Source organism: Acomys minous (assembly GCF_964271855.1).
Source record: "Acomys minous genome assembly, chromosome: 20".
NCBI classification, from domain to species: domain Eukaryota; kingdom Metazoa; phylum Chordata; class Mammalia; order Rodentia; family Muridae; genus Acomys; species Acomys minous.
The window spans coordinates 26,071,712-26,137,944 of record NC_140502.1 but is presented as its reverse complement, the minus strand read 5'-3'; the positions used below and the strand labels follow the sequence as shown (position 1 = coordinate 26,137,944).

Genomic DNA, 66,233 nt, shown 5'->3' with positions numbered 1-66,233 from the left:
ATTTATTACTCGATGAGAGTGTAGCTTAGTTGTTGGAGAAGTTGTGTAGCACGCATGAAGCCCTGGTCTCAGTTCCCGGCACCACACACCCAGGTAACGGTGGCACTCACTTTTACTTCCAGCACTCAGGAACTGGAGGTAGGAGGATCAAAGGTTCAAATCCATCCTCAGCAATATAGAAAGGTACAGGCTATAATAGACCTTGTCTTAAATTTACATACACACACACACACATATACACACCTTAAGAGTTCTTTTACAGCCAAAGTAACTCAAGAATTATAAAAAGATTTATTTCAGGGTTTTTGTTTTGTTTTGTTTTTGGTTTGTCTTGGTTTGGTGTTAGTTTTTCGAGAAAGGGTCTCTCTGTGTAGCGTTGGCTGTCCTGGACTCACTTTGTAGACCAGGCTGGCCTCGAACTCACAGCAATCCACCTGCCTCTGCCTCCCAAGTGCTGGGATTAAAGGCGAGCGCCACCACTGTCCTGGCTCCCCCACCACCACCACTTCCGGCTCCTTCTGTGCCATGCTTCCTCCCTGGGGAGCCATAAGGCTAAAACAAGCCTTTTATTCCTTTGGTTACTTCTGGAGTTTACTGCAGCAGTAAAGATGCCACAACAGCCACCATCCCTGTCTTCCCTTTACAGTAATCAGTAAAGAGACAGATCACCTGCCAGGCGTGGTGGCGCACATCTTTAATCCCAGCACTCGGGAGGCAGAGGCAGGAGGATCGCTGTGAGTTCGAGGCCAGCCTGGTCTACAAAGCGAGTCTAGGACAGCCAGGGCTACACAGAGAAACCCTGTCTCAAAAAAATTAATTAATTAAAAAACCAGGGAGAGAGAGAGAGAGACCACACCCACACCCACTGAGTCAGCGCTGCACCGACATTGTTGTCAATAGGTGTTCACTCTCCGAAGGAGGGTCCCACAGCACCTGCAAAGTGGACTCAACAGTACCATGAGGACAGGTGCCTGGGCACCCACACAGACAGCAGGTGAATGGAAAAGCAGGAACCTCCTCAAAAATCTTTACTTGCTCTTAACATTTGCCGATTAGCCCGGAGGGCTCCCTCAAGGGCAGGCGGTTGCTGACGTCCAAGGTCAGAGGCTCCAAGAACAGACGGAGCTCCCCTCGGCGGGGTGGGCTTTCAGGACGAAGCCACAAACTCTGTTTCCAGGATTAATGTAACGGAACAGGCCACTACGACGCAACCCACGAGGATGCTGCAGACGCTGAATCCCAGGGCCAGCCTGGAGTTCCTCTGTGCTCTCCTCCAGTCCCCATCATAGTTGGCTTCCCGGGTCTGTGGAGGCAAGATGGGTCTCAAAAGGAAAAGGGGAAATGGGCGGGGCATCCGGGGAGGGACATCCGGGGAGAATGCAATATCAGGACCGGCGGAGTGAGGAATAAAGAGTGGGGGGTGGGGGTGGGGGGCAGGGGGAGGGGGGAGGGGGGCTCAGTCCCCAAAGGAAGAGGAAGTAACCAGGAGGGGCACGGGATGAGAGAGTGGAGCTAAGCGGGACCCAGGAGGGTGAACAGGGAGGGGGCCACCCCAGTGGGACTCGAAGAGGTCCCTGAGGGACAAGACCGGGAGCTGGGAGCTGGACTGCGCCCACCTGGAGAGAGAACAGCAGGGCTGGGAAGGCCAGCACCACGCAGAAGCAGAAGGATGCCATGGACAGAAACAGATAGTCCTTCGCCGGCTCAGGCCAGGCGATCGGCATGACGGGCTCTGACCCAGGTAATCTCTGATGGCCCTGGGATTCCACGTCCTTCATCTTGGTCCCAGAGACCGTGGGTCCTGGCCTGAGGAGGAGATCCTGGGTCAGTAAAAGCTTGTACGCCGGAGGGTAAAGGGATCGGGAAGGGAGCACGCTGAGCTCCCAAGGAAAAGAGGGGCCAGAGCCTTGGTGGTGTAAGGCCTTATCATCCGAGGAGCTCAGGAGGTGGCTGGGAGTTCAAGACCCACCTGGACTACAAAACGTGTTGAAGGCTAGCCTGAGCAACTTCGTGAGAAGACCCTGCCAAATAAATAAATAAATAAATAAAATAAAAATAAATAAAAAGAGGCTGAAATTTTAGCTCAGTGGTAAAACATGGCTACAATAGGTCCCATGAGGAGCTGCAGGTGTGGTTCTGCAGTAGCAGGGAGGGGGTGGGGTGGGGTGCATGATCCAAGCAGCATTTAGAACTCTTGCCTAAAAATCCACCAGTAAAGGGGCTGGAGGCATGGCTCCGCGGTAGAGCCTTGTGGGCATCTGGGTTCAATCCCTACTGTATCAAGAAGGAGAAAAATAAATAATCCGCCAAGCCAAATGAACCACAGCACACCTCCATGTTGCTCTGGAATACCCCTGCTGGCCCCATATCCCATCCCCTCCCCTGTGCATCCTGGACCCCTTCCCTGTCTCTCAATTATTTTTCCTTCTCTTAAATCCTGCTTTCGCGCACGCAAAACACAGACACACACACCCTTTCCTCCCTCATTGACCATAACTCATCACACACCGGAGGTCTGTAGGTCTTTGCTCCCTCTCTTCCTGAGAGAGCCTTGCCAGTCTGACTCACTGGGCGTGGCCTCTCTAGCGCCCCACCGCTTCATTATGATTGGCCACTCTCTAGTGGGTGTGTCCACAGTGCTTAAGCCTGATTGGTTCAGTGTCTTTAAACGGGCGTGGAAAAGGCCACACCTTTTTTCTTCCCGCTCTTGTGGTTGATGCATTTAGTCAGGAGCCTTAATTAGTTATTGGCCCTTTTGGGGGGTCCCCCCATCCCCCCGATTTGAACTAACTACCTCAGTGTCCAGTGTGTGGGTCGCACTCCCAGCCTGAACGTGAACAATTAGAGCAACGTGCCCATCACATCACGGTACCATCCTGAGACTTAACGCCCAGGCTGCACCTTCAGGACTGCACAGTGACTCAGGCCAACAAGACCCTGGCTTTCCTAGAGTTACCGGTTCACGGCATAGAGAAAAAAAAAAGGGGGGGGGGCAGGGAAGGCGGGATCAAATAAATAAAATCGGCTGTGAGCCAAATGTGTTGTGGTTTGAATTTAACGTGCCCCCTCCCCGCAGCTCACAATCTGAACACTTGGTCCCTGGGTTTGTGGCACTTTGTGAAAGCCGTGGGATCTGGCAAGGGAAGTAAGTCTGGGCGGGGGGGGGGGGGGCCCTTGAAAGTTGTTTCCCACTCGGGAGGCAGAGGCAGGCCGATCGCTGTGAGTTCGAGGTCAGCCTGGTCTACATGGTGAGTCTAGGACAGCCAAGGATGCACAGAGAAACCCTGTCTCACTGTGAGTTCGAGGCCAGCCTGGTCTACATGGTGAGTCTAGGACAGCCAAGGATGCACAGAGAAACCCTGTCTCACTGTGAGTTCGAGGCCAGCCTGGTCTACATGGTGAGTCTAGGACAGCCAAGGCTACACAGAGAAACCCTGTCTCACTGTGAGTTCGAGGCCAGCCTGGTCCACATGGTGAGTCTAGGACAGCCAAGGCTACACAGAGAAACCCTGTCTCACTGTGAGTTCGAGGCCAGCCTGGTCCACATGGTGAGTCTAGGACAGCCAAGGATACACAGAGAAACCCTGTCTCACTGTGAGTTCGAGGCCAGCCTGGTCGACAAAGAGAGTCCAGGACAGCAAAGGCTACACAGAGAGAACCTGTCTGGAAAAAAAAAAAGTTGTTTCCCAGCTACCGGTTACAATCGTAGCTAAAGACTGCGGGGATGGCAAACGGAAGGGCCTTAGTTACAGTTGTAGGTTCCGTTTCCTGTCAGTGGCCATGTGGATGGCACCTGGTGTTGGTCCTGCAGTCACTAATTCACCAGTTTTCTCCCAACTAAAGGGTGCCCTCCGGGAGGTGAGCCAGGTCTCTAGAGCTTTGGGAGGTAAAGGGGAGCTCACAGGTCTGAGGCTTGGAAGGTTCTTCAGAGCCTCCCTGCCCCCACCCCACCCCCACACTCCCCAGCAATTAAAAAAGCAAAACAGCTGGAGGAGGAGGAAGTAAGCACCAGCACTTATTCAACCAACCAGGGGCGGGTGGGAGGAGTCTCAGGAACACTGAGGCTGAGACAAGTTTATTGAGTGCAATCAGACCTTTTTTTGGGGGGGGGAAGGGTTCGAGACAGGGTCTCTCTGTGTAGCCCTGGCTGTCCTGGACTCACTTTGTAGACCAGGCTGGCCTCGAACTCACAACGATCCGCTTGCCTCTGCCTCCCGAGTGCTGGGATTACAGGCGTGCGCCTCCACAGAACGGCTCTGGGGGATTAAAGCCATTGAGCTATAGCTGCTCCTGAGTGGCATTCCAGGCCGTACACACAGCCCAGGGAGTGTGACTGCAATCCTGACTCTTCGGCGGTGGTGGCGGGGGTGGGGGTGGGGGGGTTGGGGGATCAGGAGAGCAGTCATCCTCCTGTATGTCAGCTATGTCATGAATTCCAGGCCAGCCTGGGCTGTATGAAATCCTTTCTCAAATGCTGGGGTTGTAGGTGACCATGCCTCACCAGGTTCTTTTGGTTTGTTTGGGGGGTTTTGTTTGTTTGTTTGGTTGGTTGGTTTTTTGAGACAGGGTCTCTCTGTGTAGCCTTGGCTGTCCAGGACTCGTTTTGTAGACCAGGCTGGCCTCAAACTCACAGCGATCCGCCTGCCTCTGCCTCCCCAGGCTGGGATTATGGGCATGTACCACTGAGCCGGGTTTTCTTTCTTTCTTTCTTTCTTTCTTTCTTTCTTTTTAATTTTTTATTTAACTTTGATTTGTGTGCACTGGTGTGAAGGTGTCAGATCTTGGAGTTACAGGCAGTTGTGAGCTGCCATATGGGTGCTGGGAATTGAACCTGCGTCCTTTCGAGGAGCAGGCAGTGCTCTTAACCACTGTGCCATCTCTCCAGCCCCCTATTTCTTTATTTTTAATTGGCAAGATTTTACTATTCAGACCCGGCAGGCCGTCTTGAACTCCTGTGCAGACCAGGCTGCCTCCAACTGACCCTCCTTTTTATTTATTCTGAGACAGAGTCTCACTATGTTGTCCTGGAGCTTGCCGCGTAGACCAGGTTGGCCTTGAAATTTTACCTGCCTCCAGTCCCCCAAGGGATAGGATTAAAGACGCGCGCCGCACAATGCCTGACTAAATCTAGCTTTCTTACAGGATTTACCTACCTGCTTTTCGGAGGCCTTCTGTGCCCCTGTCCCCAAGAGCTAGACTTTCCCCACAAGACATCCCTGGGAGGAGGGTACAGCGCGAGGACCATGTTCGCACACCTGAAGTGCCCAAAAAGCAGCGGGGCCACGCCCACCTCCTGAGGACAGCCAATCAGGACAGGAAATGCTCTCCCCCCTCCCGCCCCCTCCATTGTGCCTTCGACGGCACAAGCTCTTAAGATTCTAGGTCGAGCCCAGGGCGGCCCTGCGGGCCCGCGTCCCTGCGTGAGAAAGCCATGGATGCTCCTGGAGCTCCCGCGGCTCCCAAAGGGAGGACACCGCTAGGCCGCCCGCAGACCACGGAAGAGCTGGCATTTTACGCTAAGAACCACTGGGTCCTGACGGTCCTCGCGCTCATTCTTTTCCTGCCCCTAGGATTGGGGGGCTTGTACTTCAGCCGCCAGGTAAAACTATTACCCCCCCCTTCCGCATCCCCCCAGATACCGCATCCTTGTCCTCCTGTCCCCTCGGCCTGGGGTGGGGCTCCCTCCCCGCCCCCTCCCCCCCCCCACAGTGGCTATGGGGCTCCAACCCTCCTCTTCCTCCCTTCCAGAGAGCTTTTGACTTCAGAAACCCTTACCCATACTCCCTGCCCTTTCAGACCGACGAGGACAACAAATGCAGCAACTGGGAAGACGCCTACCGTAACTCCACTCGAACCATTTGGTTTGATGTATTAGCCATAATCGTGGGTTTCGGTCTCATTTACACATACATCCTAGTTTTATGAAGGCTAAGAAGAGCCCAGCCATCCACGGGGCTGCGCTCCCGACAGACACGCCCACCAAGAGGAAACTCAGAGCTTCAGACATCCTCCCTCACCTCCCTCACCCCCCCCACCCCCGCCAGAGCCAAGAAACCTACCAACCTAATAAATGAACATGGGGCAACCCGCCATTCCAAGGAACCACCTGCCCCCCACCCCCGAGCCGCTGTCTCTGCTCGGCAGGCCACAGCTGTCCCCACACACCTTCTGAAGGCCCCACGCCACAAGCCCTAAATCTGCATAAGCCACCAAGCTACTCTTTCATGACAAAAATAAAAATTAAATTAAATTAAAAAAATAAAAGCATTTTTAAAAATCATATTTCTTAGCCGGGCGTGGTGGCGCACGCCTTTAATCCCAGCACTCGGGAGGCAGAGGCGGGCGGATTGCTGTGAGTTCGAGGCCAGCCTGGTCTACAAAGTGAGTCCAGGACGGCCAAGGCTGCACAGAGAAACCTTGTCTCGAAAAAAACCAAAAAAAAAAAAAAAAATCATATTTCTTAGCCCAGTAAAATTGAAGGGAATATTCAGCCATCTTGTACAAGTCTGCACCTTTAAATCTCTGTCTTTCCCAAAGCTTGCCTTTCACCAGAAACTAGCTGACCTTGTTGTGAGTCAGCAGTCAGCCTAAAGCTAGATGCCCTGTGTGGCAGGACACTGTGACCCTGCCTGGAATTCCCTGTTTTGAGAAAGGCCTGCAGCTGCGTTGCTACAGCAATATGCTCCCCTGCCTTCTGACTTATAAAAGCTGCTGCCTGACTAATAAAGTTTGAGAGTTTGATCAATCAGAATTGCTCTCCTTCTTTGTGTCTTGCATTTTCTTTTTTTTTTTTTTTTTTTTTTTTGGTTTTTTGAGACAGGGTTTCTCTGTGTATCCCTGGCTGTCCTGGACTCACTTTGTAGACCAGGCTGGCCTTGAACTCACAGTGATCCGCCTGCCTCTGCCTCCCGAGTGCTAGGATTAAAGGCGTGCACCACCACGCCCGGCTATGTCTTGCATTTTCAACAGGTGACCTTCCTCCTGAGTTTTAGTCGAACCCCCGCAGGCCGGGGCAAGGGACCCTGTCTCAAAAAAAAAAAAAAAAAAAAAAAGAGGAGGAAAAAAACAGAGACTTCAACCACAGGGATTAATTCCTTCTCTGTAATCCCAAAACTCAGAAGGTGGGAATGGAACAACGGAGATTTCAAGGCCAGCCTGGGCTGTATAAACAAGACCTTGTCTCAACAAGATAACAAAAGCCACCAACAAGAGCACAGGGACCTCTTCCATAGTTTCAGGTGGCAGCACAAGCTTGTAAGAGAAGGGGAACATTTCAGAGAACAACAAAAATTTTTTTTCTTCTGAGACAGGGTCTCTCTGTGTAGCCTTGACTGTCCTGGACTTCCTTTGTAGACCAGGCTGGCCTCAAACTCACAGCGATCCTCCTGCCTCTGCCTCCCGAGTGCTGGGATTAAAGGCATGCGCCACCACGCCGGGCTGAATATAACTGTTTAAAGCACTCCCTGCTTTTGAAGAAGACCAGAGTTCAGTTCCCGGCACCCACGTCACGTGGCTCAGAACCTCCTGTTCCCGGCACCCACGTCACGTGGCTCAGAACCTCCTGTAACTCCAACTGCAAGCAGATCCAACAGATTCTTCTGCCTCTCCACGGACACCACACACACAGTTGGCATCCACACAGATACATATTCACACACACAAAACATATTTTATACAATCACATAAACATACAATAACATATATTATGCATAACTATATATTTTATATGTAATGCATATATAATTTTAGGCCAGGCATGGTGGGGAATGCTTTTAGCCCCACCACTGGGGAGGCAGAGGCAGGTGGATGTCTTCAGTTCCAGGCCAGCCTGGTCTACAGAGAGAGCTCCAGGGCGCCGGGGGCCACACATCTTTGTACTAAGAATGAAGCACACACACCAAAAAAAAAAAAAAAAAAAAAAAAAAAAAAAAAAAAATGTGGGAAGCTGTACTAGGTAGGTAACACAGCTTGAGTCAGTTGAGATTTGACCAGCAGGTGAGCAACACTGCCACCTGTTGGTACCTTGCTGCAATGTCTTTTTTTTTTTTTTTTTTTTTAACCTTGTGTGTTAGGGGGGTTCTGTGCGTGTGTCTCTGTGCAAAGCTAGGGTACGGGCCTGCCTGTGAGTGTTTAAAGGTAAGAGGGCATCATTAGATACCCACCTCTATCGTTCACCACCTTAGTTTTTTGAGACAAGGTCCCTTGCTGAACCTGCTGCTTGTCGTTTGGACAGGACTGACCCATCGAGCTCCTAGTACCCACTTTGCTCCTCTCCTGGTGCTAAGATTACAGACAGGCCACAAACTCTGGGGTTTTTTTGTCTTTGTTTTTGTTTTTACATGGGCCTGGGAATACGAACTTACGCTAGTGCAGCAAGGGGATTCAAGATCAGCCTCAGCTACAAAGCTGGTGGGAGCCCAGCCTGGGCTACCCAAGACTTTCTCAAACAAAGGCTTAGAGAGATGGCTCAGTAGTGTTCCCAGCACCCACAAAAAAAGCTGAGTCTTGGGGGCACAATGCCTGAAGCTTCAGCATTGTAGGGTCAGAGACAAACACACATCTATACCATAAGTATAAAAATATTCTTTAGCCAATGGTGGGGGCACACACCTTTAATCCCAGCACTCGGGAGGCAGAGGCAGGTGGATCACTGTGAGTTCGAGGCCAGCCTGGTCTACAAAGCGAGTCCAGGACAGCCAGGGCTACACAGAGAGACCCTGTCTCAAAGAACTAAAGAGAGAGATGGAGGGGGGGGGGCTGCTATCTTCCTCTGGTCATGTACACATATGAGAGTCCTCAACAACACACACCAGAATTGTAACACACACACATTTTCATGTGCATTAAAAGATAATTGGAAATTTAAAATAGAGAAATGTGGAAGGAATGTGACCTTGCCTTAGACAAGCGAGGGGCGCACGAGGGAAAAGCTGGAGGCTCAGGCCACGGGTAGTGTGGCTCCTTCTGTTGGGAAGAGGATCTGCTAGATTCCTGGAGAATTACGCCAAGGGAGTCGTCCCGTGGAACTCACACCCAGAAGGTTTCACTCTTTCCCTCCTGTTTAGGAGAGTCGGGTTGTACAGAAGATTAAACCGTTGTTTAATAAATCCATAATATTATTTGTTAAGGAACCAGAGCCAACAAAGACTTCATCCTGGACAGTGAATGAGAACAGAAAATAGAGCGGTGACCTAGCCACATGTATTGAACAAAAGGTCTCTGTAGACTGCCTTCCCCCCCCACCCCCCAGGATCCAGACTTTCTCTCTGCTCTGGGCCTCGCACTCACTCCCACAGCACATCAGATCTGTGCTGGACCTGCTGGGCTCTCCAGAACTCACACTTCCCAAGGCATCCTATGGACCGCTCTTTAACCCAAAATGACGCAACCCCACTGCTTGTTCCTTTTTTTTCTTTTTCTTCTCTTTTTTTTTCTTTTTTTCCTTTCTTTTTGGTTTTTTGAGACAAGGTTTCTCTGTGTAGCCCTGGCTGACCTAGATTCACTCTGTAGACCAGGCTGGCCTCGAACTCACTGCGATCCCCCTGCCTCTGCCTCCTGAGTGCTGGGATTAAAGGCGTGTAGCAAATCCCATTTTTTAAAGAAAAAAAAACCCAACGAAGCCTTTAGGACTGTTTGCCTTTTACAGTGAGTGAAAGAATAAAGCTTCTCATCTTCACTCACTGACAGCCGCATCCCAGCTCCAGGAGCCGCTGGAAGAAGCCCGCGGGGCCGCCAAGCCCTGCAGTTGGTTTAGCAGCCGGTGACGCCATGCGTCGCGCTGGTGACGTCAGGCGGCGCTCTGGGAACGTCATAGACGGGCGCCGCGCTTAAATCGAGTGCGGGAAGCCGCGGCTGCGGCTGGGCGCCTGTGACAGCCATGGAGCTGACGCAGGTAGCGCGGGAACTGGGTCGCTGGGCTGCGGAGGAGATGGAGGTGCCCTTAGCGGCCCGCCCCAAGGAGTCGACGCTGCGCAGGTGAGGCCGCTCTCGGAGCAAGGACCGCGCATCCTGGGATTAGCTTCCGGGACGAGATTCCCCCACCCCCGTCGGGGATGAGACCATTCACGCGCACACAGACACGCACACACACACACAAACGAGGAGAGATCCCCAACCCTCATCGAGGGTGAGACAGCGCCCCCGACACCACACACACACACACACCAGAGTACTCTGTCACACACACACACACACACACACACACACACACACACACACACACACACAGAGCAGGATCCCTGGCACCTATGCACATAGGGTTAAAGAAGCGCCTCTCTACCCCACACTGTGAAAACAGGATCTTCTGCAGGGTAAGGGGGGGGGTCCCTACAGCGCCTCACCCCTGCCACTCTCGCCCCAAGCAATGCAGACACTAGGCAGTTGTTAGCAGTGGCTGTTCTGCTGGGACCAAGTCTGTGGAAACAAACCCATGGCCCTGTTATCCAAGGCCTTGTTGTAGACCTCTCTCATCCGCCCCAGCAAGCTAGCCCTCTGCTAGATGGAAGACAGCCCCGTCGTGGAAGGAGAACGCCCTCACGCTTAGTGAGAAGGCCACTCTCTCAGTGACACCCCACCCCCTCACCCCCAGGAGCACTAACCTCTTTCCCCAGAAGTGAGACATCTTTGAACTCCCTACCGCCGTAACTGTGGGAACGACGGGGGATGGGGGGGTGTCCTCCTCCTGGGAAAAGCCCCAAGCATACCTTATGCTGTACCTCTTCAGGCTGTGTCTGGGTCAGGGGGCTGACATCTGGGCCTACATCGTAAAGCATGTACATAGTCAGAGGTAAGCCAAGCTAAGGCAGGGGAGGGGGAGAGGCACAGGCAAGGCCTGAAGCAACTCCTCTCCCTCCATCTTTTCCAATGCAGAAGTATCAAGACCATCCGGGGGAACCTACTCTGGTAACTACTTCTTTCTTTTTGTTGTTGGTTGGGTTCGGTTTTTTTCCGAGACAGGGTCTCTCTGTGTAGCCCTGGCTGTCCTGGACTTGCTTTGTAGACGAGGGTGGCCTCCCACTCACACTGCCTCCCAAGTGCTGGGACTAGAGGTGTCACTGCCCGGCCTGGTAACTGCTTCTTAAAGACATTGATTCTTGTCTTCCCGAATCTTGTCTAACCATGGCCACAGCCACAGCCTCTGCTCCCCGCCTCCTCCCTAGGAAGCCCCCAGCCATCTCCTAACTCTGGTCTTGTTTCTTTAGGTATGGACATCAGGACAACCCAAAGGTGAGAAGTTTGGGCTGCAAGATTGTCTTTCAACCAAAGATGAGCTTGCAAATATTTCACTCTAGGCCCTGGAGGGCTAAATCAGGGGCACCGAGTTACAAAATAGCTCCAGGGGCTATTACTCCGTATTACTTTGCTCTCCCGGGGGGGGGGGGATTGGGGGGCGGAGCCAGGCACATGCTGGAGAGTGTGGGGAGCAATGGTTTGTGGACGTGGGGCACTGGTGTCGGACGGAGGCAGAACTTGAGCTGAGGACCTGAAGTCTCGGCACCCAGGAGGAGGCAGAGGGATCGCCGTGAGCCTAAGGCCAGCCTGGACTGCAGAGCGAGACCTTGTCAAGAAAATCGAATAAACAGAACTGCTAAGAGGAGACAGAGAAAGGGCAGGTTTGAGGGACCTGCTAAGCAAGACAAGGAAGAGGTCAGTAATAGGAGGGGGGGCTAGAGAGACGGCTCAACAGTGAAGCACACTTGCTGCTCCTGAGGGGGACCCCAGTTCAGACCCCAGCATCCAGAGCAGCCACCTGTGATTCCGGTTCCCGGGGAGCTAACAACTTCTTCTGGCCTCCACTGGCGTGTGCATGCATAGGATACACAGACACACATAATTTTTTTTAAAAATGGACTACAAACAGGGCCCAGGACAGCCAAGGCTACACAGAGAAACCCTGTCTTGAAAATATAATAATAATAATAATAATAATAATAATAATAATAATAAAAAAAGACTAGCCAGGGTGGTGGCGTACGCCTTTAACCCCAGCACTCGGGGAGGCAGAGGCAGGTGGATCGCTGTGAGTTCTTCGAGGCCAGCCTGGTCTACAAAGAGAGTCCAGGACAGCCAAGGCTACACAGAAAAACCCTGTTTGGAAAAACAAAACAATAATAATAATAATATAATGGTAACAATAGTAATACTAAAAAATAAAAGACTAAAACAGAAGCTGGTACTTGCCTATTATCCAAGCACTTGGATGCTGAAGTAAGAACACCTTGAGTTTAAGGTCACTTTGAGCTAGTTACACAGCAAAACCCTGTTTGATAAAAATAAAAAACAATAAAAAATCATCTGACAAGAGCTGTAGGAGTGGCCACACAAACAGAAAACCGAGAGGATGTTGAGGCAAGCCCAGGACTGTAAGAGCCAGCCAGACTGTTAGTGCTTCTGTGTCAGACCGAAGCCACTTAAAAAAAAAATCGCTCATCTGTCTCCCAGGAGATGAGGTGAGGAGTCTAGTGCCACCCAGAACGTAGTCCCTGCCCAGCAAAGCCCGGATGAGTACAAGCACCTGGCCTTCTAACCCTAACCCAATCCCACCAGCTCCGTCGGAAGCTGGAGCTGGAAGCCACTGCGGCCCGCCTGCGGGCAGAGATCCAAGAGCTGGACCAGAGCCTGGAGCTGATGGACCGAGAGACCGAGGCTCAGGGTGACTCGTGGGGCCGACCGAGTGGGCACTGAGACCCTGGGTAAGGGAGGTGCTGACAGCCACCCCCATTCCTCCCACAGACACGGCCATGGCACAGACCCTGCAGAGCCTGAAAGACACCCAGCACCGAGCACTTCTCCTCCAGGCCCAAGCTGGGGCTGTACGAAGACGGCAGCGCGGGCTGCAAGATCCCACGCAGCGGCTGCAGAATCAGCTCAGGCGCCTGCAGGACATGCAAAGGTGGGGCTCAGCCTCCCCAGGGAGGTTAGACATTCTCCTTAGAGACCCCTGTGTCCTGTCTGGCTGTGTGACGAAGGGCACTTGGGGCCTGCCCGAGGGGTAGCCTTTAGGTTGCGGGAGGAGTCTCCGCAGGAAGCTTAGAGGCTGGAGCTCCTCTTGAAAAGTGGGCATCCAGGAGATAGTGCAGCCATGCTGGCCACAGGGACAGTGTGAGGAGGTGGAGAGGGAGAGGTGAACACAGCCGCACAGTCACTGCCATCTCCCTCTGAGACAGCAGACGCCAGGGCCTGACTGCTGCGACCTGCATGGCCTTCAGTGGAGGGTTCCTGTGCCTCTGTTTCTAAGGTCTAGCTTGACCATGTCCCCTGCATGGGGAAGCCTGGTGGTACTCAGAGGAAGGCTAGCAGGCTACCAAGAAGAGACTTGATACCCTATGAGCATATGCAGGGGGAGGAGGTCCCCCTCAGTCACAGTCATAGGGGAGGGGAGTAAGGGGAAAATGGGAGGATACAAGGGATGGGATAACAATTGAGATGTAATATGAATAAATTGATAAAATATATTTTTAAAAAAGAATAGGAATAGCAACACAAATAATCTTATGGTTGGGGGCTCACCACAACATGAGAGCTGTGTTAAAGGGTCACAGCGTTAGGAAGGTGTTGGCTCTGTTTACTAACAGGAAGGTGTGAACCACTGGCAAGAATGTCAGGCATGAGCCACCAGGCCCAACCTTCCCCAGGTTCTCATGGGGTTGCTGACCTACACTAGGTCAGACCAGAGGCGACGGGAACAGGGAGACCGATGAGGAGGCTAGTGTAGGGATCGGCGGCAGTGAGCTGACCCGAGAGCTAGCCCTTGAGAGCCGGGCAGTGGGACAGGGAGGGGCACGGGCACCTGCTGTCCCGAGGCCTCCAGCCAGTTACACCCTTCCTTCCAGGAAAGCCAAAGTGGACGTCTTCTTCGGACCTCTGGCGTCAGCCGCCCCAGCCATAGAGCCTGAGGTGTTGGTAAGAGTCCTGGGCCGTGCAGGAACCAGGAGGTGTCAAGGATCCAGCAGAGACCCGGAACCCCCTAACGCCCCTCCTCCTCTCCCTAGCGTGACGTCCGGGCAGCCTGCTCCCTCCGCACTCAGTTCCTGCAGAAGCTTCTGATGCCCCAGGCCAGCGGGGGCGGCGTCCGGTGAGTGTGCTCGCCCGGCACCCTGTGAGGGACCTGGGCTTGAGGCATGGCAGGTTGCTGCCTTGCTGGTCCCCCAGACAGTGGATGTCTGGGTTCTGCCCTGTAGAGCTCCTAGGTGGCAGGAGAACGATGCAGACCCACCAGAGACGGTGACAGCTGAGTGGCCCAGGGCTGCTCGGGGAGGGGAGGCCTGAGGCTCTAAGACCCGACGGAGGCCCTTGCCCAGTGGGGGCTTGGGGGTGGACGGGCTCTGGTGAGGAGACGTAACTAGGGGGAAGGGTCAAGAACTAAACAGGACATGTTACAGCCCCCGGGACAGCAAGTCCAGTCCATCTACTGGGCACGGATGGACTCGTCCCTACTGTACAGTGAGGGCGCCATGGCTCCTACCCACGTGCAGCCGTGATACCCTAGAGGGTAACTGAATTGGCGTGTCTTATGACACACTTTGTCCCCTCACCCACATCCTCAGGAGCTCTCGAGATGACCACTTCGGATCTTCCTACCAGCAGTGGCTGAGCTCAGTTGAGGTGAGAGGGCAGGGCTCTCGGGAGACGACCCCCACTTCTGCTCCATGGTGCAGCAGTTGCCAGCCCCTAACCGTCCCTGAATAACTCACCGCCCCACCATCCTGCACTGAGTCCCCACTTGTCCTTCCTAGTCGCTGCTGACAGACCACCCTGCAGGCCACATCCTGGCTGCCGTGGAGTACCTGGCTGCAGAGCGGGAGGCGGAGATCCGGTCCCTGTGTAGCGAGGAAGAGACGCCCAGGTGCAGAACAAACATCCCATAGCCAGGATGGGGCAGAGCCGAACACCAGCCAGTCGCAGGGGCGGGGAAGACTGATATCGACTCCCCACAATCATCAATACAAAAATGAAAGGCTGCTCCTTCAGCAGCTCTGTTCCCGCCCCAGGCCCCAGGCCCCGGATCCATCAGACTCCAGCCAGGCCCTGCCGTCCACTGTGCATCTCATCCAGGTAACGCTGAGGGACTTTCCCAAGACCCACTGACCGCCTCTCCCCGTGGACCATGCCCACACAGCCCTTGTACCCCCAGGAGGGCTGGCAGGCTGTAGGGGCACTTGTGGCCGAGAGGAGTGCGCTCCTGAGTGAGAGACAAGTCCTGACTGGCCGCCTCCAGAGCCTGGTGGAGGAGATGGAGAAACGTTCTCTGGGACCCAGTGAGAGGTAGAGTCTCCCTCCTCGCCAGGGGCTTCCCCAGGAGGCTGGGGACTTTGGATGCTGTCCACCCCGGGGACCCCCTCACTTCACTTCCTCCCTTTCCGGGCGCTGGTTTGCCATGTTTGGGGCTCTCCGTGCCTCCCTAAAGATCTCATCCCCCTAATATGGCTGCCAGTCTCTATGCTCTCTTTCACTCCCTCCCCACCCCCCAAGGAAAGTCCTGCTGCTGGGGCTGAGGTACAGTGGCCTGTGGGCAGAGCTCAAGGCTCTTCACGCCCAGTGCCAGGAACTGGGGGATGCAGTTGGGCACCGGCAACTTCTGCTGCGGGAGCTGCAGGCCAAGCAGCAGCGGATCCTGCAGTGGCGGCAGCTAGTGGTGAGACTCTGGGCCTGGTGCAGGGCAGAGTGGAGGTGTGCACTGAAGTGATGAAAAGCTGGGCCTCCGCGGCTTGTGAGATGGCTCAGCGTGAAGAGTAACTTGGCTGCACCGGCTGGTGGTGGCGCACGCCTTTAATCCCAGTACTCCAGGAGGCAGAGGCAGGGGGATCTCTGAGTTGAGGCCAGCTTGGTCTACAGAGCGAGTTCCAGGACAGCCAAGGCTACACAGAGAGACCCTGTCTCGAAAAAAAGAGCACTGGCTGTCCTTCCAGAGAATCTGGGTTAAACTCCCAGAACCTACATGGCAGCTCACAACTGGGACTGCAGTCCCGGGGATCTGATGGCGTCTCTTGGCCTCTGTGGATATCTGGCATACATGTGCTGCCTAGACATCCATACAGGCAAAACACCCATGCACAGAAAATAAAAACAAATAAATCTAAACTGGGCATGCTGCACACACCTGTAATCCCAGCACTCGGGAGGCAGAGGCAGAGGGATCGCTGTGAGTTCAAGGCCAGCCTGGTCTACAAAGTGAGTCCAGGACAGCCAGGACTACACAGAGAAACCAAGTGTCCAAAAACACCAAGAATAAATTAATAAATCTAAAAGAAAAAATTAAGAGATAGGCAGGGGAGGAACTGGGCAAACGGGACCGAGGTGAGACCTCCAGGAAGAAGCAGCATCTGTCCCCTGTAAGAAGGGAGGACTGGCCTGGACAGTGGGAGGGAGAGTCAGTGGCTCTGATTCCCCAGGAGGAGACCCAGGAACAGATCCGCCTGCTCATCAAAGGAAACTCGGCCAGCAAGACCCGCCTGAGCCGAGGCCCAGAGGAGGTGAGCTAAATGCTAGGGCAAGGCAGGGCGGGCCCAGGCCACCCACCCACCCTCTCCCTCCCTCCCTCCCTCCTTCCCTCCCTCCCTCTCCTTCCCTCCCTCCCTCCCTCTCCCTCCCTCCCTCTCCTTCCCTCTCACCCTCCCTCTCCCTCCCTCTCCCTCCCTCCCTCCCCCCTCCCTCTCACAGGTGCTGGCTCTCATTCAGCGGAAGCTTCTTCCCACCTCTGAGGTGGTGGCACCACAAAGCCAGGAGCTACTCCACTGCCTGAAAGAAGAAGCGCAGCACCTCCCCCACATTCTGCTGGGCCCCTTGCTGCGGTGCCGTGCCACAGGGTGAGACTGGGATCAGCCCCATCTTCCCTCCTGAAACCCATCCAAATGAGATACTGAGAGGGGAGCTCCACTCAGAAAATAAAGGTGACCAAGAGGACATCTGACATCCTCCGTGGCTCTACACACACACACACACACACACACACACACACACACACACACACGTTTGACATCCTCCGTGGCTCTCCACACACGTGTGCACACAAGTCTGACATCCTCCGTGGCTCTCCACACACACACACAAGTCTGACATCCTCCGTGGCTCTCCACACACACACACAAGTCTGACATCCTCCGTGGCTCTCCACACACACACACAAGTCTGACATCCTCCGTGGCTCTCCACACACACACACAAGTCTGACATCCTCCGTGGCTCTCCACACACACACACAAGTCTGACATCCTCCGTGGCTCTCCACACACACACACAAGTCTGACATCCTCCGTGGCTCTCCACACACAGGCGCACACAAGTCTGACATCCTCCATGGCTCTCCACACACACACACAAGTTTGACATCCTCCGTGGCTCTCCACACACACACACAAGTCTGACATCCTCCGTGGCTCTCCACACACACACACAAGTCTGACATCCTCCGTGGCTCTCCACACACACACACAAGTCTGACATCCTCCGTGGCTCTCCACACACAGGCGCACACAAGTAGCCCAGGGTCCCCTGACTAGCGACCCTCGCTCTGTACCCTCAGCCCCAGTCTGGTCTCCCAGTCCTTAGGCCCTGTGCCCCTAGAGCCTCTAGGAATCAAACTGCCTGATGCTCTGTTGTCCACCCCGACCCCCCAGGCCAGAGCCGCTGTCCAGGGTTCTACCATCCATCCATCAGCTGCACCCCAGCACCCCAAGGGGCTCCAACCTCATCTCGCTGAGTCACACGCTCGGGTTGCCTGCAGGGAAAGTGAGTGCCCACAGCCTGGGACCGGTCTGCCCATCCCCATGGGAACCCTGTGGCCAAGTGACTGTTGCCGCCCGCCCCCCCCCCCCCCCCCCGCCAGGCACCAGAGCTACTACTTCCAAAGGCCGCCTCTCTCCGCCAAGACCTTCTGCTTCTCCAGGACCAGTGGGGGTTCCAGGGAGGGACTCTCCTCCGTGCGCAGACCAGTGTGGCTCGGGAACCATGCACCCAGGGTACGTGGGTCCTGTTGGCTCTATATCCTGCACTCCTTCCGGCCTGTTCCGGCTTGCACCCCGTGGCCTTCCTAAGGTGCTGAAAGCCCACTAGCACAGCATGCTGGAACCCGCTTGTTTGCTCCAGCTGCACAGCGGGTTGGATCTGTGTGCACTGCTGTCTCCCCCAGTACAAAGCAGGGAGCTCAGGTGCACACAGCTCGGTAGCCTGGCCACATGGTGGAATAGAGGCTGGTTGGTTTGCTTTTGTTATTTTTTGGTGTGTATCTCACTGGGAGTGTAGCCCAGACTGGCTTCACCACAGGCGGCAGCAGCAAGGGCGTGGGCATGAACCTAGATGGTCAGGCGTGGGTCTAACCATAAGGCCAAGTGCTCTCATTGCCATCAGAATATGTTAGTTTTCAGTCAGGGCGTGGTGGCGCACGCCTTTAATCCCAGCACTTGGGAGGCAGAGGCAGGCGGATCTCTGTGAGTTTGAGGCCAGCCTGGTCTACAGAGCAAATCCAGGACAGGCAAGGGTAACACAGAGAAACCCTGTCTGGAAAAAACAAAAAACAAAACAATGTGTTACCTTGTTTTAGTGTGTATGTGTGTGTGTCACAGCACGTTTGTGAAGGTCAGAGGACACCTTGTTGGAGTCTGTTCTCCAACTTGTGGGTCCCAGGGGTCAAACTCAGGACATAGGGCTTGGCAGCAAACACCATAGTCCTGAGCCACCACTGGGATGGGCCAGTGTTGTTTTGTTGTTGTTGTTTTGTTATGGTTGTTTCTTGAGACAGGGTCTGGCTAAGTAGACTAAGCAGCCTGGTCTACAGAGTGAGTCCAGGACAGCCATGGCTACACAAAGAAACCCTGTCTCAAAAAAACAAAAAACAAAGGAAGGAGAAACAAAAAATATGGTGTCCGTGTAGGCTCTGAAGTTAGGTCAGGTGTTCCCCAGAAGGGAAGGGAAACGACATAGTCCAAACTGTCTGAGGAGCCTGGAGTCTGCCTGTGTTTGGGGGAGGGGGTGTCTCACCGGGAGCCTGGGGGAGGCAGACTTCTGAGCAGCAGAGGGAGAAGCTTCTGGATACTGTGGAGGGTGACCAGAACGGAAGGCTAAGGCCTGGAGCCCCTCCCCACTTGTAACCTCCAGAGCTGCTGCGGATGCAGGCGTCCCAGGAGAAGGAGCAGAAAGACAGCACGGGGCAGGCCCTGCGGAAGCTGGCCAGCCTGTTGGGACAGGCACTGGAGCACATCCCCGAGCTGCAGGCCGCCGCTGAGGACTGGTGAGAGGCGGCGTTTGTGTGTGAGGGAACTGACTGGTTCATGGCTTGAGCCACCAGGATGGATGGGAGGGTCTGGAGGAGCCGGCTTTCCTCTGACACCATGCCTTTCTCCAGGTGGGAGCAGCCAGGCCAAGCCGCCATCTCTGAGGAGCTCAGTCAGGGCCTGTCCCTGCCCCAGTGGCGGCTGCGCTGGGCCCAGGCCCGGGGAGCGCTGCAGCAGACGTACAAATGACGAGGCAGCGGGGAGCAGAGTCAAGAATTGTAATTTAGCCTGGTGGTGTGCACCTCTTGCCTCTACTCAGGAGGCTGAGGAAAGAGGGCTGCTGCTGACTTCTAAGACAGCCTAGACTCCATAGTGAGACCCTATTTCAAAAATAAATAGTATTTAACCCCTAAACTTCACCTCCTTCAATAAAATATTTGAAAGCAAGTATTGCCTGGTTTTATCAGCTTTGTCTTGACACAGACCTCTAGCTCCCCTCAGCTGCCTTTTCTGTGCTTCCTCCTTTAACACTGAGACCTCAAAAAAAAAAAAGACTGAGACCTCTAGAGAGATCTCCAGTCTATTCCCAGAGTCCCTACTGAGAGACAGAGTCCATGGTCGATATAAACGCATAGGAATTTATTGAGCCGATGTGACGGGGAGCTTGGCAGACCCCATGAAGCAGAGGCATGGGCCTTTTATATGTTTTAGACAAAGAAATGAGTTTTATGGTGTGCGATTGGTTGAAGCAGTCACAGGGGCGTTAGGAACTTTCTTAGTTGGGAGGGGTAAGTACATTCCTGGGAACGTGGACATTTTAAACACAAGCTGTAACACAAACCCGCTGTCCTTGGGTCAAGCTGGACTCTTTAAGCAGAGGAGATTTACAGACTTTGGCCTTAATGGGGTCCTTAAGGGAGGGAGGCTGGTCCTTTTACTCCCAGTTCTCTCCCTGCCCTTCCCACTAAAGCCAAGAGGAGGAGGGGAGTGGAACTGTGGACCACACTCCTTAAAGCGACGCCTTCACTTCCCTCCCCAACAGATTAAGTACAATGGGCCAAAGCCCCCGTCCCTCAGGGACCTAGTAACCTAGGAGACAGACGTAGCCCGCTGGCAAGGCGGATAAATGCACGGTTCAGCGGAACCTAGCTGCCATTAGACATGAAATACGCACCACACAACATACATGAAGTTTACTATATGAGCACAGAGAGAGAAGGAAGAGGTGCCCTGGGGAGAGACAGACAGAGGAGGAGGGAGAGGTAGGTGGCTTTATCCTTTTACGTACTCCAGGGCAGGGCCACGACCCATTGGCAAGTAGGTTGTTAGACAGACCTGGAGACTTTAAGCCTGTTATGGGCGGGGCACGGGGATCTGCAGCGCAGAGCTTTACTGGAAAGGTGACGGGCACTGTGGCGCACGCCTTTAATCCCAGCACTCGGGAGGCAGAGGCAGGCGGATCGCTGTGAGTTCGAGGCCAGCCTGGTCTACAAAGTGAGTCCAGGACAGCCAAGGCTACCCAGAGAGACCCTGTCTTGAAAAAGCAAAAAACAAAAACCAAAAAAGAGTCTGCCGAGGAAGCTCGGCCCACTTCCAGCTAACGTCACAAGCTCCAGATCATCGGCCCTCACCTGCGAGCCGCCGAGGCGGGTCCAGGTTATCCGTGGAAGTGGGTTCCCGCGCCAGGCACAGCTGAAGGAGGCGTCTTTCCCCAAGTCCACAGACACGGGTTTCGGTTTTGCCTGCAGAACGGGGCCATCTGGAGGAGAGAGCAGCCAAGGGTGGGATGAGCCCCTGACCCAGGATCTGCTTCTCCCCAAATACTAGTGGGGTCGGGTCTCAGCTGGCACACTTGGTGTGCATTTATTCTGTTGGGTTTGGGGGGTTTTGTTTTTAGTTTGTTTGTCTTTGTATTTGGAATTTTTATTTTATTTATTATGTACACAATGTTTTGTCTGCAGGCCAGAAGAGGGCGCCAGATCTCACTATAGATGGCCGTGAGCCACCATGTGGTTGCTGGGAATTGAACTCAGGACCTTTGGAAGAACAGCCAGTGCTCTTAACCTCTGAGCCATCTCTCCAGCCCCAGAACATATATTTCACGACAATGTAATCTACTTGGTTATTGGGTAGTGATCTTTGGGAAATTTTTTTGTTGTTGTTTTTGAGACAGGGTCTCTCTGTGTAGCCTTGGCTGCCCTAAACTTGCTTTGTAGACCAGGCTCGCCTCGAACTCACAGTGATCTGCCTGCCTCTGCCTCCCGAGTGCTGGGATTAAAGGGGTGCGCCACCACTGCCTGGCATAACTATATATTTTTTAAGATTTACTTAAGTGTTTGGCGTTTGTCCACCATGTGCACGCAGTTCCCTCAGAGGCCAGAAGAGGGCACCAGATCCCCTGGAAATAACGAAGTTGCAGACTGCGGTGAGAGGTGCTCACAACCAGCCGTGCAGGTGCTGGGAATTCCTAGGCAAGTGCAGCCAGTGCCTTTTTTTTTTTTAACTGAGTCCTCTCTCCAGCCCTTAATTTTGAAAAATAAAAATAATTAAATATGAGGCTGGAGAGACGGCTCAGAGGTTAGGAGCACTGCCTGCTCTTCCAGAGGTCCTGAGTTCAATTCCCAGCAACCACATGGTGGCTCACAGCCATCTATAGTGAGATCTGGCGCCCTCTTCTGGCCTCAGGTGAACATGCAGGCAGAGCACTGTACATAATAATAAATAACTCTTTTATAAAAAATGCTCAACCCAGCCGGGCGTTGGTGGCGCACGCCTTTAATCCCAGCACTCGGGAGGCAGAGGCAGGAGGATCGCTGTGAGTTCGAGGCCAGCCTGGTCTACAAAGCGAATCCAGGACAGCCAGGGTTACACAGAGAGACCCTGTCTCAAAAAAAAAAAAAAAAAAAAAAAAAAAGATCAACCCTCTATTTAAAAAAAAAAAAAAAAAAGTTTAACCCCAGTAACTGAGAAAACCCGAGAGAGCTACGTCCGGTGAAGTCAGTGTGTGGGATCCAGGAGAGGCCCGCGCAGGAGGGCGCGTCCTGCTGCAGGCACGCCAGTCGCCTTTCTGCCCGGCGGACCGCGGCCGGCCCCGGTAGCGTCCCGCCCCGGGTTAGGTGAACAGGAGACCGACTTGGCCGTGTTTACAAAACTCCAGGAAGGGCCTCCTCACACTTCCGGCTTCCACAGCGGGGGTGGGTGGGTCAAAGTGACGTTGCCCGCTCTCATTCGCCCACACGCCTCCGTGAGGGCGTGGCCTACCCGGTTTCCCCTCCGCCCCCCCGCGCTCTGACACTTGCGAGGCCCTTCCGGGTCCCGTCTTTCCGGCACTCTGATTGGCTTGGGCTCCGGGAAGGGGGTGTGGCCACGTCTCATTGGCCGCCGTTCTTAAGCCTGCGGCGACGTCATGCGGCGCGCTCGTCGCGCTAGTCTATACGTCATCGGCCCGCTCCCACCCTAAAGAGCCAGGGCCGTGGAACCCGCGGCGGCGGCGGCGCCTGAGGAGAGCGGTGGAGGCGGCGGCGGCGGCGGCTGAGGAGAGCGGTGGAGGCGGCGGCGGCATTCGCGATGGCCGGGGCAGGGCCAGCGCCGGGACTCCCGGTGGCGGGAGGACCCGTGGTCCCGGGGCCTGCTGTCGGCATCCCGGGCAAGAGCGGCGAGGAACGCTTGAAAGAAATGGAGGCGGAGATGGCTCTGTAAGGCCCCGAGGGGTAGAAATTAAAGAGCGGTTTCCGGGCAAACCCAACTCAACCCTGGAGCCTCCGGGTCTTCAGAGGCCTGAGCTGCGGCTCCGTTTTAAGGGGGTCAGGGGACCCGACGGGGACCCGAGGGGCGCGGGGCATGGAGACACGGGGGGCGGGGAGGCGTCTGGTTAGGGTGAAGGCGCTGTCGCGATGTGGCCCCCAGCGCCCCAGCCATGGTGAGAGGACCTGACCTGTATGGTGTCTTGTCCTCCCCTAGGTTTGAGCAAGAAGTCCTGGGAGCCCCGGTGACCGGAATCCCAGCCGCTGTGCCTGCGGTGCCCACGGTAGAGGCCATGCAGGTCCCAGCAGCTCCTGTGATCCGCCCGATTATCGCCACCAACACATACCAACAGGTAAGGCGGGAGCTGCAGCTTACGGGTGCTTCGATCCCAAAGAGGGTTTTTATATCAGATGGGGAGGGATTGACGGGGTTTGGCTGGCGTGACAAATAGCTCGTGTGCTAGGGGCTCAGGGTGCGAGACAAAGCATATTTAATTCCATTGGAAGCGTCTATGCAACACTATCCCTGTCCGGTAGAACTTTCTGAAATAGTGGGATGTTCTATATAAGCACCTCTTTAAAGTTTATACTCGCCGAGTTGGGGTGTAGTTCAGCGCTCAGCCTCTGCAGAGACTTCTTTTTCTTCTTTCTTTTTGGTTTTTCGAGACAGGGTCTCTCTGTGTAGCCTTGGCTGTCCCGGACTCACATTGTAGATCAGGCTGGCCTCGAACTCACAGCGATCCACCTGCCTCTGCCTCCCGAGTGCTGGGATTAAAGGCGTGCGCCACCTGCCTGGCTAAGAAGGGCCAGGTTTTATTAGCAGTCAGGGAAGGCCTTTTTGTTTTGCTGTTAGTAAAGCAAAGATAAAAAGGAGATGATGTGACCATGCAGACAGCTGGAGTAATGTTACCCACTGCAGAGAGCTGTCTGTGCAGAGACCCTGAGACACAGCTCAGAGTCATCTTCTTTCGAGCAACAGCAGAGAGGTCAGTGGCTGCAGAGGAGTGAACATGTGGGAAAGTGGAGATTAAGACAGTGCTCGAACGCCAGGCATGGTGGCGCACGCCTTTAATCCCAGCACTCGGGAGGCAGAGGCAGGCGGATCGCTGTGAGTTCGAGGTCAGCCTGGTCTACAAAGTGAGTCTGGGACAGCCAAGGCTACACAGAGAGACCCTGTCTTGAAAAACCAAAAAAAAAAAAAAAAAAAAAAAAAAAGTTAACCAGGTGGCTTTGGCTGTCTGAATAATATAGTAAACAGGGCAAGGGTAAATCCGAGGAGATGGAAAGAAAGGCTAATAATCTGGGTGAGATGGACGTGGGAAACAGGGAGGACAGGTTGGAGGTTATTTAAGATAGTGCAGGGTCTGTCTGCAGCCACCCCCTAAACGTGCCTGCACTCAGACATGAACCAGCAGCCTGGCCAATCCTCGCATGGGACCTGGCGCTATAGGGAAGCTGAGTCAGAGATGTTTCTGGAAGATGTTAATCATAGCTTTACTCAGTGTGGCTCCAGAAGCCCTAGTGAAGGGGCCTTGAAGCAGAGCCTGACCGGTCACTAGTCTTCTGGGGGGCCGGCTGGAACCCGTTAGCATCTCTGAGCCAGGCCTCCTTCTCCTCATAGGTCCAACAGACCCTGGAGGCCCGGGCGGCGGCTGCAGCCACAGTGGTTCCTCCCATGGTGGGAGGCCCTCCTTTTGTGGGCCCAGGTAAGTAACGAAGCCGGGGGCCTGGGTCAGGCAGGGCGGTAAGAAGGGTTACCCAGAGCTTGCCTCCCACCACCCTCATCTCTCCTCCCCACAGTTGGCTTTGGCCCTGCTGATCGTGGTCACCTGGACAGTCCCGAGGCTCGAGAGGCCATGTTCCTGAGGCGAGCAGGTAGGTTGGGGACCAGGACCTCACGCTTGGCCAAGTTAGCTTGTTCAGGGTTAGCAGCTCTGGCTCTTTGCCCGCATCTGCTTTAGACCCTTTCTTCCATCCTGATGCTGTCCTTGTGTAGCACACACTAACCATGTGCTTCCTGGTTCTCTCAAGTCACTTTGTTCTCCGTTTGGTCCTCTCAAACCTCTTCCTTTCTTGTCACTCCTCAGTGACAGCCTTGACGGTGTCTTCCCAGCTTTGAGCACCTTCTAGCAAGCTTTGCAAAGGGCAGAACTCTTGATTTTTGTCACATGATAAGCATGACATACAACCACTGAGGGGTGACAGGCTGTCCAGACTGGCCCCAGGTGACTCAGTCGCAGTCAGGACCTTCTGTGGTCTGGTCCTGTGCGGTCGAGGCAGACCCCCCAGCTCATTCAGGAGCTCCCAGCATGGCTGAGGTGTCTGAGGGAGTCAGGGAACCTTGCTTCTCTCTTCTGCTCCGTGTCACTCGACGCAGCCGTCCCCCCACACTCGTGGTCTCTTGTTGTTTGGGGTGTACGCACACACATTGCGTACAGCCGGGTTTGTGACATACTTGTGAGAATGTGTGGTAAGATGTGTTCTCGGTCAGATATAAAATTTGGTTGATTGCGTTCTATAGTGCTTTTATGCCCTTGTTGTGCTGGGATGGATGGACCCAGGGCCCCGAATGTGCGCCACACCAAGTGGCATCCAAGCCCTTGGCTTTGAGAAAGAAGACCCTGCTCTGCAGCCCAGGCTGGCAGCCACATGTAAATCCTTCTGTCCTGCCTGCTGAGTACTACAGTCACGGGCGTGTCTCTGTCCCTGTCTGTCTTTCTTACCTGACAGTGTCTGAATGTTAGCATCTCTTCTTTACTAAGTTACCAGAGTGAAAGGCTGACTGGGTCGCCCTGCCCAGCTCCCTACCCTGCTGTGTCCTGAGAAGGGTACCATGGCTCAGCCAGGAAGGCTGTTTTGATGCCCCCCAGTTTTTCCCCCTGGGGCTCCTCAGCCCCCACATATCCTCTGGAATGTCCCCACCTACACCAGACGGGAGCGTTTTCCTTATAAATGCTGTCCCTGGAGGTGATATTTCTCCTCAGCCTTTGCTTGACTAGTCCCATTATCCTGAGGTCCTGGCTCATGGGTCCCATTCTCCTGGAGGCCTCTCGTCCCGCCTGGCTGGGTCAGTGTGCTCTGGCCTCTGACGGCTCCCTAGGCTGCCCTGCTCCGCCAATGCATGGGTTGCCTCCTATCCTGGACCAAGAGCTCCCTCACACCCTGTGGTCTGCTGTTCACCTGAGTCTTGGTCCACAGGAAATCCTCTCAGTCACTTTGCTGAGTGAAGCAATGGCCAGACTGCCCCATCTCCCAGAAGGGTCCACAGCCTCTTCTCCAGGATTTCTTGGGTGCTCAGAGGACCCACACAGACACCTTGCCCCAAGCGTCCCTTTCCCCCATGACACCCCCATCTCTCTCTCCCACAGCTGTGGCCCCTCAGAGGGCCCCTATCCTGCGTCCAGCCTTCGTCCCCCACGTGCTGCAGAGAGCAGGTGAGGGGCCAGGGTCATGCTCCCTGCCAAGCAATTTCCCCTAAGCCCTAGAACTCCCCAGCTAACACCCTGACAGACTCTGCTCTCTCTTCTGCAGCAGGCGGCCCCCGACCTATGGCCCTGAGGCCCCCACACCAGGCCCTGGTTGGACCCCCTCTGCCTGGGCCTCCTGGACCACCCATGATGCTACCACCAATGGCTCGAGCCCCTGGGCCACCTCTGGGTTCTATGGCTGGTCTGAGGCCCCCCCTGGTGAGTGGGGACTGACTGCTGTGGGTAAAGGTACAGTGGGTGGGGGCCCCCAGTCCTGACGTGCTTCATCTCAGTCTCTCTTTCCCCAGCGTTGTTTGTGTCTTTGTACCCCTTTTGTTTTGTGTGACAAAAATCTGTGTTTTCTTTGCTCCTTGGAGGCAAGACCTTGCTATGTAGCTGAGGCTAACTGCACCCTGTAGGTCCCGAGCGGTGAGGCGTGTGGACCATGCCCAGCTTCCTCCTGTGTGGAAGAGCGTGTGAAGAGAAACACCTGTGCTTTACCTCCATGCCCTCTTGTCCCTGTGTGCGTTCACCCATGTCTCTCTCCTTTGCTGCCTATTTCTCTGTGTGCAGCTGACTGCTTCTTTGCCCCATGTTCCCTGGCTCCCGGACCCTTGCTTTGTACACTCGGGAGTGTTAAGATGGGAGCCTTGTGATGCCCACCACTCACACCCTCCCCTTGCCCACAGGAAGAGCCAGCGGCTCCCCGAGAGCTGGGCCTGGGCCTTGGTTTAGGCCTGAAGGAGAAGGAAGAGGCAGTGGTGGGCGCAGCAGCTGGGCTGGAGGAAGCCAGCGCAGCCGTGGCTGTTGGGGCAGGAGGAGCCCCCGCTGGCCCTGCAGTCATTGGCCCCAGCCTCCCGCTGGCCCTGGCCATGCCCTTGCCTGAGCCTGAGCCCCTGCCCCTCCCCCTGGAGGTGGTACGTGGCCTGCTGCCTCCACTGCGAATTCCTGAGCTGCTGTCTCTTCGTCCACGACCCCGGCCTCCTCGGCCTGAGCCCCCTCCTGGCCTCATGGCCCTCGAGGTAAGCAGGGAACGTACAGAGAGGGGACAGGGCAGCGAGAGCAGAAGCCTTGACTGTGCACACATGGCACCACAGTCCTCTGGCCAGAGGGTGGCCGGGTGAGGACCTGGGGAGGCAGCCCCTCACATTCCACATCCTGAAGCAGATAGCAGAGCTGGCACTTGAACGGCAGGCCCCAGGGCTAGAGGCAGTGCAGAGCACCCAACTTCTAACGCCCGTCCCTGCCCGTGCAGGTCCCAGAGCCACTGGGGGAGGACAAGAAGAAAGGCAAGCCAGAGAAATTGAAACGCTGCATTCGCACAGCGGCGGGGAGCAGCTGGGAGGACCCCAGCCTGCTGGAGTGGGACGCAGGTGAGTAGGCAGAGTGAGCGACTGGACACCGGCGTCCAAGGGCCGGCTGCACTGAGCGTTCTGAGCCCCCAACAGGGCAAGGAAGCAGGTGACTCCACAGGGCCTGGAGGGCAGGGCGGCCTCACCACTGCTGGGGGTGGCGAGCAGTTTCTAGGGCTTTGGTGATCTCTCTCTGCAGCCCAGGCTGGCCTTAACTTTGAATCGTTCTGGATCAGTCTCCTGAGTGATGGAGTTACAGATGTGAGCCACCATGCCCAGTTTGTTACCGAGGGCTTTCAGACCCTTACATGTGGGGAGCCAGGCCTGCTAAAGGTCAAAAGGATTCTGTTTCAACTTCTTATGAAAATATTGACCAGGCTCAGTGGCGCACGCCTTTTATCCCAGCACTTGGGGAGTCAGATGCAGGCAGATCTCTGTAAGTTCAAGGCCAGCCTGGTCTCCAAATTGAGTTCAGGGCAACACCGAGAAACGCTGTCTCAGAAAAAAAAAGAAAAAGAAAAATGTCAGGCCAGGTAAGGTGACACACTTCAGAGGGAGGCAGATCTCTTGGGAGTTCGAGGCCAGCCTGGTCTGCATAGCATGTTCCAGGCCAGCTAGGGCTACATAGCCAGATGTCTGTGAGTTCAAAGCCAACCTGGCTTACATATGACTTCCAGGTCCATCAGGGCTACACAGTGAGACCCTGTCTCAAAAAAAAAAAAAAGAAAAAAGTGTGTGTGTGTGTGTGCGCGCGCGCGTAAAAAAGAAGCTAGCAGCTGGGCGGTGGTGTTGCACGTCTTTAATCCCAGCACTCAGGAGGCAGAGGGAAGAGAATCACTGTGAGTTCGAGGCCAGCCTGGTCTACAGAGAGAGTCCAGGACAGCCACGGCTACACAGAGAGACCCTGTCTTGAAAAACCAAAAAAAGAAAGACGCTAACTAAGTTCTAAACCCAGAAGAGATGAGTCATCAGCCATGCAGAGCTGTGGGGAGAGGGTGTCTAGCATCTGGCTTCCAGCCAGCACCCTGCATGCTGGCCCAGGTTCAGAAACACACAGCCAGGTGGGCAGGACACGGTGTGGTGGCACCTCTGTCAGCTTGAACTCCCCTGCAGACCTTGCCCAGGTCCTCAGCCTGAGCAGGAAGAGTGGGTCTTGTAAGAAGTGTGAAGTGTGCATGCCTCAAAGATGTGTTAGCTGGCCTGACAAGGTGATACACACTTCGACCCTAGCACTCAGGTTCACAGCCAGCCAGGGCAACATACTGAGACCCTTCCCTCTGCCCTCCAAAAAAAGGTTTTAGCTGAGGGGTCGGTTAGCTTGGGGCTTCAAGGACACATCTCTTCAACTTTTTTTTAAATGAAGATGGTCTTTCCACCACATTTGCCTTGTATATGATAGTATGACGTTTTTTAAAAAACATTTATTATGTACACAGTGCTCTGCCTGCTTGTACCCTTGCAGGCCAGAAGAGGGCGCCAGATCTCACTATAGATGGTTGTGAGCCACCATGTGGTTGCTGGGAATTGAACTCAGGACCTCTGGAAGAGCAGGTGATGCTCTTAACCTCTGAGCCACCTCTCCAATCCCCGACAATTTCCTTTTTTTTTTTTTTTTTTTTAAGTTGCTAGGTCAGTAGCCTTGCTAGAAGAATCTCAGTCTCCAGGTTGTCAGACTATTTCCTCCTGGGGTAGCCTGACTCACTCTCAAATAGTATCTTTAAACACCATGGAAACCGTGAGGCAGCCTCAGCCATAGCTGAGGACAAAGCAAAACTCCTTTCACCCCAGCCTGCCCTCGACCGCTGCCTCCTTTCCTGGGGTGCTCTTACTGTGACCTGGCACAGTTACCTGGTCATTCGAGCCTCACGTCCCTATTTCTCAGGAGGAAGATGTAATTTAAGAGTCGAGGTGCAGGCACACCAGGTAAGCCAGGGACGGTGGTAGAGGTCCCTTAGAGCAGGGGCAGACTGTGTGTCCCTGTCAGTGTGGGAGTCAAGCACATGTCAGAGGCAGCCCAGGTGAGGGAGAGTGGGCTGTTGTGCCTGAAGGCTGGTGAGCGCCGGGGGCTCAAGGGACTAAGGCTGCAGCTAAGACAGGTGAGGGAAGACTGCTGTTGGAGGTTAAAGGTGTGGACTCTGGCCTGGTGTGGTTTTCACACCGAGGCCAGCCTGGGCTACTGCATAAGAAGACTCTGTTTGAGAAGGAAAAAGGGGGCGATTCTGAAGCTAGGTGCCTGAACTCCCCGGATCTGCTTGGCGTGTGTCAGGCAGGAAGGCCATCCCTCTGCCTCAGTAGGAAACGGCCTGGAGAGCCCCCGGTGCTCACCTAGCAGGCTGCCTGTCACAGGGCAGCCCTGTTACATGGGTATTGGCAGTTAGCACTGCGGGCCGGGGTGGGGTGGGGCTGGAAGGGGGAGCACGCGTGGGGACACCCTGACCTCTTCTCTTCTCCATCCCCTAGACGACTTCCGGATCTTCTGCGGGGACCTGGGCAACGAGGTAAACGACGACATCCTGGCTCGTGCCTTCAGCCGCTTCCCGTCTTTCCTCAAGGCGAAGGTGATCCGTGACAAGCGCACGGGCAAAACCAAGGGCTACGGCTTCGTCAGCTTCAAGGACCCCAGTGACTATGTGCGTGCCATGCGCGAGATGAACGGTGAGTGGACCTCTCCCGGGCACGGTGGGCAGCTGACCTGAGCCTGACCTCCCAAGTCTGACCTGGTGCCCTTGATCCCCACAGGGAAGTACGTGGGCTCACGCCCCATCAAGCTCCGCAAAAGCATGTGGAAAGACCGGAACCTGGATGTGGTCCGCAAGAAGCAGAAGGAAAAGAAAAAATTGGGCCTCAGATAGGGTCTGTGGCTGGGCACCGGCTCCCACCGGCCGGGCGCTAGCTCCTTCAGTTGTCTGTGGGAAACCCCCTGCTGTCCTCCTACCCGTCCCAAAACCAGTTTCAATAAATTTACCTTTATTTCCATCCGTGACTGGATGTAGAAACTGTTGGCCACAGGGAGGGCCTCCCTCACCCACCTGAGGGCATCCACGCAGACGAGCAGTGTCCAGCTGCTGCTGTGTGGCATTACTGTGTGTGTGTGTGTGTGTGTGTGTGTGTGTGTGTGTGTGTGTGTGTGTGTGTGTGTGTGTCTGCGTGCCCTCCTTCCATCACATGGGTAGGCTGGCTTCTAGGCGTTGAGCTGATTGTTGGACTTGGTAGCAAGCATCTTTCCTCACTGAGCCATCGCTCCCGCTGACTGACCTCAAACCTGGATGCGGTTCACAACTATACTCCAAGCACTTGGGCAGCTGAAGCAGGAGAAGCAAGCATTTGAGGCCAACCTGGGCCACATAGCAAGAACTTGTTTTAAAAGGGGGACCCAGGGCTTTGGAGAAATGGCCAAGCGGTTGATGGCACTGACTGCCCTTCCAAAAGACCCGGGTTTAATTCCCAGTGTCCACGCAGCAGCTCACAACTGTCTCTAACTCCAAGATCTGACACCTTCTCACAGATACACATGCAGGCAAAACACCAGTGCGCATAAGACGAAAATAAGTTTTAAAGAGGGGAGGCTGGAGACGCAGATCTCTAGACATAATTATGTACTACCATACCAAGTGTATAGGGTCCTGGGGGTTGACCCCCAGGGTTTGGGATTTCGTGTATACTAGGTAGGCACCCTGCCCTCAGAGCCTTGCCCTCACTCTAGCCTCTTACTTTCTCAAGTGTGTGGTGAGCTTAGTCCATTCCGTCTGAGGAAGGAGGGCTGTGGCAAGGCTAAAGCCAAGTCTGGCTTGGGTCTATGTTTCTGACTCCAACCTGTGCTCTTGGCACCGAGGTGGGGTGTTGTGGGAATCTAGGGTGCACAGCCGCCATGGCAGGCTCCCATCTGTCCCAGGATCTGTGCAATGCTGGGGCCTCTGTGATTACCAACAGCTCTTAGAGCTCGTGATACGCTGTCTCCATGGACCCCAAGCCAGCCAGCCAGCCTGCAATGGTTAGGCTGTGGATTGGGAAGCCCACGGACTGACTGACCTCAGGGTAGAAACATCCGGAATGTGGAGCTAGCTTTGTAGCCCAGCCTGGCCATGAGCTTGCATTCCTGCCTCAGTCTCCTAAGTGCTGGGACCCCGGTGTGTACCACCATCTCTTCACCCTGTCTTCCTCACCTCTTGGGCCTCAAGTGTGTGCAGTGTCTCTGCCAAGCCCCATTCAGTATCTCTTAGAGGCATCTGCGTCCCCATTTCTCTTTCCTTGTCCAAACCCACTAGCTGTCTGCGTCTCTGGGGTCTGTAGCTAGCTGCAAGCTTGAACAAGTACCCTCTCGACCTCGGACCTAGAGTTCAGACGTTGCTCTGAAGGCAGCACTAAGCCCAAGATGCTGAGACAAGGATTAGGCATAAAGCCACGCCCAAAGGTTGACACTACAGTTGGTGCTGCATACAAATCCCCAGCACTTGGGAGGCTGAGACAGAGGGATCACCATGAGTCCAAGGTCAGTCTGGGCTGCATAGCAAGATTGTCTCAAAAAGCCGGCAAAACGAAATTCCTGAGCTGGCATATGCCTGAATGGATGGGGAAGAGGAACTGCCAAGGGTTTAGTCTGAGACCCAGACTCAAAAAATAAGGGGAGCGTGGGGGTGGGGGCTGGGTGTGGCAGCGGCGCATACTTTTAATCCTAGCACCGAAAAGTAGAGGCTGGCAGGTTTCTGTGAGTTTGAGGCCAGCCTGCTATACAAGTTGAGTTACAGGAAGGCCAAGGCCACAAAACGAGGCTCTGTCTCAAAAAGAAAAAGAAAAAAGAATCGGGAAGGAAATGCCTTGAGCCCACCTTACAGAAAGAAGCCGGGGAGGCCCAAGCCGAAAGACAGAGGTGCAGGGCAACGTGCAGGAAGGAGGCACGGGGGTAACCCAGAGAGACACCCGGGAGTAACCCAGAGAGACCCATCAGGACCCTGCATTAGGGACCGAATTAAGGAAGACTAGGGTGTGAGGATGGGAAGAAGACAAAGCCAAGCTTGGAGAGGTGTCAGATTTCTTCCGTTTCTGGCGCGTGCACCCCCTCCACCATCCCCCCCCCCTTTACTTTACAACTCTCTCTGACGTCACATTTTCCAGTCTGGCCATGGGGGTGCAGGCCTCCCTCCCTGGCAGGAAGTGCCCTTTAGCCCCCTGCCACCTGGCACAGACTGCTCAGCCCCCAAACCCTAAGGCTCCCCTTCTCCTGGTGTCCAGCCCTCCTGACCCTGAAACCCCCTTTTCTCCCTGCAACTAAAAAAGTAAAGGGAGGAGATGGAAAAGGTGATTCCTACCCCCCCCCAAAAAAGGGGAATTGTCAAAGAGCAGGGGCAGAGGGTGCCACAGGCAGAGAGGGAGGGATGGAGGGAGGCAGGGCGGAGTGGGAACTGTCACAGTACCGGGGCTAGCAAGGTAAGAAGAGACGGAGGGCAAAGGGGTCCTGAGGAGTGAGAGGCCACGAGCTGTCAGGAGAGAGAGGGGCCCGGGAAGCAGGGATCCACGGTTCACAATCAGAGAAGAGGGAGACAGGAGAGGCCAGCTTCAGGGACCCTTCATGGCCCTAGTGGATGGGTGAACTGGGGGATGGGAGGCAGCCAGCGACCTCCGAGGGCTTCTGGATCCAGTCACAGCCCCCAGGAGAGTGTTCTCTTTTTCCTCTGCCAAACAGAAGAGCAGCGCTGCATCCCTGACCCTCCGGAACACTGGAGGGCTGTGCGGGTCCTACAGGCTATTAAAAAGATTTGGGAGGCCAGGGGCTGGAAAGATGGCTCAGTGGCTCAGGGCACTTGCCGAGGACATGGGTTTGGTTCTCAGTGCCCATGCAGTGGATAAGAGGGTCCAATGCCACTTTCTGATTTCCACGGGCACCGGGCACGCACATGGTGCATGGACATACATACAGATAGACAAAACACTTGAACATTAAACAGTGTGTGTGTGTGTGTGTGTGTGTGTGTGTGTGTGTGTGTGTGTATAACACATAGAGAGAGAGAGAGCCGGGCGTGGTGGCGCACGCCTTTAATCCCAGCACTCGGGAGGCAGAGGCAGGCAGATCGCTGTGAGTTCGAGGCCAGCCTGGTCTACAAAGTGAGTCCAGGACAGCCAAGGCTAACACAGAAAGACCCTGTCTCGGGGTGGGGGGGTGGGGGGGAACCATATATATATATATGTTGCTAGGCATTGTGCATGATTTTAATCCCAGAAGCCAGGGAGGAGGAGGAGGAGGAGGAGGAGGGTCAACAGTTCTATTTTGAGGCCACCTTGGCTGCATAATCAACCCCCTCTCTCTAAAATCCAAGGGGTCAGGTGAGTGAGATGCCTCAGTGGAAAGAAACACATTGTGGTCAATCCTGATGACCCGAGTCTGATCCCTAGGATGCACATGGTAGAAAGCAAACAATAAACCCCCTGCAAGGTGTCCTTTGACCTCTGACAGCATGTGCACGCACACTCACACACACCCTAAAAATACAAACCAATACTGGGCATGATGGCACGTGCTTTTAATCCGAGCACTCAGGGGACAGAGACATAAACAGATATCTGTGCCTTTGAGGCCACCTAGAGCCACATAGTGAGATCCTGTTCTGGGAGGGGAAAAAAAAAAGCAGGAAGGAAGAAATAAAGAAAGAAAGGGAGGAAGGAAGGAGGAGAAATAATAAAATATAAGCCACAGATTTGATGGGATGACGGCCCCATGGCTAAAGGTGGTTGCCATAGACGCCTGACCCGAGTTCCACCCCTAGAGAAATGCAGGGTTGTCTTCTGACCTGTACAGCCGTGTCCTGGCTCACACATACCCGTGTCCTGGCTCACATACATGACAATAAAGTTAAGGGTAAAGGGGTAGAGATACAGCAAAGTGCTAGACCACTTGCAGGGTGAAGACAGAAATGTATTTATTATTTTTTATTTTTTGGTTTTTTGAGACAGGGTTTCTCTACATAGCCCTGGCTGTCCTGGGCTTCCTTTGTAGATCAGGCTGGCCTGGAACTCACTCTGTAGTGAGCTGCTGCCTTCCTCTGTCTGCCTAGTGCTGGGGATAAAGGCATATGCTACCATGTCTGGAAATAAAAAATGCTTTTAATATTAAATATTTACTCACTTAGAGTAAGTAATTTTTTTTGGTTTTCTCAGACAAGGTTTCTCTGTACAGCCCTGGCCCTGGTACTCACCCTGTGCTGGCTGGCCTCAAACTCAGAGATCTTCCTGCTTCTGCCTAGCCAGTAAATGAATTTTTAATGTTAAAAGTAGATGTTTAAATAGCCTCGCATATTTTAATATTAAATATTTACTTATTAATATTTACTAAGCAAATACTTAGAAAAATCAGCACATGGCCAGGCACAGTGGTGCACGCCTGTAATCCCAGCATTTGGGAGGCAGAGACAGGTGGATCTTTGTGAGTTTGAGGCCAGCCTGGTCTACAAAGGGAGTCCAGGACAGCCAGGGCTACATAAGGAAACCCTGTTGTGAAAACCAAAAGAGAAAAGAAAGAAAGAAAAAAGAGAGAGAGAAAAAAAGAAAGAAAGGAAGGAAGGAAGGAAGGAAGGAAGGAAGGAAGGAAGAAAGAAAAAGAAAGAAAGAAAGAAAGAAAGAAAGAAAGAAAGAAAGAAAGAAAGAAAGAAAAAGAAAGATGAACACACACAGGATCTGAGGCCCGGTTACTGAAGCTAGGGTTTGCCAGGCTTAGCAAACTAAAACAAAACAAACAAAGAAAACAAGGTCCCCTAGTTACTGAGTTTCAGTTTTAAAAGAATACTTTGTTTTTGTTTTTGATTTTCGAGACAAGGTTTCTCTGCGTAGCCTCGGCTGTCCTGGACTCCCTTTGTAGATCAGGCTGACCTCAAACTCACAGCGATCCACCTGGAGTGCCTACCAACCGGCTTAAAAAAATAAAAATAAAAACTTTTTGATATAGCCATGTCACAAATACTGTGCATATACCTAATGCACACTGTTCGTGTAATTTTCGCCTGAGTCATTTGGAGCACACCGCAAATATAACATTCCATCCTTTTCCTAGCCTACTATTACCACACATAAAATATTCTACGCAATAACTCACATTCAGCTCATATTCAAAATGTCCCAGTGGTCTGGGAGGGCTATCACCCAGAAAGTCCAGAGAGAAAAAGAAATAGGAGAAAGCATGCCTCAATTTCCCCCTTCATAAAGTTGGGATAAAAATACCTCCTCCTTAAAATTAAATTAAATGAGAGGCCCTTGTGCGTGGCTCCTGGCAGACTCTCACCTAACCTCTGCGGTTATATTACTGTTTTATAGACCATAAATGACGTCATTTGGTTATGATCACCATTGTTCAGGAGTAGATCCTGGACACCCTCCCTGTCCCTGGTAGCGGTTTTAAGGTTGGAGTCGTCCCCTCCACCTCACCCCACCCCATCTGGCTGTCTGTCACCCTGCCTGTCGATTGTGACGTAGGCTGATGCTAGGGAAAGGGGGCATCTGGCCGGAAATCCCTCTTCCTGTTGCAGATAAGCCCAGAGCTGCCCAGCTGACCCCAGACCCCCTCCTCCCCCACCCCCTTTCATGTCACAGCACCAAACCCTCAAGACGGGGAACCTGTCCAAGCCCCTCACCCCACCCCCACTACCATGTAGGCATCCCTCAGACCTCCTCGGCACCCCCAGCCCTGCCTTGCCCCTGCCCCCCAAGTCCTTCTCCAAGCCAAATTCGTTCCTGAAAGGGGACCGTTCCAAGGACCAGCACGCATCCCTAAGGCAGGGGGTACAGCTTGGCCACGCCCCCATCCTTGCAACTTGACCCAGGCTGCGACCCCCAGCTCTGACGTCTCGGAAAATTCTACCCCCCCCCCACTCCCCTAATCAGGCCCCCCGGGGAAGGGTGCATGGTATGAAATGGGGCTGAGACCCCCCTGGCTTAGGAGAGAAAGAACCTGCAACAAAGAGGTGAGCCACGACCTGGGCCTTGGATGCCTGGGTATCTCAACTGGGGCGGCCAGGACCCTCAGGGCCTGGGTTTAAGTGAAAAAGGGAGGACGGATTGGAAACCAACATTCCATTTTCTGGGATAGGAGATTGCAAATGCGGAGTCTGAGGGAAACAAGGGTTGCAATCAGGACTCTTGGGTCCCTAAATGTCACCTTTTCGTCTCTCTACCAGAGCAGTCAGAGCAGCATCCGTCATGGACCTGTGGAACTGGGATGACGTGTCACTGCAGGAAGTGCCTCCTGGGGACAAGCTGACAGGACTGGGTAGGCTGCCCTGGCTTGGGGACAAAGTGTACGCAAGGGTCCCAGGATGCGGGCCTCTTGACCCCCTCACCGGGCCTTAACATCCTCCTTGCCTGCAGAAGGAGCAGAGTTTGGTTTTTACTTCCCTGAAGCAGCGCTGCAAGGGGACGCGCAGACCACACCGATGACCATAGAGAGCTGCTGGAAAGGTGGCTGCTGGGTTGGACGCCCCCCTGGGTGCTGGGGGCGGGAAATGGGAGATGCTGGGCTCTTTAGAAGGAATGAGGTGGCTGAGCGGGAAGGGAGTAGCATGTTTGGACTCGTGAGGTTGAAAAGAGGCGAGCGTGGGTGGTTGAGGTCCCTAAGTCATTGCTTACACCCTAACCCTAAACTCAGCTGCTTTCTTGTCCAACATAGGGTTCCCAGAGCTGGACTGGAGCCCCGCTTTACAGCACGAGGAAGTACCCTTCGAGGCAGGTGAGTGTACAGAAAAGGAAAGGCCAGAGCCGGGCGGTGGTGGCGCACGCCTTTAATCCCAGCACTCGGGAGGCAGAAGCAAGGGGATCGCTGTAGTTCGAGGCCAGCCTGGTCTACAAAGGGAGTCCAGGACAGCCAAGGCTACACAGAGAGAACCTGTCTCGAAAAACCAAAGCCAAAAACAAAAATGGGGGGGGGGGCGAGGTCCTGACACACCAGAGTTGAGCGTTCAGCCCCCCGACCCCCGCTAGTGAGGCTAGTACTGGGGGCACCTACATCCTCAAGACGATATGGGCGCCCATCCCCTAAAACTTCCAAAGGTGCGTGGGTGGGACTAAGATCCTTGGGCTCCCCCACATTTAAGGTCCATCCCCCTCACAGAGCCTGTTGCTGCTCACCCCCTTCCGTGGTCGCGAGACTGGACAAACCTGGGGCGCAACACCTCGGACCCGTGGAGCTGCGTATCACAGCCGCCGGGCCCCGCCCCTCCAGGCACCAGTCCCTCCCCGTCGGTTGGCTTCGAAGCGGGGACGGACCCGAATCCCGCCACCTCGGCGGGAGGGGGACCCCCCTCGTGGTCGTCGCACCCTCCTCCGGCCACCTGGAGCGCGGCCAGCTGGGACAGTTCTGTGCGCCCCAATGGAGCCACCTACTGGGACGATGGCCTGTCGGGGGAAGCGCGCGCGGGCTGTCCGGACTACACCGCCCCGTGGGACGCCGGGCTGCAGGGCTGCAGCGTCCCTTGCGAGGGTCACCAGGGTCCACCGTTCAGCACGCCCTCCAGATCGAGCCCGCGGTCCGATCGGGCCACCTGGACTCGCCACCACCCCAGAGCCAACCACCGAGGTGAGTGGCTGCAACCCGCAGAGGAGGTGGTGACGTCAGATGGATGAGGGGGTGGGGGGTGGGGTGGGGGGTCTGGGTCTTGGAAACTTGACAGGGGGGGGCGAGGTTATGTGTCTGAAGCGGAAAGAGGGAATGGGGTGAAGAGGACGCTGGAGAAGCAGAGGTTAGGGGCCGTGTGAGCGGAAAGATGCGCATTCAGATGCCCGCGTCTTCAAGGCGGGGAAGCCAAATTCCTGAATTTTCCTAGATGGGCCTCAGCTGGCTGGGGTCCCTCAAACTGACTCTCGGGTCTCTCTCCTGTGAACTCACAGACACGCCCCACCCCCCCGAGGAGGGGACAGAGATGGACTCCTGGGGTCCTAAGTCGGGACAACGTGAATCTTTTTAGCCTTGGAAGCGAAGACTCACCGTCCTCCCGCGCCCTCGCGCGACTGCTAGGGTGGTCGCAGCGGAGTGTTCCGGGAAGCCTGTCGTTCACCTGCCTCTCCCCACCCTCTCAGGTCCCATTCAGCTATGGCAGTTCCTCCTGGAGCTGCTCCACGACGGGGCGCGCAGCAGCTGCATTCGCTGGACGGGCAACAGCCGCGAGTTCCAGCTGTGCGACCCCAAAGAGGTAGGACAACCCCTCAAGTGCCCCGAGATGCCTGCCGCCCCCCCCCCGCCCACCTCTGCCCGACTCAGCGGCTGAGACCCCCACCCATCACAGCGGCTAAGACCCGCCCCACCCATCACAGCGGCTAACACCCCCCACACATCACAGCGGCTAAGGCCCCCCACCCCCCCATCACAGCGGCTAACACCCGCCCCACCCATCACAGCGGCTGAGACCCCCCCCATCACAGCGGCTAAGACCCGCCCCACCCATCACAGCGGCTAACACCCGCCCCACCCGTCACAGCGGCTAAGGCCCCCCCCACCCGTCACAGCGGCTAAGACCCCCCACCCACCCATCACAGCGGCTAACACCCGCCCCACCCGTCACAGCGGCTAACACCTCCCCCCCACATCACAGCGGCTAACACCCCCCCACACACATCACAGCGGCTAAGACCCCCCCCACATCACAGCGGCTAACACCCCACACACATCACAGCGGCTAACACCCCCCCACACACACATCACAGCGGCTAAGACCCCCCCCACATCACAGCGGCTAACACCCCCCACACATCACAGCGGCTAACACCCCCCCACACACACATCACAGCGGCTAAGACCCCCCCACATCACAGCGGCTAACACCCGCCCCACCCGTCACAGCGGCTAAGGCCCCCCACCCACCCATCACAGCGGCTAACACCCGCCCCACCCGTCACAGCGGCTAACACCCCCCCCACATCACAGCGGCTAACACCCCCCACACACACATCACAGCGGCTAAGACCCCCCCACATCACAGCGGCTAACACCCCCCACACATCACAGCGGCTAAGGCCCCCCACACATCACAGCGGCTAAGGCCCCCCACCCACCCATCACAGCGGCTAACACCCGCCCCACCCGTCACAGCGGCTAAGGCCCCCCACCCACCCATCACAGCGGCTAACACCCGCCCCACCCGTCACAGCGGCTAACACCCCCCCCCCACATCACAGCGGCTAAGGCCCCCCCCCACACATCACAGCGGCTAAGACCCCACACACACATCACAGCGGCTAAGACCCGCACCCACCCACCCGTCACAGCGGCTAACACCCGCCCCCGGGTCCCTCTGACCCCCGGACTGCACCCTAGGTGGCCCGGCTGTGGGGCGAGCGCAAGAGGAAGCCGGGGATGAACTACGAGAAGCTGAGCCGAGGTCTGCGCTACTATTACCGCCGCGACATCGTGCTCAAGAGCGGCGGGCGCAAGTACACGTACCGCTTCGGGGGACGCGTGCCCGTCCTCGCCTGTCCCGGTGACGTGGGACACCTGCCAGGTGCAGAAAGCCAATAAAATAAATAAAAAATAAAAAACACCGTCGAATGAGATTGCTTGTCTGATTCTTTTCCAACTGTCTTTTTGTTTGTTTGTTGGTTTGTTTTCCGAGTCAGGGTCTCTCTGTGTAGCCTTGGCTGTCCTAGACTCTCTTTGTAGACCAGGCTGGCCTCGAACTCACAGCGATCCACCTGCCTCTGCCTCCCGAGTGCTTGGGATTAAAGGCGTTCGCCGCCACCGCCCTGCTCATTCCATCTTTCACAGACCCTATGAGCCTGGGCTCTGACTCCATTAAGCCCCTAGACGGTCAGTGTCTTAGTTCCTCCGCTAAGAGGACCAGGAGCGAAGACCCCTCACATTGAGACCCCATTACCTACAAAGCCCAGCTGCCTCCCTGCTCTTCCTCCTCTAGGCCCGCTCTGCCCGCCACCCCACCCCACCCCACCCGCCGCCTTCGCTCTCTCAGCGCCTTCTGCACCTCTCAATTTGGAGATTAGTTTTGGGGTAAGAAAGTCCACAGGGTCTACTGTGCGCCTGTCCGGTTATAGAGACGTTTAAAGAAATTGGACTCGTTAAGGCTTGACACTAGTTTGTCCTCTCAAACTTATCTACAAATTTATTCCCCCTCCCAAAAAAATTTTTTTTACGTTGGATATATTAAGAGATTAGAAAGATAACCTGGCCGGGTGGTGGCGGCGCACGCCTTTCAATCCCAGCACTTGGGAGGCAGAGGCAGGAGGATCGCTGTGAGTTTGAGGCCAGCCTGGTCTACAAAGGGAGTCCAGGCCAGCCAGGGCCACACAGAGAAAACAAAACAAAACAAAAAGTGGGGTGAGGATGGAGCACTAGAGAGATGGCTCAGAGGTTTAGAGCCCTGACTGCTCCTCCAGAGGTCCCGAGTTCAATTCCCAGCAACCACATGGTGGCTCACAGCCATCTATAGTGAGATCTGGCGCCCTCTTCTGGCCTGCAGGTGTACATGCAGGCAGAGCACTGTGTACATAATAAACAAATTTTTTTTCCCCCCCGAGAGACAGGGTTTCTCTGTGTGGCCTTGGCTGTCCTGGACTCGCTTTTGTAGACCAGGCTGGCCTCGAACTCACAGCCATCCTCCTGCCTCTGCCTCCCGAGTGCTAGGATTAAAGGCGTGCGCTGCCACGCCCGGTTTACAAATCTTTAAAGATTTAAAAAAAAAAAAAAAAAAAAAGAGGAGCCATCTTTAGGCAGAGCATCCAAACCATCAGAAGGAACAAGTGCGGAAGCCGGGGAAAGCCAGCCTGTATGTTTAAGGACCAGCTAAATTGGGGTGCCTGCGGTGCAGGAAGTGAGGAGAGGTTAGGTGGTCAAAGTTCATCGGTAAGAAATCTATTTTAGACTAGTTACGCCAGGAGCCAGGGAACCAGTTCAGGCTGAGGAAAGGACGCGTTATAACCCAAGTGCTGAAGCCATCCTTATGGCTACGGGTGCACAGTGGGGAACAGCACGGAAGCTGAGTGCCAGGAAATGGATTTACTACAATAATCCGTGCTGACGGATCTAAACTGCATGTGGCAAACACGGGTCTGGGGTTCTGGGTTGTTTTTTTTTTTTTTTCAAGACAGGGGTTTTTCTGTGTAGCCTTGGCTGTCCTGGACTCACTTTGTAGACCAGGCTGGCCTCGAACTCACAGTGATCCTCCTGCCTCTGCCTCCCGAGTGCTGGGATTAAAGGCGTGTGCCACCACACCTGGCACCATTTCTCTCTCTCTCTCTCTCTCTCTCTCTCTCTCTCTCTCTTCTCTCTTTCTTTCTTTCTTTCTTTTTAAGATTTATTTACTTATTATTTACACAATATTCTGCCCACATATGTGCCCGCAGGCCAGAAGAGGGCACCAGATCTCATTATAGATGGTTATGAGCCACCATGTGGTAGCTGGGAATTGAACTCATTACTTTTAGAAGAGCAGTCAGTGCTTTTTTGTTTTGTTTTGTTTTTGGAGACAGGGTCTCTCTGTGTAGCCCTTGCTGTCCTGGACTCGCTTTGTAGACCAGGCTAGCTTCAAACTCACAGCGATCCGCTTTTTATAACTATTTTTTGGAAACAAATAAATAAACAACTTTCCTTTGAGTCCAGGCATAAGGGTACACAGTTGTGTTGTAACTGTTTAAACACTACAGCCCCTCCATTGAAACCTACTTTAGTTCCTAGCATAACTATGGCTCCACTGTTAATGCCTGCTGTGGCTTTAGCATATCAGAAGCCATTTTGCCTCCAAATCTCTATTGTTATCCTAAAATAAGATTAAGTCCAGGTTCTCAGACTCCACCTGCCTGGGAGCTTGAACAGCCTTTGACCTGCAATTCAATACTTGTTGAACATTCTGCTTGAATTAATGATTTTTTTAATAAATATATTGGGTTTTTTAATTTTAAGAATTGTTGCTATTACACATATTTTTTTGAATTTACTTATTTATTGTGTGTACAGTATTGTTTACATGTGTGCCCGGATGACAGAAGTGGGCACCATACATCATTACAGATGGCTGTGAGCCACCATGTGGTTGCTGGGAATTGAACTCAGGACCTCTGGGAGAGCAGCCAGTGCTCTTAACCCCTGAGCCACCTCTCCAGCCCTGAATTAATGATTTATGTACTACTTAAAAACACAACCACCATACCCTGCTATGCTCCTTTCTCCAGGATGGTTGGGCACGGAAAAGTCCCCAAGCCTATATATCTTAGCCAAACAGCTTAAAATGCTTTGTCTGGCTACTTGGACATTATGCTCAGAACGAAATCTTCTTGTGTTTAGCTGTAAATCAAAATGATGTAATGCTTCCCTCCCCCCTTGCTTCCCACCTAGTTACCTGGTTGTTACATAGTTATGGTTTTTCTTATAAAAAGCCTGCCTAGCCGGGGAGGTGGCGGTGGTGGCGCACGCCTTTAATCCCAGCACTCGGGAGGCAGAGGCAGGAGGATCGCTGTGAGTTCGAGGCCAGCCTGGTCTACAAAGCGAGTCCAGGACAGCCAGGGCTACAAAGAGAGACCCTGTCTCAAAAAACCAAAAACAAACAAACAAACACCCACAAACAGTCTAGGACATTTTCCCACCCCCGCTCTGCAGACAGCCGTCTTTTTCCTCCAGGCAGGTCAGGCAGGTGGACAAGAACCCATCATTAGACGTCGGGAGCCTTTAGAGAGCAACGCCATATCCTGATTGGAAAAGAAAAATAATGAGCAGGGATTTAGCTCAATAGGAGATCGGATCTCTGTAGGAGTGGGCGTGGCCATAGCGGCTTCTGGGCACGCCCCCTGCCCCCGCCCCGCCCTGCGGCCACTCTATCCTCCCGGAGGACTCCCTTCGGCTCCTCCTCTCTCAGCTTCCGGCCAGCCGGAATTCCGCTTCCTGCCTGACATTGGCGTCTTTGCTAAAGGGGTCACATTGAGCGAACGCCGCCCCGGGGCCGTCTGTCGGTGAGTGTGAAGGGCCAGGGATCCGGGGAGGCCCAGGTCCAGGGCTAGAGACGCTGCCCAGGGCTTCCCTGGCGCCGGGAAGAGACTTCCCGGCTGCCGTGGCTGCCGCGCGGGCCCCGGGGGTCCTGGAGCTGACCGTGATGATGCCCGGCCGCGTCCCGAGCATCCTCTGTTTAAACTTGCTGCATCCTCCGGCCCCGGGGACCAGGGTCGGCCTTCATCACCCTTTTAACAGCGCCGAGAGCCGGGTGGTGGTGGCGCACACCCTGTAATCCCAGCACTCGGGAGGCAGAGGCAGGGGGATCGCTGTGAGTTCGAGGCCAGCCTGGTCTACAAAGCGAGTCCAGGACAGCCAGGGCTACACAGAGAAACCCTGTCTCGAAAAACCAAAAAAAAACAAAACAAACAAAACAGCGCCGAGGCTGGGAGTGTGAAAGCTTCTTAGTCGGCGGCTGTAAGGGCCGCCATCGGGATTTGGACCCAGGAAATCGGACCACGGTGCTTTTTTTTTTAGCCCAGGAGTGGCCGCCCGCGCGCGCGCCCCAAGGCCTTGTCCGGTTCCCCCTCAGCATCGTCTGTGACCAAAACTCTCGAAATTGCTTCCTCCCCCCCTTCCCCCCGCCCGTTCTCCCCCCCACTCCCCCTCCCAGGGAACCTGTTGTTGCACGGTCCAGGCGCCCTGCTTCTCGGGACCACTTGAATTGGCATTGGCCTGCGCACCCCTGTGGCGCCAAGGTCGTCCAGATAGATGCTCTAGGATAGAGACATTTTCCTCTCAGGTTCGGGGACGTTGGCTGTTGTGTCATCTCTACAGACGTAGTCAGCCGGTTTTCTTCGTGGCAGTGGTGGTTTTGTTGTTGTTGTTTGTTTTGCTTTAAGCCTTGGGTGCTCAAGGGTCCACGGGATCCCGGGAGCTAAGGTATTGGAGCGCGTATGGAGGGCGTCGCATGCGCCTTTATTTACCTCTTAGTGGGAACGCAGCCTACACTTCCTTCAGGGACGGAGGCGGCAACTTCAGTAGACTTGGCACCGTTTAGGGCTTTGTCGGCAGCCAGAACCACAGATGTCCTAGTTGCAAGTGTCACAAATTACCATCTTCACGCATGGTTTCCCCCTTTTGTTGGTGGGGGATCGTCTTAAGCAGTTTTGCAGTGCGTTGAGGCATATTCTGAGAAAACTGTGAGTCCACCGGACGCCTGATGAGTGTGTGACATCGAAAAGCTCTAAAATCCTTGTTGTTTTTGATGATGATGGATGAAACATGACCACTGGGAGCTCTGTGACCTTGGGAAGCCATTTAGACACCCTGACCCTTGTGTAGGCAGCTGAGGTAGCTATTCCTGTTAGAGTGGCCATAAGGGTGGGGTGTATAGAGTACACATAGTATGTGCTGTGCACACAGTGAGTGGTTTGGTTTGGTTTGGTTTTGGTTTTCGAGACAGGGTCTCTCTGTGTAGCCTTGGCTGTCCTGGACCCGCTTTGTAGACCAGGCTGGCCTCGAACTCAGTGCTGGGATTAAAGGCGTGCACCACCACACCCGGCCTACACAGTGAGTGTTAACTGAAATTTAAGGATAAAGACTGGTTTTGTCAAGCTGGGCATCGTGGTGCATGCATAGGGAGGCAGAGGCAGGCGGATCTCTGTGAGTTCGAGGCCAGCCTGGTCTACAAAAGGCTGGTTTTGCCAAGGAGAGACATCTGTCCAACCCTGCTGGGACTTCTACACTCATGTGTGTATGTGTGTGTGTGTATGTATGTGTGTGTGTATGTATGTACGTATGTGTGTGTGCGTGCGTGTGTGTGTATGTATGTGTGTATGTATGTGTGTATGTATGTACGTATGTGTATGTGTGTGTGCGTGTGTATGTGTGTGTGTGTGTGTGTGTGTGTGTGTGTATTCCCCCCTGCCCTTCATCATTCTTTGAGGGGATAATAGCTTATTCACAGTCCACCCATTCTTCTGGCCTGCTACTGGGCCTTGCTACTCTGTCATCCCCATGCCTAGGCACTCCCAAGGTTGCCAATGTTCCTGCTCTGTTTGCATCCAGGAGTCAGCACCATGGCCGAAGACATCAAGACTAAAATCAAGAACTACAAAACTGCCCCTTTTGACAGCCGCTTCCCAAACCAGAACCAGACCAAGAACTGCTGGCAGAACTACCTGGGTAAGCCGGCTCCCGGGGGCAAGGCTAATGTGTGTGGATCTTGCCTGGGTTTTGTGCATGCCTCACATCTCATGAGGGAAGTTGGGGCCCAGGGCCCTGTGCATCCCAGCCTGTTTTCATTCACTCTGGACATACTGTCCGGAGAGCCCAGAACCCCCTCGTACTAGTTGTCAAAGTAGGACTTTGGTCTCAACAATAATGGCTTTGAAGAGTTATGTATGTGTTTTGTGTGTGTGCCACACATGCGCACAACATACAAATAAACACAGCATGTAATCAATTAATTCAGAAGCGTCTCCTGCAGTCACAACCATGTGGGAAAGCAGATATTGCCAGCACTCTGTCCTCTGCTTGCTCTGTGCCTGGTCGTCAGCACAGTTCTTTCTCTCTCTCCTCACTAGACACGGGACACCGTTAATTGAAAGTGGTCACAGTTGGGTGCCCCTGTCATGCTTGAGTCCATGAGACCTTCCCTTAAAAAAGTCAAAAAGTGAAGCCAGGTGTGGTGGCGCACACCTTTAATCCCAGCACTCGGGAGGCAGAGGCAGGTGGATCACTGTGAGTTTGAGGCCAGCCTGGTCTACAAAGTGAGTCTAGGACAGCCAAGGCTACACAGAGAAACCCTGTCTCGGGACCCCCCCCCCCAAAAAAAAGTCAAAAGCAAAATAAACACCCAAACACCCTCCTGCCTTCCTCGGCTTTCCTCGCCTTCTCTGGGCTTCCACAGCCCCTCATACTTCGCCATCTTTCCTAGCTCTAGAATGTTCTAATTGGGCAACAGTATAACAGTCCAGGTTGGGTGTATACAGCTCCTTATGGTATACCTGTAACTTTGCACTCTCTCTCTCTGTGTATATATAAGCAGTCATGAAGCAAAAAAGTATTTGGGGATTTTCCTCAAACGTGTGCTTGGTCTGAGTTGGTCCCCAACCTCTTTTCCTCACAGACTTCCACCGCTGCGAGAAGGCGATGAACGCGAAGGGGGGCGACGTCTCCGTGTGTGAGTGGTACCGGCGCGTGTACAAGTCCCTCTGCCCGGTGTCATGGGTATGTGCCTCCCCGCGGGACTCTTGGGCGGTCAGGTGGGGACCTAGCGGACAGGAGTATGGTGACCAAGGGACGAGGTGGGAGCCGCGTGGAGTGTCACTGACTCCTCGTCAGTCAGGGCTCTCAGCCCAGGACCGCTCTCCTAGGTCCGCCTTGCACTGGAGAAAAATGGACTCTGGCTGTGTATAAATCGATGTGAGTTTGAGGCCAACCTGGTCTACAGATCTAGGACAGCCAGGACACTATGGCAACAGGAGAGGCCCTGTCTCAAAAACAAACACAAACAAAAACAAAAAAGGAAGAAAGAAAGGAAGGAAACAACAAAAACACGTGTCTTAAAATAAAAATGTGAGCATTTAGCCTGGTGTGGTGGTGCACACCTGAAATCCTAGCACTCGGGAGGCAGAGGCAGGAGGATCGCTGTGAGTTCAAGGCCAGCCTGGTCTACAAAGTGAGTCTAGGACAGCCAAGGCTACACAGAGAGACCCTGTCTCGGAAAAACCAAAGAGAGAAAGAGACAGACAGACAGACAGACATGTTGGGCTACTGAAATCCTATCATTTCTTTAAAAGTTGGGGTTCGCATGCGTGTGTAATATATAGCACGTGTGCGTGCGAGCGCGCTGCTGCCTGTGGGGGTCAGGAGAGGAGTTGATCAGCTGCAACTGGAGTTAGTAAAGGTTGAGAGCTGGGAACCGAACCTGGGTCCTCTGCAGGAGCAACAGGCCCGCCTGCCTGCTGAGTGTCCAGCCCGTTACACTGGATACTCCGTCCTGGGGTTTATTTTGACCTGTGGGGTGGTAGCTGTTGTTAGACAGATCTTATGTAGTCTAGACTGTCTTCAGACTTGCTCTGTGGTCAAGAATGACCTTGAACTCCTGAGAGCTGGGACCACAGGCCACAACACCCTGCTGGAGCAGTGCTGGGATGGATCCCATGCTTCCTGTGCGCTAGGCAAGCAGCCGGCCAGCCGGGCCATATCCCCAGCTGCCCCCCCAACCCCCTTATAACTACGGTACAGTAATTTTTAAAGGTACTTTTAAATAATATATTGATCCTTCTTATTTTGTTCCTCTTTTGATGGCTGTATCCAAGACGCCCTCGTCTTGTACTTTCTTTTCTTCTGTGTGGGTGCATGTGTGTCTGCACCACGGGCAGGACTGCTGTCTGCAGAGTCCGTAAGAGACTGATTATGAGCCTCCGTGGGGCGCAGGGCCCATCCAAGAGCAAAGTGCGCTCTCAGGCTCTGAACTCTCAGCCACCTCCATCTCTCCAGCCTCTGTGCTTTTTGCTTTTTCTTTTCTTTTTGTGTTTTTTCAAGACAAGGGCGCTATGTGTTGTCCTGGCTGTCCTGGAACTTGCTCTGTAGACCAGGCTGGCCTTGAACTAAGAGATCACCCACCTCTGCCACCCAAGTGCTGGAATTTCTTTTGGTTTTTCACGATGGGGTTTCTGTGTAGCCTTGGCTGCCCTGGACTTGTTTTGTAGACCAGGCTGGCCCTGAATTCACAGAGGTCCTCCTGTCTCTGCCTCCCTGGGTGCTGGGACTACAGGCGTGCGCCACCACACCCAGCTTAGGTGTGGATCCTTTACTTACATGTGTGTTTGTGTGTGTCACATGTGTGCCTGGTGCACATGGAGGCCAGAAGACAGTGTCAGATCCACTAGAACTGAAGTCACAGGTGTTTGTGAGCCGCCATGTGGGTGCTGGGAATTGAACCAGTGCTCTTAACTGCTGAGCCACCTTTCCAAGCTTGCAGTTTTGCCCATCTGGGCTGTAGCTGGGAGTATCCTGGTACTCACCATAAGCACACATACCCTCTCATCTGAGGCATGTGCTGAGCCTCTCTGTGTTTGCGTTTTGTTTTGTTTTTCTTTTTGGGTTTTTGATACAGACTTTCTCTGTGTAGCCCTGGCTGTCCTGCAGCTCAGCTGTAGACCAGGCTGGCCTCAAACTCAGAGATCCACTTGCCTCCTCCTTCTGAGCTTCACCACGCCCAACTGTGTTTTGCTTTTTTAAAGACTTTATTATTTTTAAGTTTTGTTTACTTATTATGTATATGAGTACACTGTCTTCATGCACACCAGAAGAGGGCATCGGATTCTATTACAGATGATTATGAGCCACCATGTGGTTGCTGGGAATTGAACTCAGGACCTCTGGAAGAGCAGACAGTGCTCTTAACTACTGAGCCATCTCTCCAGCCCTTAGTAATTGTTTTTATTAATTATGTATTTGGGTATGTGCATTTGAGTGTGGTGCCCATGGAGGTCAGATGGTATGGAACGTCTGGCGCTGAAGTCACAGGAAGTTGTGAGCCTTCTGGGCTCTGGGAACTGAACTGGTTTTAGCCAGAGTCTTTCCAGCCCCATCTGTAAGTTTGTTGTTATTTTAAGGTATAAACTTTCAGTTACCTGTGTGTTGGGATGAGTGCAGGTCCCTGAGGTAGCCAGAAGAGGGCGCCAGATCCCCTGGAGCTGGATTCATAGGTGTTTGTAGGCAGCTTGACTTGAGCTCTGGGAACTCTAGGGCAGCTAGGGGGAAGAGCAGCAAGTGTTGGGAGGGGGAGGGAGAGGAAGGGAGGGAGAGGCAGGGGGGAGGGAGGGGGGAGGAAGGGAGGGAGAGGCAGGGGGGAGGGAGGGGGGAGGGAGAGGCAGGCGAGGGGGAGGAGAGGAGGGGAGTAGAGAGAAAAAGACTTTAGACAAATGTATTGTACAGTCTGTATTTTACTTTCTTTGAGCAAGGTCTCACATTAATGCTCAAACTTTCACTGAACTTATCAGGTAGCCCAGGCTGGCCCCAAATTCACCATAATCTGCCAGCCCCTCCCTCCTGAGTGCCGAGCTGGCAGGTCTCAGCTAGCACACCTGGTTATACTTTGGTCTTTTTCTGTACTTGAAACATATTTTCACACCAGCAGGTGGATCTCTGTGAATTTGAGGCCAGCCTGGTCTACAGAGTGAATTCTGAGACTACACAGTGATACCCTGTCTTGAAAAACCAATATATAGGAGCTGGAGAGATGGCTCAGTAGATAGAGCACTGTCGGCTCTTCTTGAGGAAGTGCAGTTCCCAGCAACCACCTGGTGGCTCACAACCATCTGTACGGGAATCTGAGCCCTCTTCTGGCCTGCAGGTGTACATGCAGATAGAACATTCATATACATAAAATAAATAAAGTATTTAAAAAAGACAGACAGACAGACAGACACACACTGTTGCTGTGGGGGGGGGGGGCGCATGAGCGTGTGAGAGCAGTATCCAAGGAGACCAGAAGAAGCCGGATCACATGCAGTGGTGAGCTCCCCGGTGAGTGCCGAGAACCAAATGTGGGTTCTCTGCAAGAGCAGTTCCCTCTCTGCTGGTGATCCCGGGACTGTTTTGCCTGTTCTTCCGGACCGTCAGCTCGTTTAGAATAGTTGTTTTGTCGTTTTGAGTCACTGGATTCTTGGGGACAGCGCCTGGTGCCCGGGAGGCAGCTGTGGCCGCCTGTTGGCCGCGAGCAGCAGTGGGTAAAGCTCAGGCCTTGCCACAGGAGGACGGAGTTACAGCACTTGTCTTTTCAGGTCTCGGCCTGGGATGACCGCAGAGCAGAAGGCACGTTTCCTGGGAAGATCTGACCTGGCCCCACCCACCTCCCCTGTTCTCCGTCCTTCTCCCCACAGAGTGAAGGGGGACCCGGCTATACGACGGTCCCGGCCCTGGGACCCTGAATCATGCTGCGACTGCTAATAAAAGTTCACGGAAACGTTTCTCTCTGTGTGTGTCGGACAGCTGGGCCCGCTGGGTGCACCTCACGGTGGTTATCCTTCCTGTTTTTAAAATTAAGAGGGGTGTGTGTTTGTGTGTGTATGTGTGTGTGTACTTGTGTGTGCGTGTGCTTAAGGGGACCAGAAGAGAGTTGGAACTGGAGTCACAGATAGTTGTGCGTGTCGGGAATTGTAGAGGAATGTTAATTCAGATCACGGCGTCCAAACACCTTCTAGGTCTGTGTGATCTGGCTAGCAAGACATCACATCCAAAGATTTTTGTTTGTTTGTTTTGTTTGTTTTTTGAGACAGGGTCTCTCTGTGTAGCCTTGACTGTCCTGGACTCACTTTGTAGACCAGGCTGGCCTCGAACTCACAGTGATCCTCCTGCCCACCACACCTGGCTACATCCAAAGATCTTCTAGGTCTGTGTGATCAGGCCCTTAGACGGTAAAGTTAGCTTGTAAAAGGAAGCACCCAAGTTTGAAAGTGATCTCTAATTGACAGAAAAGGTGACAAATCAGAAGATTTGACAGAATAGGCTACTCCCAACTCTCACGAGAAGAGGGAGAAAAGAGAAGCTACTTAAGAGGCAGTTTTACCAGGACAGTAATAGAGAGATGGGTTGTAGAGCGAGAACTCAGGTAAAGACAGAATGAGCCAGAAAATAAGAAGCCAGAAGATTAGAGCAGGCTGGTGAGTTGATTTAAGGCCAAACAGAGCAATTCCAGGTCAGGAGAGAAGCCAGAGTAAATAAGTCAGCTGGGATGAGAGTTTGAGCCAGGACAGCTGCGTTGAACCAGCCAGCCCAGAGCTCAGAAAGAACAGGTAAGGATGAGCTTATTAAGCAGTACGTCTCAGAAGGTGAAAACATTCTAGGCCTAGATTAGATTGTATGGGGGTCTAGAAACTTCCAGGACTAGGCCTAGGTTAGCAGACAGAGGCAGTGAGCCTCCCAGACAACAGTTGAGCCAGGAGAATAAAAGTTACTTTTACAGGGAACCAAACTCCAGCAAGTGTTGTGTTGTTGCATAGATGTTTTGCCTGTGTGTGTGTTTTGTGTACAGTGAGCATGCAGTGCCTGCAGAGGCCAGAAGAGGGCAGCCTGGTCTACAAAGTGAGTCCAGGACAGCCAGCGCTGTTACACAGAAGACCATTTTTCAAAAAACAAAAACAACCAAGAAGAGACTTGATACCCTATGATCATATAGAGGGGGAGGTAATCCCCCTCAGGAACAGTCATAGGGGAGGGGAATAAGGGGAAATTGGGAGGGAGGGAAGAATGGGAGGATACAAGGGATGGGATAACCATTGAGATGTAACAAGAATAAACTAATAAAGGAGGAAAAGAAAAAAACCAAAAACAAAAATCCTGGAGATGATATTTTATTTCTAAGGAGATTTTCCTCTGCCCCTAACCTTTCATTGTAGCTCAGATACACTTTTTTTTTTAAATTTATTTATTGATTTATTTTGTATACAGTTCACCTGCAGGCCAGTAAGAGGGCATCAGATCCCATTATAGATGGTTGTGAGCCATGTGGTTGCTGGGATTGAACTCAGGACCTCTGGAAGAGCAGTCAGTGCTCTTAACCTCTGAGCCATCTCTCCAGCCCCTCAGATAAACTTTTTATCGGCTCCATTAGTGCATAGCTTACGAGTATACAGCACCGGCTGGACTTAGGACATTCTAAAATACCAGACATCTCTGCCTAATAACAAGCCTCTGCTCAAGTTCCCTCTCCTTGGGGCCTGGGTCTCCTGCCCCTTTGTGTGGCCACACTGGCACACCATCCCACAGAGGACTCGCCACACACCAGTGTGTCAGGGAGTCAGCCTGGCCAGCTAGCAAACTTCAAATAACCGCAGAAACACTTCTCTGACACGCTGATGAGAGCTCAGATGAACAGAAATGCTGCATAACCTGAAGATAATGGCCCTTGCACAGGGTCTCTAAAACACCCGCCTAGAGGAGGATCATTAACTAGTGCTCACATGCCTTGAGGGACTGTGTCCTGGGAGTTGAACTCAGCCTTCCACAGGTTAGCAACAGCCACACCCCAGCCCCTCACTGGGGGATTCTAGGCAGGGTCTCTACCACTGAGCCACACCCCAGCCCCTCACTGGGGGATTCTAGGCAGGGGCTTTACCACTGAGCCACGCCCCCAGCCCCTCACTGGGGGATTCTAGGCAGGGGCTCTACCACTGAGCCACACCCCAGCCCCTCACTGGGGGATTCTAGGCAGGGGCTCTACCACTGAGCCACACCCCAGCCCCTCACTGGGGGATTCTAGGCAGGGGCTCTACCACTGAGCCACACCCCAGCCCCTCACTGGGGGATTCTAGGCAGGGGCTCTACCACTGAGCCACACCCCCCAGCCCCTCACTGGGGGATTCTAGGCAGGGTCTCTACCACTGAGCCACACCCCAGCCCCTCACTGTGGGATTCTAGGCAGGGGCTCTACCACTGAGCCACACCCCAGCCCCTCACTGGGGGATTCTAGGCAGGGGCTCTACCACTGAGCCACACCCCCAGCCCCTCACTGGGGGATTCTAGGCAGGGGCTCTACCACTGAGCCACACCCCCAGCCCCTCACTGGGGGATTCTAGGCAGGGTCTCTACCACTGAGCCACACCCCAGCCCCTCACTGTGGGATTCTAGGCAGGGGCTCTACCACTGAGCCACACCCCAGCCCCTCACTGGGGGATTCTAGGCAGGGGCTCTACCACTGAGCCACACCCCCAGCCCCTCACTGGGGGATTCTAGGCAGGGGCTCTACCACTGAGCCACGCCCCCAGCCCCTCACTGGGGGATTCTAGGCAGGGGCTCTACCACTGAGCCACGCCCCAGCCCCTCACTGGGGGATTCTAGGCAGGGGCTCTACCACTGAGCCACGCCCCAGCCCCTCACTGGGGGATTCTAGGCAGGGGCTCTACCACTGAGCCACGCCCCAGCCCCTCACTGGGGGATTCTAGGCAGGGGCTCTACCACTGAGCCACGCCCCAGCCCCTCACTGGGGGATTCTAGGCAGGGTCTCTACCACTGAGCCACGCCCCAGCCCCTCACTGGGGGATTCTAGGCAGGGTCTCTACCACTGAGCCACACCCCAGCCCCTCACTGGGGGATTCTAGGCAGGGGCTCTGCCACTGAGCCACACCCCAGCCCCTCACTGGGGGATTCTAGGCAGGGGCTCTGCCACTGAGCCACACCCCCAGCCCCTCACTGGGGGATTCTAGGCAGGGGCTCTACCACTGAGCCACGCCCCAGCCCCTCACTGGGGGGTGACAAGCTCTCTCCTTTTTAATGTGTACACATATATGGAAATGCCCTGTAAGGCCAAAAGAGGGCTTTGGGTCTGGAACTGGAATTACCTGTGGTTGTGAGCTGCCTGATAACATGCTGGGAACTGAACTCCTTTAGGGCAGTGAATTCTCTTAAGTACTGAGCCTTTTTATTTTACTTTTTGAGAGAGAATCTTGCTATTGCCAAGTCTGACCTTGTACTTACTCACGGGCCAGAATAGGGCACCAGATCTCATTTGTAGATGGTTGTGAGCCACCATGTGGTGGCCGGGAATTGAACTTGGGACCTTTGGAAGAGCAGCCGGTGCTCTTAACCACTGAGCCGTCTCTCCAGCCCCAGTTCTGCAGTACTTTATTTAGTGTCTGTGTCTGTGTGTACAGACATGCGTGTGAGGATACATGCCTGAGGGTAGAGCTCAGAGGGCAACCTGCAGGAGTCAGTCCTCCCCGACCCTGTGAGCCCAAGGGATGGAATGCGGGCCAGCAGGCTCTGTGTCAAGTGCTTGCAGAGCGAGCGACGGGGCCCATGTGGTCAGGGGAGGGAACTGACTCCTGCAAGTTGTTGGCCTCTCACCTACACACACACACTAAGCCAACAGAAAAAATAATTTTTTTTGAGACAGGGTTTCGCTGTGTAGCCTTGGCTGTCCTGGACTTGCTTTGTAGACCAGGCTGGCCTCGAACTCACAGCGATCCACCTGCCTCTGCCTCCCGAGTGCTGGGAGTAAAGGCGTGCGCCATTACCGCCCAGCCAAGCCAACAGAATTTAGTAATCATAGTAAAAACAGCAGCAGAAGTGCTCAGTGTGGCTGGGGGAGGGGACGGCTTGGCAGTTGAGAGGATCTTTTGTCCTTGCAGAGCCTCTGGGTTTGATTACAAACATCTGTGACTCTGGTTCTAGGGGGTCTGTGCCTCTTCTGACCCCCGCCAGCACCAGGCAGACATGTAGTGTACACATACATGCAGGCAGCACACCCATATGCACAAATACAACTTTTAAAGAAAATTTTAAAATACTGGAAAAAAATTTTTTAAAGGATCAACATGAGGCTAAACGTTATAAGGCTCACCTTTAATCCCAGCACTCCGGGAGGCAGAGGCAGGCCTGTGAATTCTCGGCTAGCCTGGTCTACAGAGTGAGTTCCAGGGCAGCCTGGGCTATGTAGAAGAGACCCTGTCTCATAAATAAACGATGTGTGGCTCAATTGTTCAGCAAATTGTTTTAGCCAAAACACACCCTGCTACTCGTGACTTTCTGTTTAGATTTTCTTGGAAGCCCTTAAGATAGATGTAAATCAAAAGGGAAAAGTGTTTTTTTTAAAAGATTTATTTATGTATTTATGTTATGTATACAGTGTTCTGCCTGCATGTACACCTGCAGGCCAGAAGAGGGCGCCAGATCTCACTATAGATGGTTGTGAGCCACCATGTGGTTGCTGGGAATTGAACTCAGGACCTCTGGAAGAGCAGGCGGTGCTCTTAACCTCTGAGTCATTTCTCCAGCCCCTTGACAAGGGAATTTTAAGTGCCAATTTTTTTATTTTAATTTTATTTTTTATTTTTATTATTATTATTTTCCCCCTCTTTTCCTGTGATAGGGAAAAACGACCACAAGGAAGAGGGAGGGGAAAAAAAAAATAATCAAAAAGCCTTGGAGAGTTCCGGGGCGGGGACCTTGCTTTTAAGCGACCGCCAGGGGGCGCAGTGGGGGAGACCCTGCCGGCCGCGCCTCCGAAGCTCTCTCTCCCTGACTCTGCCATCTGGACCCAGTGACACACACGGTGCAGACGTGCGCAGGGTCGCGCTTCCCCGAGGAGGCAGCAGGATTTAAGCCTAGATATGGCTTCATTCTTTTGTTTTTCCCTTCCCTTTAACCTTTCTGTCTTCCCTCTTCCAACTCCACTCTCCCCCTCCCGCCCACCCACCCCCCAATCCCCCGATGGTGCTGCACCCATAATCCCCCTTGCCTGCATCTCCCCACTACTGGGATTGCAACAATTACAGGCAGTGCACTACTTAAGTGTCTGGCTTGAGCTTCGATCCCTTCCATTCTTCAGCCTAAAGAAAACGTACGTGTGTGTGTGTGTGTGTGTGTGTGTGTGTGTGTGTGTGTGTGTGTACCGTTCCTCCAGAGGACCCGGGTTCAGTTCCCAGCCCCCACATGGCGGCTCACAGCTGTCTGTAACGCCAGTTCCAGGGAATCTGACGCCCTCACACGCCCTCACACAGCCGCACGGGCAGACAAAACACCACTGCACATAAATTGAAAATAAATAAATAAATAAAATACACCTTTCGCCCCACCAAGCCCATTCCATATGCCCCCTCTTCATATCTATACACAGCTGTCTCAGACCATCTCAAAGCTATGGACAGCGCCATCTTCCGCCGCTGCAGCCTTAACCAAGCACCTCTGAGCCCGCCTCTTACCTCCCCCCTCCCTCCCACTGCCCCCCCCCCACCTGCCCCCACGCTCCTCTGCTGTGAGGGTCTCTCTCTGGTCTTCCTTCCCTCTTGGCTCCTGGCCTCCAAAAGCTAAAGGAGGCAGCCTACTGATCTGGGATTCCCAGGAGGATCTACCATTGATTGAGTCCGACCCCTGCTCCCAGGAAAGCCCATGTTGCAGCCCCCTGGGGAAAGGATGCAGCAGGTGGTTGGCTTGCCCCCACTTGCCACCGCTCCTGCACCGCTGCAGCCTGGGAATTCAAGGCCCTGGGTACAGACATCACTTTGCCCCAGTGACCAGTCAAGAGCATAATCCTGAAATTCAGGTCTGTAAATCACTTGAGTGTCAGGGAGGTCGTAAAATCTGCCATGGTCAGCCTGCTGAACCCTTGTACCCCTCCTCCTCCTCCTCCTCCTCCTCTTCCTCCTCCTCCTCCTCCTCCTCAGAGACCGGCTCAGAGGAGGGGTTTGGACATATATAGGGAGTTGCTGTGGGTGGGGCTGGTCAGAGAGGTTTCTGCAGAGAAGGTGAGGAGGGGTTCTGGGACGGCAGCTGCTGTCCTGCAGCCAGAGCCCAGAGTTCTTATGCTGTGTAAGGCTCCCTGGCAGGCTGTGGGACGCTGGGCATATGGGTACCAGCCTGGGCTCTGCCGCCAGTGAGCATCCCCTGATGGGCTGGGGCGGGGGGCGGTCGGAAGTGGAGAAGAGGGTCTGGCCGGGCCCTGCGCCATGTCCAGCCCTGCTTCTGTGTCCCCAGCAGGAAGATGGCATCCACAGCAACAGAGGAAGAGAAGGGGTCTCCTGTGGTGGTGGGGCTGCTGGTCGTGGGCAACATCATTATTCTGGTGAGAGGCCCCGGTTCTGGGGGAGCGCGGGAGTGGGGCGGAGGCAGGGCAGCCCTGACGCTGAGGTGGGGCCCAGGCCCCAGGTCTATCGGCTGCAGTCTAATCCCAGAATCCTCTGGGGGGGGGGGATCGCGGCTAACCTGGCCTTTCTGAGGGTCTTCCTTGTCTGTAACTGAATGGATCCTGTAATTCATCCAGGACTCGGGGAGGAAAATGCTTGATAGACAGGAGTAGTGGTACACACCTGTAACGCTAGCTTTTGGAAGGCTGGAGCCAGAGAACTGCTGTGAGAGGAGAGGGGGGGGATAGAGAGGGAAGGAGAAAGGAAGGGAGAGAGGGAGGGGAAGACAAGGAGAGGGAGGGAGGGAGAGGGAGGGAGGGAGAGGGAGGGAGGGAGAGGGAGGGAGAGGGAGGGAGGGAGGGAGAGGGAGGGAGGGAGGGAGGGAGAGAGGGAGGGAGGGAGGGAGGGAGGGAGGAAGGGAGAGAGGGATCAGCAGCCAGGTGTGGTAACATAGAGCTTTGGAGACCAGACTGGGGCTACAGGAGACCAAATCCTTAAAGAAAGAAAGAAAGAAAGAAAGAAAGAAAGAAAGAAAGAAAGAAAGAAAGAAAAAGTATCCTGGCTGAGTATGTTAGTGCACATCTTTAGTTCCATCACTCCAGAAGCAGAGGCAGGAGGATTGCTGTGAGTTCAAGGACAGCCTGGTCTACAGAGTGAGTCCAGGACAACCAGGGCTACACAGAGAAGAAACCTTGTCTCGAAAAACCAAAAAAAACAAAAACAAAAACAAAAACCAAAAAAAAAAGAAAAGAAAAAGAAAAAGAAAAGAAAGAAAGAAAGAAAGAAAGAAAGAAAGAAACATCCACAGGATAGTCCAGAGTGGCAGCACATACCTGTGGCACTGAGGAGGCCGAGGCAGGAGGTTTGCCTCAAGTTTGGGGCCACCTCCGGTTACATAGTAAGTCCAGGCCAAGTTGAGCTACTTTGTAAAAACCTTGTCTCAAAACAAAACAAACAAACAAACAAAAAACCAAAACCCACACACAAAAACAACAACAACAAAAACAAACAAAAGCCTATCCACAGAGAAGTTGTTTTTCTCCTTTTCCTCCTCCTCCTTTCCTTTCCTCCTTTTTTGTTTTTTTTTTTTGTTTTTTTTGTTTTGTTTGGTTGGTTATTGTTGTTGTTGTTGTTGTTGTTGTTGTTGTTTTGAGACAGGGTCTCTCTGTGTAGCCCTGGCTGTCCTAGACTCGCTTTGTAGACCAGGCTGGCCTCAAACTCACAGCGATCTACCTGCCTCTGCCTCCCGAGTGCTGGGGTTAAAGGCGTGTGCGCCACCACCGCCCGGCCCAAGTGCTGGTCTTGGCTGCTGTGCACCAGCAGGCCCAGTTTATTATACAAGGCTGAGCCCAGGGCTTTCTGAATGCTTGAGAAATGCCTCACAGACTGAGAGACACCCCCAAGTCTTTCTGGTCTTTCTTTAAGCAAACAGGAACCGATGAGCCTAGTCCTTCAGTAGTAGCTCAGGCAGCCTCTGGGCTGCTCCACACGATACCAACACTGCCAGACTCCAGGCATCTGGACAGGCACAGGTGTTCCATCTGACACACAGCCTCCGCTCCCTTTGTCACGGCAGTGCGGAAGGCAGCCCTGTGAGCTGGCTCTGGCCCTGCCGGGGGACAGCGCACCTGCAGGAGGAACTGACCAACCAAAGCATTGATGCAGATGTCATGTAGTTCTGCCCACCGGCTAAATCCTCAGGTCAGCACTACTAAGCGTGGCAGACCATCAGGGCAGCTCCCTGGTGCTCGCCTTGTTTGCCAAACCTTTTATCTGTGAGGCAGCTGGCCCCTGTAGTGTGAGGGCTAAGTCTGGCTGTACCGTTTCTTCCTTTTTGGCTTTTCCACACCCCATCCCTGTTCACAAAGCTGTGAGCCGGCTTCCCGGCCCAGCCCAACGTTGCCCTTCCCAAGGGCAAGGAAAGACCTGCCCTCTGGAGACTCCCACGGCCCCGGCTGTCGGCCTAACTGTCCTTTCCCTGCCCAGCTGTCGGGCCTGGCCCTGTTTGCAGAGACAGTGTGGGTGACAGCTGACCAGTACCGCGTGTACCCGCTGATGGGCGTCTCAGGCAAGGATGACGTCTTCGCCGGCGCCTGGATTGCCATCTTCTGTGGCTTCTCCTTCTTCGTGGTGGCCAGCTTTGGTGTAGGCGCTGCACTGTGTCGTCGTCGGTCCATGATCCTCACGGTGAGCTCCTGGGATGGGGAGGGTGGCACTGGCCGTCAGTCGTGAGTGACAGTGGGGGCTCTTGTGTGGCACCTCACAGTGCCCTGGGCCCATGGCGTAGTTTCAGCCATCACCCCCATTGTACAGAAGGAACCGGAGTGCAAGGAGAGTGGTGTTCAGCATTGCTGCTAGGAAGCTCCTAAAGGCGATATACACAATATGCATATATGTGTATGTGCACATGTATGATATATAAATTATATATATATGTGTAAGTATATATACATACATATACACACACACACATATATATATATATAGTCGGGTGTGGTGGTGCACGCCTTTAATCCCAGCACTCGGGAGGTAGAGGCAGGAGGATCGCTGTGAGTTCGAGGCCAGCCTGGTCTACAAAGTGAGTCCAGGACAGCCAAGGCTACACAGAGAGACCCTGTGCACCACGGCCACCCTTGCTCTCTCTACAGTACCTGCTGCTGATGCTCATTGTTTACATCTTCGAGTGTGCGTCTTGCATCACGTCCTACACCCACCGTGACTACGTGAGCCAGTCGGGGGGCAAAATGACGTGGAGGGGTTGGAATCCCTTAAATTGGGGGGCAGTAAAGGAAGTAGGCCTCCATCCCTAGCCAGCTGGCTCCTGCTCTTCCCTGTCCTTTCTCCTCAGATGGTGTCCAACCCGTCCCTCATCACCAAGCAGATGCTGACCTTCTACAGTGCCGACACGGACCAGGGCCAGGAGCTAACCCGCCTCTGGGACCGGATCATGATGGAGGTGGGTTGGGCTCCGAGGGACCAAGGCGGTAGGAGGAGCCTTTAGATCCAGGGTCACCAGGTTGTTTTGTTTTGGTTTTTCGAGACAGGGTCTCTCTGTGCAGCCTTGGCTGTCCTGGACTCGCTCTGTAGACCAGGCTGGCCTCGAACTCACAGCGATCCACCTGCCTCTGCCTCCCGAGTGCTAGGATTAAAGGCGTGCGCTGCCACGTGTGCAGCTAACCCCGGCTCTCTCTACAGCAAGAATGCTGTGGCACATCTGGCCCCATGGACTGGGTGAACTACACATCAGCCTTCCGGGCAGCCACTCCAGAAGTGGTGTTCCCCTGGCCTCCGCTGTGCTGTCGTCGGACAGGGAACTTCATCCCCATCAATGAGGAAGGCTGCCGAGTGGGCCACATGGACTTCCTGTTTACCAAGGTGTGTCTCTGTGCCCTCTGGTTTCTCCCCTCCCCCCTTCTACTGTCTGTCCGTCTTGTCTTCCAGACTCTCCTTTCTGGCCTGTTCTTTTCTTCCTTCTTTTTTTTTTTTTATTAATATTTTTTATTTAATTTTAATTTATGTGCGTTGGTGTGAGGGTGTCAGATCTTGGAGTTACAGACAATTGTGAGCTGCCATGTGGGTGCTGGGAATTAAACCCGGGTCCTTTCAAAGAGCAGGCGGTGCTCTTAACCAGTGCGCCATCTCTCCAGCCCCCTTCTCTTTTCCCCTTCTTCTTCTTCTTCTTCTTCTTCTTCTTCTTCTTCTTCTTCTTCTTCTTCTTCTTCTTCGCTTTTGTTTTGTTTGTTTGTTTGCTTATTTGAGACAGGGTCTCTCTGTGTAGCCTTGGCTGTCCTGGTCTCACTTTGCAGACCAGGCTGGCCTTGAACTCACAGCGATCCGCCCGCCTCTGCCTCCCGAGTGCTGGGATTATAGGTGTGCGCCACCACTGCCTGGCTCTCCCGGCCCTTTGTGTGAATCAACAGATGCAGAGCACTGTGATTCGGACCTAATGTCTGCAGCTGGTTGGTGTAAGAGCAGCAACAGGAATGTCATCAGTTGTAGAAGATTGTTGCCAGTTTGAGGGCAGCCTGGGCAATATAACAAAGATCCTGCCTCAAAAAAAAATAACAGCAGCTGATCGTGGTGGCGCACAGGCCTTTAATCCCCGGGAGGCAGAGGCAGGCGGATTGCTGTGAGTTTGAGGCCAGCCTGGTCTACAAAGAGAGCCCAGGACATCCAGGGCTACACAGAGAAACTCTGTCTTGAAAAACTAAAACCAAAAACAAAATAATAGCAGCTGAGTGTGGTGGCACAAACCTTTAATCCTCGGGAGGCAGAGGCAGGCGGATCTCTGTAAACTCAAGGCCAGCCTGGACTTCATAGCAGGTTGCAGGATAGCCACTACTACACAGAGAGACCCTGTCTCAAAAACGCCAGAAAAGAATAAAATAGCAGGAGAGGTTGTACTCATCTTGATCCCAGCACTCAGGCAGATCCCTGTGAGTTGGGGGTAGGGCTACACAGTGCGACCCTGTGTCAACCAAAAATTGGGGCCGGAGAGACGGCTCAGTGGTTAAGAGCATCACCTGCTCTTCCAGAGGTCCTGAGTTCAGTTCCCAGCAACCACATGGTGGCTCACAGCCATCTATAATGTAATCTGATGCCCTCTTCTGCAGATAAAGCACTCACAAGCAATAAATAAAATAAATAAATCTTCAAAAATTAACAACAATAAAACTGTTGTAGCCAGGGGTGGGGGTGGGGTGGCTCACACCTGTAATCTCAACATTTGGGAGGCAGAGGCAGGTTGATCTCTGCGAGTCCGAGGCCAGCCTGGTCAACAAAGCGAGTCCAGGACAGCCAGGGCCACACAGAGAGACCCTGTGTCATAAAAACCAACCAACTAACCGACCATACTGTTGCTGTTACAACAGCAGCGCAAATAGCAATGGAGACCCGTATGAGGAAAAGGTGACGATGACGCTGCTTGAGAGATGAGGAAGGAAGAGGTTCGACCCGTGAGGCGGGGAGAGCAGGGAGGCCGAGGTCGTAGGAGGGGGGTGGGGTGGCGGCGGAGGGGCTAGACCTGGGCTACAAGTCAAGCCATTAGGTCAGCCTTGGAGGGGAGGTGTCCCAGGGCAGCGCATTCGCAAGGCGCAGCCCACGCGTACGCCTCCCCGTGTCACCTCAAGAGTCCCTGCATCCGTGGTCCACGCTGCCACTTAGCAGATGGTAAAACTGAGACTCAGAGGACCAGAATCCTGCCTGTGTTCTGCCAGCGGGAAGAAGCAGGGCTGGGCCGGGGCTTGCCTGCCTCCGACAGGGGTCATGCACTCTGGGCTTTTGCGCTCAGCTGCTCCCTGGCTGGAAGAGGAAGGCGAGCCTGGCTCAGGGCTCAGGCCTTGCTCACCCTGGTCTCTATTGAGCGCGAATCAGGAGCGGTTGAAACCTAAAGCTGGGTCTCTTTCTTTCTTCTTTCCTCCTGAGACAGGGTTTCTCTGTGTAGCCTTAGCTGTCCTAGACTCGCTTTGTTGACCAGCCTAGCCTCGAACTCACAGCGATCCTCCTGCCTCTGCCTCCCGAGTGCTGGGATTAGAGGCGCGGGCTGAAGCTGGATTTCAAACCCTTGCGGGTTGTGGGTAGCACCAAAAGCCAGGCTGAACATAACCAAGCCCATCCCGACAGCAACGTTGCTCTCTTGGCTAAGAGTCCCAGAAGGCAGCCGCGGCCATAATTCCCACTGTATGGCTGGGGAAACCAGGAGGCCACACCCACCCGTCAGCCTCCTTCCCATGGCACCAATCCCGAGCCCCTGCCTCCTCTCTCTGCAGGGTTGCTTTGAGCACATCGGCCACGCCATTGACAGCTACACGTGGGGCATATCATGGTTCGGGTTCGCCATCTTGATGTGGACGGTAGGAGCCGGGACACCCGTGGGCTGTGGAAGAGGGAGCCTGGGGGTGTCCAGGGGTGTGGGTAGGGCTTGGGGGAGACGCGTGGGTCAGGGCTAGAGCGCCTCATCTTCCCCTTCGCCCGCCCAGCTCCCTGTGATGCTAATAGCCATGTACTTCTACACCACTCTCTGAGGATGAAGAGGAGACCCTGTGTGCCCCTCCGCCCGGAGCTCCGGCCTCCCTGCTGCACACGGGGACCCCTCAACCTCCTCCCGCAGCCCACCCCTGTGTACCCTCCCTCCGTTTTCCCTTTGTAGGTGTGGGAGCTTCTCTGGACTCCAGCTGTGCCCCAGGCCCTGGATTTTTTGTTTGTTTGTTTGTTTGTTTTTTGTTTTGTTCCTGGATCCCTTTGACCCTGATCTGGTGATGACAAAATGTCCTGTCCTCAGTGGCCCTTCACTGCTCTTAGCAACCCATCATGCACCTCTCCTCTCTGTGGCTGCCAGAACTTCCCACGGGGGTGGTGGTGGGGTAGCCACTGCTGCCCAGTTGTTTGCATAAGCTGTGGTAAACCTAGATTGCTTTAAGAGGAGGGAAGGATGCCTTCTGCTGTGGTCACGGTGGGGAGGCCGGGGTGGGGGGGGTGGGGGGGTAGGAGGGTGGGGAGTGGGGGAGGTGGGGGAGGTGGGGGGTGGGGGGTGGGGGAGGTGGTGTCCCCATCATCACGCAGCAAGTGTCTGAGCAAGGGCCGGGTATCCAATAAATCCCAGCTGGGTGAAGAAGAGGCGTCCGTTTCCGTTCCTGTTTGAGATGAGGCCTTAACTCAGTAGCCCAAACTGTCTCTGGAATTAATTAATTAATTAATTAATTTTTTTGTTTTCCGAGACAGGGTCTCTCTATGTAGCCTTGGCTATCTTGGACATACTTTGTAGACCAGGCTGGCCTCAAACTCTCAGCGATCTGCCTGCCTCTGCCTCCCAAGTGCTGAGAATACAGACATGCGCCACCACCCAATTTAGCATTCTAAATTCTCCCACCTCTGCCTCCTGAGTGTTGGATTGCATGTATGCATCACCATGGCTAGCCTCAAATCAGGGGTTTCAAAGCCCAGTATAGATAGATGTGCTACATTCCAGGGTCAATAGCTATGAACAGGCTCGGCCAGGTAACTGGCTGAGCCTGTTTCTCTGTGGTCCCTAGCACATGTTTGACTAACATGTAGCCACGTTAAGGAAATGGAGGCCTTCCATGCTAATCAGGTGTCCTGAGCAAGTTCACTGTGACTTGCTTTATAGAGTTCATAGTTGGGATTCTTTGGCGGGGGAGAGTGGCAGCCCTGCATTCTCACTGGCCCCACCAACTGTCTGAGCCTCACTGTGTCCATCTATGAAATGGGGATTTTAATAGTCCCTGTGGGGCTGGAGAGATGGCTCAGAGGTTAAGAGCACCACTTGCTCTCCAAAAGGTCCTGAGTTCAATTTCCAGCAACCACATGGTGGCTCACAACCATCTATAATGAGATCTGGTGCCCTCTTCTGGTGTACATGCAGGCAAAACACTGTATACATAATAAATAAATAAATCTTTAAAAAAAAAATAGTCCCTGTCTTATAGCACAGAACCTCTCTCTCTCCTACTTTTTATCTATCTATTTTGAGATAGGGTTTCTCTGTGTAGCCTTGGCTGTCCTGTAACTCACTCTGTAGACCAGGCTAACCTCAAACTCAAAGATCCCCCTGCCTCTGCCTTCAGAGTGCTGGGAGTAAAGGCTATTTATTTAGAGCCAGGGTTTCTCTGTATGGTTCTGTCTGCCCTGTAACACTCAGAGATCTGTCTGTCTGACTCTGCCTCCTCTTGAGGGCTAGGATTAAAAGAGGGTGTCGCCACCACCACCAGGTAGTTTTTACCATGTTTTAGAATATTTATTTGTTTGTTAAGTTTGGGTTTTTTGAAACAGAGTCCCTCTCTCTCTCTCTCTCTCTCTCTCTTTCTCTCTCTCTCAGATAAGGCCTCATGTAGCCCAGGCTGGCCTCTAATTTGCTCAAAACCTCAAACTCCTGGTCCTTCAGCGCCCACTTTCCGAGTACTGTGATTATAGGTGTGGTGCCAACCCTGCCAACACACAGTTTCTTTCTGCACCCCATCCTGTAACACAGTGGGCTGAGAAAAATCCGTGAGTCATAATGGAAAGGTCTACATGGGGGGCTGGAGAGACGGCTCAGAGGTTAAGAGCACCGGCTGCTCTTCCAGGGGTCCTGAGTTCACTTCCCAGCAACCACACGGTGGCTCACAACCGTCTGTAGCTGCAGTTCCAGGGGACCTGACACCCTTTTCTGACCTCCATGGGGACTGCATGCATGTGGTACACATACATACGTGCAAGAAGAAGTCATATCATAAAATAAATATCCTGAAATGAGCATGGTGGCACATATGTTTAATCCCAGCACTCGGGAGGCAGAGGCAGGCAGATCTCTGTGAGTTCGAGGCCAGCCTGGTCTACAAAGCGAGTCCGGGACAGCCAAGGCTACACAGAGAAACTCTGTCTCGAAAAACCAAAAAGCAAAAAAACTCCATTGGTCTTGTGCAAAAGGTACACAGAGGGAGGAATGACTGTGCCAGGGATTCCTGGACTTGCCCCGGGCAGTTCAGACAGGCCAGGCCTTGGCGAGTATGGGAGTTTTGGGGTGGATCTGGTCTCTGGGGTAGAGGGTCAGGCAGGCCGACCAGCATTTCTGTCCCTGGTGTGCCACCACCCGCTCCGCCTCCTCCGGTCTACATGCCCTGAGTGGCTCAGCTGGCCTGACAGCATGGGTCCTGACTACACAGCCTGGGCTGGTCGGACAGGTTTCTCCTTCCTGGTCCCTTTGCCCAGAGACCAGTGCTAGCTTCCCCTTGTGGGTAAGAGGGAAGGGGGGGGAGGGGAGAGGCAGTGGGGCAGGGGAGGGCAGGGGGGCAGGGGAGGGCAGGTCAGAGCAGGGGCCTTGGGAAGGACAGCTAAGTTAGGGAAGACACATCTGGCGTCTGTTCCTCCTGCGACCTTCCACCTCTAGGCAGCTCCAGCTCCCCAGTGGGGCTCTGCACATGATCTAGC

General features: G+C 54.0%; 6 protein-coding genes and 2 long non-coding RNA genes across 16 annotated transcripts; 6 read left to right on the top strand and 2 right to left on the bottom strand.

The window, feature by feature from the left end:
• Positions 1–731: 731 nt before the first annotated feature.
• Positions 732–9,744, bottom strand: LOC311591044 (transmembrane protein PMIS2-like). Of its 4 annotated transcripts, XM_084770413.1 has the most exons (5): positions 5,154–5,257; positions 2,795–2,946; positions 1,970–2,021; positions 1,617–1,801; positions 733–1,303 (listed from the first exon to the last, which is right to left on the bottom strand). In XM_084770413.1, the coding sequence occupies exons 4-5, from the start codon at positions 1,776–1,778 to the stop codon at positions 1,148–1,150; spliced, it is 318 nt and encodes a 105-aa protein (XP_084626539.1). In that variant the 5' UTR covers positions 1,779–1,801; positions 1,970–2,021; positions 2,795–2,946; positions 5,154–5,257; the 3' UTR covers positions 733–1,147. The 4 variants fall into 4 exon arrangements, with proteins under 4 accessions (XP_084626536.1, XP_084626539.1, XP_084626538.1 ...); XM_084770410.1 differs by lacking the exons at positions 2,795–2,946; positions 5,154–5,257 and adding an exon at positions 9,682–9,744 and having other exon boundaries at positions 732–1,303; XM_084770412.1 differs by lacking the exons at positions 2,795–2,946; positions 5,154–5,257 and adding an exon at positions 2,509–2,568.
• LOC311591561 lies at positions 5,368–6,745 on the top strand. The gene is made up of 2 exons (XR_014777138.1): positions 5,368–5,599; positions 5,797–6,745. It is a non-coding gene; the product is annotated as an uncharacterized lncRNA (long non-coding RNA).
• A 51-nt stretch (positions 9,745–9,795) lies between the features above and the next one.
• Positions 9,796–19,655, top strand: HAUS5 (HAUS augmin like complex subunit 5). Its single transcript, XM_084770769.1, has 19 exons — positions 9,796–9,975; positions 10,724–10,786; positions 10,870–10,902; positions 11,202–11,226; positions 12,547–12,652; positions 12,733–12,892; positions 13,833–13,902; positions 13,992–14,074; positions 14,547–14,604; positions 14,736–14,845; positions 14,991–15,054; positions 15,134–15,264; positions 15,472–15,634; positions 16,392–16,472; positions 16,660–16,805; positions 17,616–17,727; positions 17,825–17,957; positions 19,093–19,225; positions 19,340–19,655. Exons 1-19 carry the CDS (start codon positions 9,878–9,880, stop codon positions 19,455–19,457), a joined length of 1,887 nt encoding a protein of 628 aa, XP_084626895.1. The 5' UTR covers positions 9,796–9,877; the 3' UTR covers positions 19,458–19,655.
• A 2,956-nt stretch (positions 19,656–22,611) lies between these two features.
• On the top strand, positions 22,612–30,746 carry RBM42 (RNA binding motif protein 42). 4 transcript variants are annotated; one of them, XM_084770394.1, is made up of 11 exons: positions 22,612–22,726; positions 22,758–22,903; positions 23,169–23,304; positions 24,573–24,657; positions 24,752–24,826; positions 26,320–26,385; positions 26,462–26,637; positions 27,108–27,440; positions 27,674–27,791; positions 30,231–30,425; positions 30,510–30,746. In XM_084770394.1, the coding sequence occupies exons 2-11, from the start codon at positions 22,776–22,778 to the stop codon at positions 30,620–30,622; spliced, it is 1,425 nt and encodes a 474-aa protein (XP_084626520.1). In that variant the 5' UTR covers positions 22,612–22,726; positions 22,758–22,775; the 3' UTR covers positions 30,623–30,746. The 4 variants fall into 4 exon arrangements, with proteins under 4 accessions (XP_084626520.1, XP_084626523.1, XP_084626521.1 ...); XM_084770395.1 differs by having other exon boundaries at positions 22,629–22,689; positions 22,724–22,903; XM_084770396.1 differs by having other exon boundaries at positions 22,635–22,692; positions 22,724–22,903.
• A 5,691-nt stretch (positions 30,747–36,437) lies between these two features.
• Positions 36,438–40,271, top strand: ETV2 (ETS variant transcription factor 2). The gene is made up of 7 exons (XM_084770693.1): positions 36,438–36,715; positions 36,929–37,020; positions 37,119–37,208; positions 37,417–37,476; positions 37,858–38,322; positions 38,823–38,935; positions 40,057–40,271. Exons 2-7 carry the CDS (start codon positions 36,951–36,953, stop codon positions 40,255–40,257), a joined length of 999 nt encoding a protein of 332 aa, XP_084626819.1. The 5' UTR covers positions 36,438–36,715; positions 36,929–36,950; the 3' UTR covers positions 40,258–40,271.
• Positions 40,272–42,671: 2,400 nt separating this feature from the next.
• Positions 42,672–45,317, bottom strand: LOC311591474. Its single transcript, XR_014777114.1, has 2 exons — positions 44,350–45,317; positions 42,672–43,433 (listed from the first exon to the last, which is right to left on the bottom strand). It is a non-coding gene; the product is annotated as an uncharacterized lncRNA (long non-coding RNA).
• Positions 43,542–50,657, top strand: COX6B1 (cytochrome c oxidase subunit 6B1). The gene is made up of 4 exons (XM_084771082.1): positions 43,542–43,694; positions 45,742–45,858; positions 46,805–46,905; positions 50,472–50,657. Exons 2-4 carry the CDS (start codon positions 45,753–45,755, stop codon positions 50,523–50,525), a joined length of 261 nt encoding a protein of 86 aa, XP_084627208.1. The 5' UTR covers positions 43,542–43,694; positions 45,742–45,752; the 3' UTR covers positions 50,526–50,657.
• A 6,317-nt stretch (positions 50,658–56,974) lies between these two features.
• UPK1A (uroplakin 1A) lies at positions 56,975–63,776 on the top strand. 3 transcript variants are annotated; one of them, XM_084770698.1, is made up of 8 exons: positions 56,975–56,994; positions 57,160–57,247; positions 59,295–59,495; positions 59,957–60,031; positions 60,157–60,264; positions 60,504–60,683; positions 63,077–63,160; positions 63,333–63,776. In XM_084770698.1, exons 2-8 carry the CDS (start codon positions 57,167–57,169, stop codon positions 63,564–63,566), a joined length of 963 nt encoding a protein of 320 aa, XP_084626824.1. In that variant the 5' UTR covers positions 56,975–56,994; positions 57,160–57,166; the 3' UTR covers positions 63,567–63,776. The 3 variants fall into 3 exon arrangements, with proteins under 3 accessions (XP_084626824.1, XP_084626825.1, XP_084626826.1); XM_084770699.1 differs by lacking the exon at positions 56,975–56,994 and having other exon boundaries at positions 63,457–63,776; XM_084770700.1 differs by lacking the exon at positions 56,975–56,994 and having other exon boundaries at positions 63,287–63,473.
• Positions 63,777–66,233: the final 2,457 nt, after the last annotated feature.

Bases quoted from the DNA above. Each gene is read 5' to 3' on its own strand.
- RBM42 (XM_084770394.1), top strand. From the start codon at position 22,776: ATGGCCGGGGCAGGGCCAGCGCCGGGACTCCCGGTGGCGGGAGGACCC. The intron at 24,827-26,319 runs GTAGGTTGGGGA...TCTCTCCCACAG, and splicing joins CATGTTCCTGAGGCGAGCAG to CTGTGGCCCCTCAGAGGGCC. The intron at 27,441-27,673 runs GTAAGCAGGGAA...CTGCCCGTGCAG, and splicing joins CTGGCCTCATGGCCCTCGAG to GTCCCAGAGCCACTGGGGGA.
- COX6B1 (XM_084771082.1), top strand. From the start codon at position 45,753: ATGGCCGAAGACATCAAGACTAAAATCAAGAACTACAAAACTGCCCCT. The intron at 45,859-46,804 runs GTAAGCCGGCTC...TTTTCCTCACAG, and splicing joins CTGCTGGCAGAACTACCTGG to ACTTCCACCGCTGCGAGAAG. The intron at 46,906-50,471 runs GTATGTGCCTCC...TTGTCTTTTCAG, and splicing joins CCCTCTGCCCGGTGTCATGG to GTCTCGGCCTGGGATGACCG.
- LOC311591044 (XM_084770410.1), bottom strand. The intron at 1,802-1,969 runs GTGGGTCTTGAA...TCCTCAGGCCAG, and splicing joins CAACACGTTTTGTAGTCCAG to GACCCACGGTCTCTGGGACC. The intron at 1,304-1,616 runs GTGGGCGCAGTC...TTGCCTCCACAG, and splicing joins CCCTGCTGTTCTCTCTCCAG to ACCCGGGAAGCCAACTATGA.
- HAUS5 (XM_084770769.1), top strand. From the start codon at position 9,878: ATGGAGCTGACGCAGGTAGCGCGGGAACTGGGTCGCTGGGCTGCGGAG. The intron at 14,075-14,546 runs GTGAGTGTGCTC...CCACATCCTCAG, and splicing joins GCCAGCGGGGGCGGCGTCCG to GAGCTCTCGAGATGACCACT. The intron at 16,806-17,615 runs GTGAGACTGGGA...CCGACCCCCCAG, and splicing joins CTGCGGTGCCGTGCCACAGG to GCCAGAGCCGCTGTCCAGGG.
- UPK1A (XM_084770698.1), top strand. From the start codon at position 57,167: ATGGCATCCACAGCAACAGAGGAAGAGAAGGGGTCTCCTGTGGTGGTG. The intron at 59,496-59,956 runs GTGAGCTCCTGG...CTCTCTCTACAG, and splicing joins GTCGGTCCATGATCCTCACG to TACCTGCTGCTGATGCTCAT. The intron at 60,032-60,156 runs GTGAGCCAGTCG...CTTTCTCCTCAG, and splicing joins CCTACACCCACCGTGACTAC to ATGGTGTCCAACCCGTCCCT.
- ETV2 (XM_084770693.1), top strand. From the start codon at position 36,951: ATGGACCTGTGGAACTGGGATGACGTGTCACTGCAGGAAGTGCCTCCT. The intron at 37,209-37,416 runs GTGGCTGCTGGG...TGTCCAACATAG, and splicing joins CATAGAGAGCTGCTGGAAAG to GGTTCCCAGAGCTGGACTGG. The intron at 37,477-37,857 runs GTGAGTGTACAG...TCCCCCTCACAG, and splicing joins GGAAGTACCCTTCGAGGCAG to AGCCTGTTGCTGCTCACCCC.